This window comes from Phocoena phocoena, chromosome 5 (assembly GCF_963924675.1).
Source record: "Phocoena phocoena chromosome 5, mPhoPho1.1, whole genome shotgun sequence".
Taxonomy (NCBI): Eukaryota; Metazoa; Chordata; class Mammalia; order Artiodactyla; family Phocoenidae; genus Phocoena; species Phocoena phocoena.
The window spans coordinates 134,367,652-134,439,740 of NC_089223.1; the positions used below are offsets into that span (position 1 = coordinate 134,367,652).

The following is a 72,089-nucleotide window of genomic DNA, read 5'->3' on the forward strand; positions in this document are numbered from 1 at the left end:
CGCCCACTTCAGCTCAGAACAAGGAACCATATTCGTTTGCAGGGCACCAGACAAAATCAATGTAGTCAGCCACTCGCTTGCCGATTAATTTAGTGAAACAGCAACTCAATAATGCAATTCTCTCAAGTCTGAGCACAAACATATCAGCTGCATAGCTGATCCGAGACGTAGGAGAAGGAAGAGAAGTAACCGGCATTTATAAATACCTTCTATCATTTTCACCCTTACAAGAACCCTGCAAGGAAAGAATTACTATCTCCATTTTACATAAACTCACTTTACCTAGAAAATTTAAATAACTTCCCAAAGATCACGGAACAAGTTTGTGGCAACGCTAGGATGCACCCAAGGTCTCTCTGACGCCTTGAGTTAAGATGAAAATGAATGAATGATAAAATGATGACACTTTATGTGTACACTAGATGAGGGTCTATACTTGATATCTTTAATAATTCTGTTTATTTTTAAGGGTTTTCTTACACATATATAGTTTTTCAGATTCTTTTCCATCATAGGTTATTACAAGATATTGAATATAGTTCCCTGTGCTATACAGTAGGTCCTTGTTGGTCATCTATTTTATACATAGTAGTTTGTATCTGCTAACCCCAAACTCCTAACTTATCCCTCGCTCCCACCTTTCCCCTTTGGTAACCGTAAGTTTGTTTTCTGTGTCTATGAGTCTATTTCTGTTTTGTAAATAAGTTCATTTGTATCTTCTTTGAGATTCCACATATAAGTGATATCATATTTTTAAGTTTTGACTTTGTTTGCTGTTACCTTATCATTATCGTATTCTTAGGTTTAGTCACTTACATCTAGAAAATGACTAGAAACAACTCCATCTGTATCCCTTCCTTTCCCTGGCTTCATCTTCCTCTCCTTTCCTCACTGACCTGTCTGTATCTCCCAAAGATTCAAGCATGCAAGATGACAAAGATTATGACTGGATGGGAATTAATGAATTGTGTTGAAGGTTAAATTAATTCTGAATACAGACAGCTTGTTACATTTTATGGATACTTCTCATGGCATTTGGGATTGGAATAACTTTACAGAGGATCAAGGACCAATAAAATCCCACAAGATGTACAGTGTATGTGTCAGACATCTAAAAATTCTTGAGAAAGCAATTATACTGAGTGCTGTCTAATAATAAATCCAAATGGACAGCTATGATCCAATCATTTCCTAACAACGCTACACCCACCTGACTCTGCATTGCAAGCTTTGCTCGACTCTCTGTAAAAGAACAGATGTTCTGCTTTGGGTTGAGAAATCAACAGTTACCATTCAGATGTTCCAAAAATTCAAGGGCCTACGGCTGCTGTTTTCAGGGTGCTAATTAATTCCAGCCCCCATGCTCCAAAATTCTTGCAGTTTCCATCAATTGTATTCTCACAGGACCTGGGTCCCCAGATCTGCTTTGAAAGCCCGTGGGGATAAACAACTAGGAAATGGACACTTCACTGACCTAGTGGGAAGAAAGGGATTAACCTAACAGGCTCTCATTTTGTCTGTTTCTTACAGTGTTATTTTCACGGTCCTCTCTGTTGTATCGATTTGAACAGGTAAGCACATCCCAGATGACAAATTCAATGGAAACAATGCCTAGAAATGGCTTTGGTCGTATATTTTTCCGCATTTATTTACCGTTCAAACGCAGACTAATTTTGGAAGCAGGGTAGAAAGAGCTATTTCTGGATCTGTTCCTGGCTTTCATATTGTTTGTTTGTTTGTTTTCATATCTAGTGTTGATTGTACATAACATCCAGGTAGGGGCATGGTAAAAATGCAGATTCCCGGGCTTCCAAGCCCACAGTGGATCTGTGAAGGTACCAGGGTATCTGCGATCTTTAAATAAATGCCCTCTTCTGAGGCTGATGGTCCAAAGACCCGAGGAACCGCTGTGTTCGTCCAAGTGCACTCCTAAACAGGGATATTAACAATCTGTGTGACCTCTGCCCCTGATGAGAGAGCTCAGGCAGAAAGAGCACCGTGGGTCGAGTACGGTATAAAGTCCCATCCATTTGCATTAGCGGACGCTGCTCTGCTCCAGGCCCCATAGATGTCTTTCCCATAGTTTCCCGTGGTTGAATCACCTGGGGTGATGACCATTGCTGGGCCCTGGGACGGGGCCCCGGGATCTGCTTTCTTAGCAAGCACCCCAGGTGGCGCTTACATAACACCAAAGCTGGGCGTCAGCCAGAAGTGGGGTGGAACCTGAGATCGTTTACTTATAACTGCCTGACTTGGGCGAGTTTCTTAACCCTGACTAGATCTCTCTGAGCTTTGGTTACCTCACTCTAATTTGGAATAATAGTGTTAACTTTCAATTGTTGCGAGAATTAAATATGATAATGGATGTCAAAATATGTGCCCAGGGTAGGAATTTGAAAACAGGGGAAATAAGAGCTTTCACCTTTGTGTGTTGCCCACTTGTCCAAGGAGCAGGGCCAGCTGTAACCGGAACGGGTCCCTTTGGGGCCTACCATGTCCTCTACCTGCCTCTTGTCTGTAGAAAAACTGTAGCCTCCCAGGCCTTCCCCAAGTTCCAAAGAGTAAACTTAATCAGAGAAGTGAGACAATGCATAAAGAAAGTAAAACAGTCAAGCCAGACAAAATAATTATAGGTTAGCCATTCAACAAAGTCAAGGACCTTTAGTTCCTCCTCAAGGGCTATAGATAATGTTCTGAGCCCTGTCCTGTGAGCTGTTTTACAGAGACTGAAACCCTCACCACATGGAAGAAGTTAACTATATGCTTCCCACAAGCGTGTAGACCCCGGATGAGCTGGAACCGGAAGGTTGAGGATGTTGACTCCTGATTACCTCACCACCAACCAATCAGAAGAATGTCCACAAGCTGAACACGCATCTCATAACACCCCTCCTTCACCCAGTGTTCAAAAACCTTTCCCTGGGACTTCCTTGGTGGCACGGTGGTGTCATTAAGGATCCACGTGCCAATGCAGGGGACATGGGTTCGAGCCCTGGTCCGGGAAGATCCCACATGCCGAGGAACAACTAAGCCCATGCGCCACAACTACTGAGCCCGCGCACCTAAAGCCCGTGCTCCGCAACAAGAGAAGCCACCACATTGAGAAGCCCATGCACTGCAATGAGGAGTAGCCCCCAATCGCCACAACTAGAGAAAGCCCGCACACAGCGACGAAGACCCAACGCAGCCAAAAATAAATAAATTTATTAAAAAAAAAAACCTTTCTCTGAAAGCCTTCAGGGAGTTGAGGTCTTTTGAGCACTAGCTTCCTGGACTCCTTGCTTGGCGCCTGCAATAAACGCTGCACTTTCCCTTCACCGCCACCCGGTATCAGTAGATTGGCTTTATTGCCCGCGGGCAAGCGGACTCAAGTTTGGTGCAGTAACCCTTTGACCCTTTCCCACAACTATTAGCATGAGTTGATACACAGGATTCTCTTCGTGTTTTGCTGAAGGAGAGGAAGAAATGTTAGTTTTTGCTTTAGGGGAGTGTGGGGAAGAGGAGGAAGAAGTGGAGAACACAGAGAAGGTAATAATGGGACATGTCCAGATTCTCACACTTGACTTCAGATTGTCCCCAAGACAGGGCTACGGTCTGGAGGAACTGCTTTCTTTTTCTTTTTTTCTTTTGGCTACACCGTGAGGCTCGCGGGATCTCAGTTCCCCCACCAGGGACTGAACCTGGGACACAGCGGTGAAAGTGCTGAATCCTAACCACTAGGCCACCAGGGAACTTCCAGGAACTGGTTTCTTAAGAGATGTTCTGTGACTGTACACCCAAGTCATTACGTTTTAAGGCCTGAATAATAAAGTGAAGCAAAGAAATGGGGAGAGAGCCATCCTCCATTTCTGTGTGGATAACATCACCACTTGGAAACCTAAAGATGGTCATCGTTAGAAGAATCAAAAGACAGCGCTTGACGTAAGCATCAGTGACCTCACAGCTGCTACCATTAGAAATGGCAATGGAATGCTCCCCCAGATGGCTTGGAGGGCTGCGTGTAAGGGGTCGGCACAGAAAACAAGGAGAGCTTAATTTCTAAACCTGGAAATTCAGCTGTCAGCACCTGCCAGGCTTCCCCTGGGACCCTCACACACCTGGAGAGGTCTTCGTGGGACAGCTCTGCGCCCGGCAGGAGAGAGGAGGGGCTGGAGCCAGAACCCTGGGTCCTTGGGGTCCTCACACCTTGCTTTGCATCCACAGATGGGTGAGAAGTCACGTAACCATTTTCATGATCAGTGCTTGTTATTGGTCCCAAGGGGGGCCAGCCAAGCAAGAGCAGAGAGAAACAGATGCTTTTTCTTTACCGGAGCTAAACGTCAAAATAAAAGCTCAGCCAGTGGTAACGATCATTTCTACGTGGGCTTAGTTGTCGCTGATCTCAAACAAACAACCTCAACTTACATGTGAGGCGGTCTCCTCATCTGAGAAATAGTCTACTTGCCAGAGACTCTCAAGGTTTGATATATAAAGATCAAACTAGCTCAATATGATATAAAGAGCCCCCCAAATTAAGGGTTTGGTCTATATCTGATGGTCAAACAACACAGCCATCTGTGAATGATACTGTATTTGGACAGCTGTCAATCACAAGCTGAGTGACCTTGAACAAGTCCTTTAAACTCTGTAAGCCTCACTTTCCTCCTCAGTAAAGGGAAGGGGTCTGTAAGGTCGATTTCATCCCTCAGGTTCCAGGTAGAAGATACCAGGTCTTGAGAAGAGTAGCTAAAAATACCATCTCCTTGTAATGCCACGGGAGTTACATCACCCCGCACTTATAAGAATCCAAATGTTGACTGAGATGTCCTGTAAGCAAAAAGGAACACTGAAAAGCTTTGTCAGACATTCTGTAGTCATTTGGTAATGCAGATTTGAATGTGTCTATCTTGAGCACTCCCAGATGTTTATACCATTTGGACGTGTGGTAAAAAGTTAATGTTTCACTTAATGAGATGCATCCCAGCCCCTTTCTGGCATTAGAGCCACAGTGAGGGGTGGAGAAACAGGGCAGATGGCCTTCACAGTGAGAATGACACGTTGTACTCACCAGCTCATTGGCGACACTGGCCATTTGAGTTCAACCCTCTGTGTTCTTTCACTGGTTCATCAACAAATAGTTACTGTGTAACTCTCCTAAGCTGGGCACTGTGCAAAGGTGTGGGAAATGCAAATGGATCACCCCTGCCTTCCCTGAATGTGAAATCTAATTTGACGAGATAGGCATCCAAGCAATTATAAAAGAAAGAGATAATATACCGTGAGTGTCAGTCACGTGATTCTAGGCAATGAGTGCCATTTTCCCGGTGGATTATAAATGTATCCGGGATCTTTCTTCAGCGGAATAAGGCATCAGTGCTAGACGGAGTGCTCCAAGGTTTTTCCAGGGCAAGTGGAATTTGAGCTGGATGTAGTGGAGGAACGTAAAGAGACGAATGAACTGGAGAACACTCACTTTAAGAAGGGACATGAGCATAAACCACGGCGCTAAACTGGGAGATCTCAGAAGCAACCAGAAGAGAGCAGATTCAATCCTGCACTGTCACTCAATGTGGCAACGACCTCCAGCCCCTCCTCGCTATTTCTCTACCTCACAAAGTGGATCCCATCAAACTGATCCTTATGAACGGCTTCTTGACTCAGAGCTCTTGTTTCTTTAACCAGAATTTCATCACATTCAGTGGTTAGTCGCCAGACTCAAGTTTAGAGATCTGTAGACCCAATCTTTCCACTAATACAAGAAAAAATGCATATCTATAGACCTTCCCATTTTTGCTCACGTCCAGTAAGAATAGAACGGCAGGCATATGGCCCCCACTGCCCTCTTAACTTTGGGTGGATCTTCTGCCTTTAGCTACTCCAATCGTTTTAATCCACAATAAACCCACCGGGACATGTCAGGAGCATGAGTGGCAGAAAGCCAAGCCATGGGGCTTTCCAGGGGAAACATGTTGATAGAAACCCAGACGTATCTGGACTGTACAGTATAGCATCCCTCCACTGAGCCTGGAAGAAATCTTGTTAGCCATTAGCCATTGGGGATACCATAGCCCTACCATAAATTTTCTTTGCAAATCAGAAAGACCTAAAACATGACATCAGTGCAGCTGGTGCTGGAAATAAACTCAGGACCATAACACCAACTGGACGTATAAACACTGGAAAAGCAAATGTATTTAACGAAAGGGAGACGGCGTTTATACCACACAGCTCTCTGGAACTTACCTCCCTCACAACTGAGTTAAATTCATCCTATTCAATAAGGATTAGCCTACAATAATGCCCATGATTTTCTATATTTTTCAGCAGCTTGAGTACTTTCAATTACAAGAAGCTTTTCACAAATAAATTATCTTCTATGCAAGGTTTCTATTTCAATTACCTTCTGTAACTCAGCAGGTCTATTATTTTAATGTTTGGTGTTTGTTCCTCCACCTGACACGTTCCACCTTCGACAAGTTTCTCTCCATCTGCAGTTTCTATTTCCACATGTTAGTATAACAAATTTAAATAAAACCCTCCACTTGTATCATTAATTAGCATTTGGCAATGGGCCTAATTAAATGCCCTTGGCAGCCAAATGATTTAAGCATCTAAAAGGTTATTTTTATCATTGATTAAGAATGCCTGTTAGAGAACTATTACCACCAACTTCCCAATAAAGGGAACTCTTCTGAGTCTAGAGCAGCTCTTAATGCCTCTCGGGGTTGTGCTGAGTAAATGGCAGTCAGCGGAGCCAGTTTTTCCAGCAAATGAGGAAAGTTTGTCTAAATGAGAGGAAGTTTAAATGATTAAAAAAATTTTTTTTTTTAGTTTAAATGATTAATCATTTTCCTGCTAATCCGTGGTAGAACTTCAGGAAACAAAGTTTTCTCCTGATTATTGGTAATTTAGGGAAATGTGAAGAGGGATTTTTTTAAACTGAAATATAATTGATTTACAATGTTTTAGGTGTACAGTAAAGTGATACAGTTATATATATATTTTTTTCATATTCTTTTCCATTATAGGTTATTACAAGATATTGAATATAGTTCCCTGTGCTATACAGTAGGTCTTTGTCATTTATCTATTTTATATATAGTAGTGTGTATCTGTTAATCCCAAACTCCTAATTTATCCCTTCCCTGCCCCTTCCTCCCTGGTAACCGTAAGTTTGTTTTCTGTGTCTGTGAGTCTACTTCTATTTTGTAAATAAGTTCATTTGTATCTTTTTTTTTTTTTTTTTTTTTGCGGTACGCGGGCCTCTCACTGCTGTGGCCTCTCCCGTTGCGGAGCACAGGCTCCGGACGCGCAGGCTCAGCGGCCATGGCTCACGGGCCCAGCCGCTCCGCGGCATGTGGAATCTTCCCGGACCGGGGCACGAACCCTCGTCCCCTGCATCGGCAGGCGGACTCTCAACCACTGCACCACCAGGGAAGCCCTGTATCATTTTTTGATTCCACGTGTAAGTGAGATCATGTGAATTCTGTTTTTGTCCAACTTACTTCACTTAGTATGACCATCTCCAGGTCCATCCATGTTGCTGCAAACGGCATTATTTCACTCTTGTTTCTGGCTGAGCAACTGAAGAGGAATTTATTTAACCAGAAGAAGTCCTAATCCACACTCTTCTAATTGTGAAGCCAAATGTACTTCTTCAAACCCCCTGACTGAATACAAACTGCCCTGGGCCTGGAAAACCTTTGCCCTCTGACTGTGAGCTCTCATTCACAGGACCCCTGTTCACTGCTATATATCCAGCAGCTCGCCCAGTGCCTGACATTTAAGTACCCCATAAATACGTGTTATGTAATAAAGTGAAGACTATCAGCTTCTAGTAAACCTCTTAAGAGAGGATGACATAGGGCTTCCCTGGTGGCACAGTGGTTGAGAGTCCGCCTGCCGATGCAGGGGACACGGGTTTGTGCCCCGGTCCGCGAGGATCCTACGTGCCGCGGAGCGTGAGGATGGGCCCGTGAGCCATGGCCACTGAGCCTGCGCGTCCGGAGCCTGTGCTCCGCAACGGGAGAGGCCACAGCAGTGAGAAGCCCAGGTACTGAAAAAAAAAAGAAACAGAACAAAAACAAAAAAAAAGAACACCACCAGATTGTACCTTACTATTCTTTGCAGCCCCCAGCACAGCGCCTTGCAAATTATTGGTAGTAAATGGTTGCTGAATTGAACTGAAATCTACTGAACTCAACTAGATTGTTCTGAATTATAAGATCAGGTTGTATGATCCACTTCATATTTGATTCAAATAATTATTGAGCACCAAGTGTGTGCCAGATGACACTGTATCTTGTAGTACCACCCACGGTATTTAGTTTTCCTACGGTATCTTTTAAACAGTAAATGACACTCCATTGCCTGTGATATCATCATGGACCCCATGACTAGGTAGACTGGTATTTGAAATCTTTCAATTTTGCCATTCAGAGCTGTGAATCAGTACTGTAGACGAGTCTTTCTATGGGACGTTTACCCCCACTGGGAAAGTGGAAATGTGACATGTCATCCTAAAATCTTTTCCATTATGAAAATTCAATTCTTGAGTTACGTGGGGCTCTGCAAGTTTGGGAGAAGGTCGGGGGATCGGAAACAGTATTCAGAGGCTTTGTGATTTACTCCCTCTCGTGCTCAGGTTTCCTCTCCACTTTTGTTAGAGTTCTGAGAAACACAGTCCCCGAGTAATTTAATCTGCTGGTTTCTAATCCTTCTTACTTCTTTTCCATGTGGCCATTGCAACGTGGCCATTCTGGTGGTTAAGAGATGCGAATCCTTGGGGATGTAATTAAAGAGGCACTGAGATGCTTTCGTCAAAGGACAGTTCGTCTGCTGTAGCTCTACTGCTGTTTGCGCAGGTTAACTACTTGGCAGTCCTTTCATGTCCCGGAGTCAATCTGTGTTTAAAGAATGGAGGTGACTGGGCAGGACAGGGCAGTTTATCTCTGCTGCCTTCTCATTTATTATCACATTGCTCTCTCTCACGTGGCACTATCCCGGCTGATCAAAATCAGGGACCACATATCACCAGAGTCATTGGGATGAAAGGCAAAATACATTCTTTGTTCAATTTACATAAGAGTATTTAAAATAATCATGGCAATAAATCTGGTGGAAATACCCAAACACAGAAATGGCTTATTGCAGAGCCGGAATTACTGTCTTCGTTTTGTTTTGTTTGCTAGCTCTCCACAGCTTTCACAGACATCTTTCCAATAGATGAATCTTCTCAATTATCAGATCAGCCTGAAAAACTGTGTCAGTCCGAACACCCTGCCTGCAGCCAACGCATCTGCGCCTGATTTCAAACAGGGAATGGTCAGTTATCAGCTGGAGAAGCTCAGCTCTGTTCTACTCCCTGACATAAGGCCATAACCCTCTGAAAGACGTCAGTGGAAAGAGGTTCTCCTAAAATAGCATTCATCCAAATTGTGCCTTGTCTCTCTCTCCCTCCTAAAATTCAACACAATCCAAATGTATTAGGTGCCTATCATGTTCCTATCAGGTCAAAGTGAGAAGCCAGAAAAATAAGAATGAAAGAGGTAGAGGCAGATGAGAACTCAGAGTGATGAACCGAGAGGAATGCAACTCCAAAAGAGATGCTGAGGATTTTTCGAAACACTAGCAAATCAGGTCACTGAAATCAAAGAGCAAAAATGTGAAAGCAGACATTTTTTCATCCCGTCAAAAGACATGAAAAGTCAATCAACATAAATGTGACAGCCCAGGACCTGTAACACAGAAAACTTGAAGCCATACTCTGTGTGAGGAAGACGGATGGAATTCAACATTCCTTTGCAGTTTCCTGAAAAACACACAGGGCTTTGTATACCGTCCCTTTGAATTATGAGAGTAACGTCACTTAACACAGTCATGAAATGCAAGAGCCGTAACATATAGAACAGCCACGTGTAGGTGAGAGGAGTCTACTGAAAAAAACCCAGGACATCTCAAACTTCCTGGCAGACTGAACCAAGAAACTCCACAGAGCTGAAAAGCTGTCTATTCCAACTAAAGCTACTGAGAAGACACCACTCGCTCCAATTTAGCATAATTCTATTAACACACGATAAGAAATGTGACGAGTGGCAATCCACGGGCCAAGAGATTAGACATAGGGGCTTCCCTGGTGGCGCAGCGGTTGAGAGTCCGCCTGCCGATGCAGGGGACGCGGGTTCGTGCCCCGGTCCGGGAAGATCCCACATGCCGCGGAGCGGCTGGGCCCGTGAGCCATGGCCGCTGAGCCTGCGCGTCCGGAGCCTGTGCTCCGCAACGGGAGAGGCCCGGGGGAGGTTTGTGTGATGCACCCACTTTGAGAGCAAGATACTGCTTTCCTAGGGGTCTCCAACATAGAGTGTTTTTGCTGCAATGAAATGTTATCTCCAAACAAGCCATTCCAGCACAAAACAGCGTGAGCTAACAAAGCCTGAAGTCCAGTGGAGGTCACCTTCTCACCCTGTTATGTTGTCTGAGACCAGTGGCCAGTGTTGCTATGACAACTTTTCAAACTAGCCTTACTGGGGACTTGAAAAAACAAACAAGCAAAAAACCTCCAAGCACAGATTATGTCTACAGGACGTGCTCAATTCAGTGGAGGGTAAATGGTCAGGACAGCTCTTAAGCATTATTTACAGCCCCTCTACCCCCGATGCTGAAAACTGTCTGAAATCTTCACTTATACTGTCATCACAGTATAGAGAAATTTCTTTATAAACCCTAATACAGTAATTACGTAGGACCCCAAAAGGCTGCCCTTCTGATTCCTATGTTCCAAATGTAATTTTCCTCTGTCCCAGTACAAGCATCCCACATTGCAGGAGATTTTTATAGCCCACTTGATATTCAAGCCCCCAGAGAGAGTAACTTGGAGGAAGAAAAGCAAGTGGAAAAGGAAGATGACAAAGTTCCCGGACCACAGTGACTCTATGGACAAAAGGACAATCAAAATAAGACAGAGAATGAAGAACTTTTCCTCGTTCTCTGATTCTACCAAGAAAAAAAAAAAAATTACTTCCCTTAGTAATTAGTTATTTTCCAGTTTCCACACGTGGTTCTCGTGATAATTGCTAACTTCGTGAGATGTTAGAACACTGACACTTCTGTAAAGCAAAGTGCCTTTTGACATTTATGAAGTGCTGATTCTCTATAAATATAGAAAAGTGGTAATCATCAAAAGAACTACTCAATGGAAGAGATCAATAGTGAAGACGAATACTCTGCTTTCATTGAAATTCAGAAGGCAGGAAAAAAGGTCCATTTTTAAAAATCTCTTTGATAAACTAGCACATTCTGTGACTTGCCAAATAAGATTTAAGATCAGAGCTATGACACAAGGAAATTTTAGGAAAAAAGGAATCGTAGGTCAGCTTGGTCTCTTTCCTCTCTTCGTATAGATCTACCTACAGACAGATGTGTACGAACACCTTTGGTGACAGAGAGTGAACGCTATACTGTCACTCATCTTATGAGCTTTATAAAAAAGAAATCACCAACTGTGGGTAGCTTGTAAAACAAAATAAGCAATGACATCCATCACAAAATTGCTGGAAAAGCAGATAAGCTTCCGAGAGTCATTTGAGGAATGTTAAGTGTAAATTGTGCTTTCGTGTTCAAGTGACATTTCTTTTTTCTCACAACCGCGGTACAGTGCGGGAGAAAGCGCGATGTGGGTTGACGCCTCTATGAAGAGCACACTTTGCCCAAGTCAGAAGCTTCTTACAGGGCTGAAGTTTAGGATTATTTGGCAATCAAATCTTGTTACGTTTGCCTGCAGTATGGGTGGAGACCTAATCTCTACAACCCAGAAAGTAAGCACCCCACCGGCACTGGTTGTGCCCATCTCCTGACCTCAACTTGAATGCTGGGTTCTCCTGACCTCAACTTGAATGCTGGGTTCAGTTTAGCACCCAGCAAATCTAATGTGGCTCTCTGACCCCTCCGCCACCACATGACTTCTTATCATATTTTAATATCGTAAAAGAGTCAGGGATCTGATTGCTATCCAGGAGTTCCAATTCCCACATGGGTGATATAGGTCTCTGAAAATATGCCAAGTGGCAACCTTCACTTACTGAACAAATAAGTATTTATAGAGCACCTGCTCTGCCTGTGTCTACGGCAGTGTGGAGGGATAGTGGTCCAAAGCGTGGACCATGGAACCAGGCTGCATGACTCAAATCCTGGCTCTGCCGTTGGCTAGCCGGGCTGGCCTTGGACGAGTTAGTACTTAACTATTCCATGCCTCAGTCTCCTCATCTGTAAAATGGGCATAATAGGAGTGCCCACTTCAGATGGCCCCTGCGAGGATTTAGGAGTTAATACACGTGAAGCACCTCAACAGCGCCTGGCATGACGCTGGGGTCACATTTGGGTCTTAGCAAGCACACGCTGGTGTCTGATAATGAGGTGCATTAAGAGTTCCCAGTTTCATACGCTTCATCCAGTCTGTGCTATTTTATCTACTTCTCATCCCCAAAGAAAGAAATCAAGACATTCTAGTTTTTTTCCACGTAGCCTAAGGTATCCGACTAAGTGTTAAACTGGTAATTCTGCCTCGGTCTTTCCAAAGCTCTTTACTGTAATAAATCTCATAGTACATTAGGAGTAACTGAAAAAAAGTAGTTTGTTCCAACTTCAGAAAGGAAACACTCTAACATTCCTATTATTATTATTATTCATATCTACCATTTATTATTTACTATATTATAGGCAATATGTTAAACACTTTATAAACCTTACGTCTTTCGATCCTTACAAAAAATTCCATTAAGTGGGCATTAGTTGCCTCCGTTGATAGATGAGGAAAGTGGGGTTGACAGACTCACAGACACAGAGAACAAACTAGTGGTCACCAGTGAGGAGAGGGGAGGCAGGAGGGACAGGATACGGGTAGGGGAGTAAGAGGTACAAACTATTAGGTATAAAATAAGCTACAGGGCTTCCCTGGTGGCGCAGCGGTTAAGACTCTGCCTGCCGATGCAGGGGCACGGGTTTGAGCCCTGGTCCGGGAAGATCCCTCGTGCCGCGGAGCTGCTAAGCCCGTGAGCCACAAATACTGAGCCTGCGATCTAGAGCCCACGAGCCACAATTACTGAGCCCGTGCGCCACAACTACTGAGCCTGCGTGCCACAACTACTGAAGCCCACGTGCTCCAGGGCCCGTGCTCCACAACGAGAAGCCCGCGCACCGCAACGAAGAGTAGCCCCCTCTCGCCGCAACTAGAGAAAGCCCTCACGCAGCAACGAAGACCCAAAGCAGCCAAAAATAAATTAAAATTTAAAATCTATTAAAAATAAAATAAAATAAGCTACAGGGATATGCTGTACAATACAGTGACTATAGCCAATATTTTATAATAACTATAAAAGGAGTGTAACCTTTAAAACTGTGGATCACTGTACTTACATAATATCGTACAGCAAATATACTTCAAGTTTTACAAAGACTTAAAAAAACCCAGTTAACAGAAACACACAAAAATAGAAAGTAGCGCCGATAAGGACTACGTGTCTTGCCTAATATTACACAAGTAATAGCGTAGCACTATCTGCTCTAACAAACCCCCGAATCTCAGGGGTTTGACCAAGCAAGATGCTTTGTGCACCTGTGGTCCGATGCAGCAGTGGCGATGGGGTGGGAGGGAAGCAGGCTGCGCCGCGTGAAGTCATTCAAGAACTCAGGCAACTTCCAACTTCTCCGCCCTCCTCCAAGCCCCCCGCCTCCCAAATCTTCTCCATTCAGACGGCAGAGGGGGAAAGGGAGCGAGGGTCACATATGATGGAGGAGTGTCTTTCTGGCCCAAGGCTGAAAGTGGCACATTCTACTCCCGCTGCCCTCATTCCAGTAGCTCTCATTCAGTCACGTGGTCACACCTCAACTGCAAGGGAGGCTCGGGCAGGTGGCTGGTCTGTGCCACTGGTACTCACTGTCTCTGAGACACACTGCCAATAAATAGCAGGGTCGGGTCCTGAAGCAGATCCACTGGCTCCAAAGCCCTTACTGTTGTTTTTTTTTAACCTTAGGATTTTTTTGTTGTTGAACCATGGTTAATTTACACTGTTGTGTTAGTTTCAAGGGTACAGCAAAGTGATTCAGTTATATGCATATATTTATTCTTTTCCAGATTCTTTTCCATTATAGGTTATTACAAGGTATTGAGTAGAGTTCCCTGTGCTATACAACAGTAGGTCCTTGTTAGTTATCTATTTTATATATATTTTATAGTAGTGTGTATATGCTAATCCCAAACTCCTAATTTATCTCCCCACACACGCTTACCCTCCACTATCTCCTTTGGTAACCATAAGTTTGTTTTCTATGTCTGTGAGTCTGTTTCTCTTTTGTAAATAAGTCCATTTGTACCACTCTTTTAGACTCCACATATAAGTGATGCCATACGATACTTGTCTTTGTCTGACTTACTTCAATTGTACGACCATCTCCAGGTCCATCCATGTTGGTGCACATGGCATTATTTCATGCTTTTTTTTTTTTGCGGTATGCGGGCCTCTCACTGTTGTGGCCTCTCCCGTTGCAGAGCACAGGCTCCTGACGCGCAGGCTCAGCGGCCATGGCTCACGGGCTCAGCCGCTCTACGGCATGTGGGATCTTCCTGGACCGGGGCACGAACCCGTGTCCCCTGCATTGGCAGTTGGACTCTCAACCACTGCGCCACCAGGGAAGCCCTATTTCATGCTTTTTTTATGCAAATCCCTACTCTTGCCCACAGCACTCTTCATGTCTGCACCAGCCTCTCAGATCCCCTGCTTCCCTCTGCCACCTGACTTCCCAACAGACTGGATGGAAGGCTACATCCCTCCATCTAAAGTCATACTTGTGAAATTTCTTTTTAAGTTTCATATGTATATCTAGCTGTATATAACTATTTACTTAATATGGTTTATTTCATTCATCATGAAAATAGTCAGGAACGCTGTATGACTCTTACCAACCCACCTCAGGGACTTCCCTGGTGGTCCAGTAGTTAAGACGCTGCACTTCCACTACAGGGGGTGCGGGTTCGATCCCTGGTTGGGGAACTAAGATCCCACATGCCGCGTGGGGCAGCCAAAAACAAACAAACAAATCAACAAAACTTACCTCAGTCTCCCGCCAGCCTTTGATTCCATGAACACAAACCACCTCTGACTGAAAGAGTACAACCTCCACAGGGATCCCCAATTATTGTTGTCTCTTCAAAGTCCATATCAAGATATCACTACTACTAAATTTAAGGGCTTCCCTGGTGGCGCAGTGGTTGAGAGTCCGCCTGCCGATGCGGGGGACGCGGGTTCGTGCCCCGGTCCGGGAGGATCCCACATGCCGCGGAGCAGCCGGGCCCGTGAGCCATGGCCGCTGAGACTGCGCATCCGGAGCCTGTGCTCCACAACAGGAGAGGTCACAACAGCGAGAGGCCCGCATACCGCAAAAAAAAAAAAAAAAAAAAAATTTAAACTTGTGACACATGAGATTCCAACTCTGTGTGTGACCCCTGCTTAATCATCTTCATGCACATATTCATTGGATTCTTGCCCTGGAACTAAGGAAATAAAAGACACACTGATGACCCATCTGATCCGTAAGTGATAAACACTATGAAAAGCCTTTAAATAAACAAAATCTGATGTGTTGACGCCACACTCAAAAAAAAATTGGTGACGTATTTTTATAGTTGATGCAGGGCTACGAAATGATTAAACATTCAGGAAGGCTTGAGACACATACTGAAGAGCACTCCATAAGTCTTACAAACAGCCTAAATATAATGTAAGAGTCTTGGATCTGATGGGTTAACTCTGTTACATAAGCTACGCACTACTGAAAATCAGTTTAAGAAACCCGTCAATCCCCAACACTAGAAGCCCACAATGGTCAACAATTGGACCTTTTTTATTAGCATCATTATTTACATTTATCAAATACTTTCAGCCTTCTATCTTCTTAGCAGAGGGTAAGGAGTCCATTTCCCCACTCTCTCTGAAGTTAGGCATGGCCATGTGACATGCTTTGGTTTACGAAATGTGAGTAGAAGTGACAATTGTCATATCTGGGGACAAGATTTAAGAACAAGTAAAAGCAGACCTCGTTTTATTGCTCTTCACTTTATTACACTTCGCAGATACTGCGTTTTTTACAAATGCAAGGTTTGGGGCAACGCTGCACTGATTAAGTCTATCAGCGTGTCTCTTTTTGGTAATTCTTGCGATAGTTTAAATTTTTTCGTTATTATATTTGTTATTGTGATCTATGATCAGTGGGTTTTTTTTTTTTTTTTTTACGGTACACGGGCCTCTCACCGTTGTGGCCTCTCCCCTTGCCGAGCACAGGCTCCGGACGCGCAGGCTCAGCGGCCATGGCTCACGGGCCCAGCCGTTCCGTGGCATGTGGGATCTTCCCGGACCGGGGCACGAACCCGTGTCCCCTGCATCGGCAGGCGGACTCTCAACCACTGCGCCACCAGGGGAGCCCCTGTGATCAGTGATTTTTAACGCCACTACTACAATCCGCTGAAGGCTCAGATGATGGTTAGCCGTTTTTAGCAATAAATTATTTTTAAATTAAGGTATGTATATTGCTTCCTTAGATATAAAGCTATTGCACACTTACTAGACTACAGTATGGTGTACACGTGAGTTTGATATGCACTGGAAAAAAAATTATGTGACTTACTTTATTATATATTCGCCTTGCTGTGGTGGTCTGGAACCAACCCGCGACTGTCTCTGAGGCATGCTTGTACACAATTCGCCGCTGTCCCATTCTCCTGCTGTGGTGAGTTAAAATGGCCATAAATTCTCTGCGGTTTCTTCCAAGAGAAGGTTTCTCCTTCTCTTGAATCCGAGCAGGCCCTATGACTTGCTTTGACCAATAGAACGTGGTGAAAGTGACAATGTGAGCACTGTCCCCGAGAGGTCTATGAAACTTCACCTCTCACTCTTTATTAGAACAGTGAAACCCAGGCTAGACTCCTTGAAGATGAGAGACCAGGTGGTTAGAGAGACCCAGCCGTCCCAGCTGCTCCAGTAATCTCAGTTGAACCCCAGACACGTGAGGGAGGCCAGCCATCCCCAGCCAACCCACCAGCTGACTATGACTGCAAAGCAACCCCAGGCAAGAACAGCAGAACTGCCCAGCTAAGCCTACCCCAAGCTACAAAATAGTGAGCAACTAGATAATTGTTTAAAGCCACTAAGTTTGAAAGTTGTTTGTTACACAGCACTAGGTGACTAGGACACTAACCTGGGCGGTGATAGAAACAGACGGGGAGTTTCTTTCAGCCTGGATCTCTAGGTAAGGAGGACAGGGCAGTGTCCCTCAAGATGTATACCTGGAGTAAGAAATCATCGTTCGGCATTTAAGCCACTGCAGCTTTGAGGTTTTCCTTCACCACGGCGTAACCTAGCCAATCCTGACCAATTCAGAAATTGGTACCAATAAGTGAAATTCCACTCTACCTTTAGAAGAAAACTAAAAAGGCAAGGTCAGGGAGTAGACAGAGGGGAACCCACCATCAGAGGCTGCAAGGATGACAATCCCTATCACACAGTGATACAGTATCTAGTAAAGTGTTCACCTGTGAGAACGCCAAAGGCAAAAATGTACCAAATGAATATGTAGCTCCAAGGAAGAGCGATGAGAACAGCAAGCAAAGCCCCACGGCCACCCTACAATGGGCACTTAGCACGGGCAAGAAATAGACCTCCATTTCTAAGACGCTAAAATGTTTGTGGTTGATTGTTCTCAGAGCACGTCCTGACTAATACAGCCTCTGAGCCCTTCTTAACACTAAAGTGGTGTCTGTCGGCACTGAAAGACACCCAGGCAACGCCTTACTGTGGCCCACAGAGAACAGTTCACCAACAAAGTGAACGTGGGAAATACTGAACTGGAACATAAAGCATCTGGCTCTGGAATACTGAAATGAAAACAGCAACCAAACCTTCCAAACAACTCGACTTTCTTGAGTAAAAGCTATCAGGTAGCCTATGGAGTACAGAGCTGCAAATAGGGAGACGCTCAATGAAAGGAGAAAAAAAAAAACAAGGTTGGCGTGGGATTTTCTCCTCTTTTAATAGTCTTATGCCCTGACAGTTGTGAGTTGTTTGTTACAAGTGACATCACTGGAGAAAACATAACGGACCCCCCCAAGAAGAAAAACATAAGCCCGTAATTCTTTGTATCAATGTGTAAGACTGGTACAAACACATGTAGAATGTTATATACAATATGAATCAGAATAAAAGAAATGATTTTGTTTCTTTCTTGGATGTGATTTTTGCAAAAATGTAGGACACAGAGGAGCTGGTAACATTTTACGTGATTCTTTAGACCTACCCAAGCTTGCCTCTCATATTTTTACAGACCTGACCTCCACTCAGCCTTTCTCCTTTCTGGAACTGCAACCACCATACTTGAAGTGTGCAAAAGAGGACTTAGAGATCAGCAGGGACTCCAGGTGGGGGAGTGAGATTAAGCGTAATTGATATCAGGCATCAGATAAATCTCAGCCAAGGGAATGAGTCTGTCCCTTCTCAAGCAGCACACACGCGCAGATCCAGGATTGATAGTTGTGTGCCGCTGTTTCATATAGACCAAGGTGACCCCATTCACTGAGCCTGCCATTGCAGTGATTCTTGAATAAATGTCCCCAACTGAGAAAGAAGTGCAAAAAGTGATTCTCACGAGCCAGACTCATCATCAGAGTCAACATCCCTGAGGTCCAGTGACTGAACCAAACCAGGCCAGCTCTGGGGAGCCCTGGAGCCCCGCTTCACGCAGCAGCAAATGGGAATTTCCCCTCGAAAGCCCTGTCGATGCTCATGGAAACGGACATCATCCCAATATGAGTACCAGCTGGGAAGCTAATAAAGCAAATATCTGTTTTCCAGGAAGGCCATTAGTACTGGCTACCAGTAGAGGAAAGAGTCAAGAATGAAGTAAATAAATCCAAGGGAGGAGAAAATGTACCACTTCAGAAAAACCATGAGCAGAACAGATAATGCTAAACTATTTGATCATTTAACTGGAAAAGAGTTGAAAGAAAGATTAGTGAAATTTGAAACGCGGTATATTTAATGATTCTACAGTACATTTTTTTCCCAACAAAATGGGCACAAGCACAGAATCCTAACTTTTCCATTTAATGCAAATCAGAGAATGCCTTTTTAAAGACAACAAACAACAGTGTTTGTTTCAGGCTGAACTGCCTTCCCCCCCTCTAATAATGCCTGTATCTGAAAGATACAGGGCTCGTTGATGCTATATAGTTACCAACTTGTGAAACACCTTATTCTGTCATTTACCATAGCCTTTAGAAATTTAGTGTTTCAATAGTTTCCTGACACTTGGATTCTTTGCGGAGGTGAGTTTAAATATAAATATGTAGGGATTTCCTAGGCGGTCTAGTGGTTAAGACTCTGCACTCCCTATGCAGGGGGCACGGGTTCGATCCTGGTCGGGGGAACTAAGATCCCGCATGCTGCGTGGTACAGCCTAAAAAAAACCCTAATAATAGGGCTTCCCTGGTGGCGCAGTGGTGGAGAGCCCGCCTGCCGATGCAGGAGACACGGGTTCGTGCACCGGTCCGGGAAGATCCCACATGCCGCAGAGCGGCTGGGCCCGTGAGCCACGGCCGCTGAGCCTGCGCGTCCGGAGCCTGTGCTCTGCAACGGGAGAGGCCACAACAGTGAGAGGCCCGCGTACCGCAAAAAACAAAAACAAAAACTAATAATAAATTTTTTTTAAAGTACTCCAAAAAAAAAAAAAAAATATATATATATATATATATATATGTAGCTCAATCCCTGCCACTACCTCCATATTCAGGAATATAGTAGGGGCTTCCCTAGTGGCACAGTGGTTAAGAATCCACCTGCCAATGTAGGGGACATCGGTTCGGGAAGATCTCACATGCCGTGGAGCAACTAAGCCCGTGTGCCACAACTATTGAGCCTGCATGCTGCAAATACTGAAGCCCACGTGCCTAGAGCCCGTGCTCCACAACAAGAGAAGCCACCACAATGAGAAGCCCCTGCATCACAGCGAAGAGTAGCCCCCGCTTGCAGCAACTAGAGAAAGCCCACGTGCAGCAACGAAGACCCAACGCAGCCAAAAATTAATTAACTAATTTAAAAAGAAAACATTTTATTTTTTAAAAAAGGGATATAGTAATAGGAGGTCCAGTGAACTTGCAGGCTCAGTGAAAAAAAGGTCCCAGTCCTTATTCCTAGGGGAGGAATACAGCTTTCTGCCCAAAGACCCCTGAAGCCAATAAAAAAGGGATAAGGTGACTTGAAACAGGTTTTTGTTTGTTTTTTCTGTTTACAAAGATTTTTTTCTTCCAGTTTTATTGAAATATAATTGACATATAACATTGCGTAAGTTTAAGTTCTCGAATGTAATGAGTTGATATATGTATATGTTGCAAAATGACCACCACAGTTAGCTAACGCACCCATCACCTTGAAAATCATTTTAACTATATTTATTCCACACAGAAATAACTCAGTGAAAAATCAGACAAAACCATTTCTAATATCAAACCAAATACTGTGATGAGATTTTTTTTTTTTTTTTCATTTTTGCGGTACGCGGGCCTCTCACTGTTGTGGCTTCTCCCGTTGCGGAGCACAGGCTCCGGACGCGCAGGCTCAGCGGCCATGGCTCACGGGCCCAGCCGCTCTGCGGCACGTGGGATCCTCCCGGACCGGGGCACAAACCCGTGTCCCCTGCATCAGCAGGCGGACTCTCAACCACTCACCACCAGGGAAGCCCTGTGATGAGATTTTAATGACTGAGTTTGGTATTATCTAGGCATGGACTATGTGGATGATAAAATATCTCTTGCCCAGAATTTGGGCTCTGTGCGCTTCACACCATGGTTGATACAAGTTTCAACAGACAAATTTTCAACCCATGGTCCATGACTTTACCACTGGGTGAGGAACAAATCCTATCATCTAAAGCAATCTCTGCAGCCTTGTGTCCCCCACGCATCCTTACAGATCACTCCTTAATCTCCTCCTCATTCGCCTGCCTCACTAGACCACCTGATGTTTCCCAAACACGCAAGGGTCTTTCACACCTCCCTGTGTTGCTCTCCACGCCTGAAGTGTCTTCTTCCCACACCTTGTATAGTCAAATCCTAATCAAACCCAGTACCAGTCACTCAACACAATTTCCTCTAAGCCTAACCCCTGGCAGAATGAACAGAACTCTCTTCCTCATCCCTAAAGGCTTTGTTCTTGTAGCCACTCTGGCATTCACTACAGAACCCCGTGCCCCTTAAAAACAGAAATCATATGGGACTTCCCCGGAGGTCCAGTGGCTAAGACTCCCTGCTCCCAATGCAGGGGGCCCGGGTTCCATCCCTGGACAGGGAACTAGATCCTGCATGCCGCAACTAAAGATCCCACATGCTGTAACTAAAGATCCCACATGCCACAACTAAAGATCCCACATGCCACAACGCAGATCCCGTATGTGGCAATGAAGATCCCGTGTGCCGTAAGTAAGACCCAGCGCAGCTAAATAAATAAATATTAAAAAAAGAAAAGAAATCATAGCCATCATCATCCCCCGACCATCTAATAGAGTGCTATATTAGTTATCTATCACTGCAAAAAAAAAAAAAATTACCCCCAAACTTAGTGGCTACAAGCATCATTTACTATTTCACAGTTTCTCTGAGTCAGAAATCTGGGCAAGGCTCAGCTAGGTCTCCCGGCTCTGGATCTCTCATAGGCTATAATCAAGCTGTAGGATGGTGGAGGCCAAAGTCTCATCTGAGGGCTCAGCTGGAAGTGGACCTGCTTTCCAAGCTCACTCCAGCCGTTGTTGGCAGAATTAGGGTTCACATCAGCTGTTGACTGGAGGCCTTCCTCGGTTCCTTGCTACGTGGGTCTCTCCATAGGGCAACTCACCACATGGTATCTGGTTTCATCAGAGCAAGCAAGTGAGAAGGCGCGAGAGTGCCAGCAACAGAGAGAGGAGTGCCAGCAAGAAGGAAGTTACAGTCTTTTGTCGTGGTAGCAACATCCCATCACTTGTGCCATATTCTACTTGTTAGAAGTGACTCACTAGGTCCAGCTCACATTCAAGGGGGTGGACATTACACAAGAGTATGAGTACCAGGAGTTGGGATCACTGAGAGCTGTGTCAGAAGCTGTGTCCCATAAATGCCTTATATCGTAAGCATTCAGTAAAGATTTATTTATAAAAGCAGAAATGTGACATTTTCTTCAAATATCCTTCGTTGTGTGATCGATTCCATTAACTTTAAGGTTATTAATAATAGAAACTATACAAAGCCTATGCTCAGAAACACATTTTCAAAATCACCTTCTCGAAGGCAATGTGACTGTTGAATTTTAATAAGTAATACTAGCCACTGTAACTAACAAACCCAACTTCTCAGTGACTTCACACCATAAAGGTTTATTTCTCACCATCGTCATGGTGAGTGGAGGGCAGCACCCCTCAATGACTCTCATCCACACAGTAGGACCCTATCATCACGCAGCTGATTATAAAGGGATTTTCGTGACCAGGACTGAAAATGGCATCCATCACTTCCCCTCATATCCCACTGAGGCCACTGAGATGGCCCCGGCCCAGCTGTAAGCAAGGCTGGGAAATGTAGTCTCTCTATATGTGCCCAGAGAAAGGAAACAGACTGGAGAATATCTAGCCAGTCTCAGACAGAAGGATGCTGTCGCTCCGGATACTCTCCTTGTAGATGAAGAGCTAAACCCTCTTTAAATAAAGATTACGCTGTATCGAGTTCCTGACAGTAACTGAAGTATAGGTACCCCAGCTCTCAAGTCAGTAGTTCGGCCAATGGCTTCCAAGTCCTAGTTCAAGTTCTCAACGCACTGCATTCAACTAGTAACAGTTCAGCCTAAACAGCATCACAGTGTTTAAGTCAGATAGGTTACCGTCTCTGGGGGAGGATAAAGTGGGTCCAATTCCAATGTCTTCAACCAGAAGTGGCAGAGCTCCATTAAGAGTCTAGCTCTGAAGCAAATCCTTTATGCTTATACTGGCCAAAAATATTTTGTAAAGCCAAATTAGAATTCAACCTCTATTTATGGGAAAGGGAACCATTATTTGCATGCTGGGTCTAAACTTTCTCTTATTTCTACCAGAGATTCCAGGAGGTCAGGAAGCATGGTAGAGAGGGATAGGAAGATTGGGATGGGAGTGAGGGAGTGTGAAAGGCAGAAAGAAAAATAATTAGAAGACCCATCCAAATTTCTACTGCTCTGTCAGCTGATGGGTTGTTATTTCAGCCCAGAGGCTTTAAGAGATTCAAAAAATTTAGAATTCTCATGTAAAAGAGTTGGGTGGGGGGAGAAGTGTGAAAATATCACGTTATGTCTTTTATATGCTTACAATACACATAGTCAAAGAAAAAAGTGTGTGGGGTGGGTATGTCTGACAGGAGAAACCCTGTCTGACCATATTGAACAGATTGGTATGAAAAAGAAGAGCCTATAGATAACGACTCTACCTTATGGATGGTCTGCATTAGCACAGCAAGGGAAAGCGACTCATGTTTCTGCGTCATGAATAATGTATACGGCACACGGAGCAATGCAATGTATTTCTTTCACCAACAGAAATATCAGAGACAAAACTCTAGAACTTAATAAGCACATATTTGAGTCCAAGGGTACTATGAAAATATTAAGTATGTCTGTCCCTTCTCAACATCACAGTCACAAGATAGAAGAGATTAGCATAAGGTCAGCTATAATGCCAGCAGTGTCACTGCATTACTTTGGAACATGAATTCTTCATGACCATCTAGGTAGGATGCCTGGGTTTAAGTGGCTGAACACCAAGAGGGTTTCAAAGATCAAAAGGCAATCATTTCTTCTATATTTTCCTGTGCAAAGCATAAACTTGGAGTATTTTGCTATAACTCAGCTATCCTTTAATTTGCAAGAAGAACAAAAAAAAGATATCTTTCTGTTCAGGTTACAATTATATTCATCCTATTGACGTCTATTTCAGGAAAGAAGGTGCGTAATTAAGAAGACTCTTGAGACATTAAAAACAGGGCTACTTACCCACAATGTCCCTAACAGTTCTCCCAGACTTCTGAAAAGCTTCACTTCATCCTTATGCTTCCCCAATTCTATTTCTTAGAGTTTTGTAAATCCATAAATCTCCCGAAGTTGCCTGCTAAAATGTGCAAGTCTTGTGTCAGCTTGTGATATTTTCCTGGGGACAGTGGCTAGGGCTCTCATCAGATTCCCAGAAGGATCTCTGAGCACACTAAAACTAAGGCACTGGACACTTCTGTGGTTAATAAGCTCTTGAAATGCAACTTACCCTTGGAAGGTTAGTGATGCCTTTTACACAAACAGTTCCCAAAGGTTGGTAGGTGTGTGGCCCGTGCTTGCAGAAATTTTTTACCCATCTGAAGCCTCCCTCTTAAGTACATTTCTGATGACTCCAGGTTGGGCGAATGGGGTGCCCAGGTTGCACGGACCTATGTGTCAGCAGATGCCGTGTGATGCTTGCTCTGTAGTCTGCTTTTGGAAAATTTGCTAACCAGACACCCTGCTTACAGCTTAATTTCTCAGATCTCTCAACAGTCTTGCAAAGAGAAGTTGCAGAAAAGGAATGGGCAACTTGAGGGCAACACTTCCTGAGCTCCTCTTAGTTTATCTAGAACGTTTCAAATTGATCTGAACAAGTTAAAAAACATAGCTTACCATTTTGTCAAGCTCCTCCAGGCAAAATTTGGTATTTGACAATGACTATTTAAAAAAAAAAAAATGTCCCAGATCACGTTAGACAATCTTCATCTCTTAATGTGGACTGCTCAGTTGCCAATTTTACATGTAAATTATAAAATAAAAATGAATGTTGTAATTTTATTACGTTCTATCCTTTAAAAATATATTCCTGGGCTTCCCTGGTGGCGCAGTGGTTGAGAATCTGCCTGCCGATGCAGGGGACACGGGTTCGAGCCCTGGTCTGGGAAGATCCCACATGCCACGGAGCAACTGGGCCCATGAGCCACAACTACTGAGCCTGCGTGTCTGGAGCCTGTGCTCCGCAACAAGAGAGGCCGCAATAGTGAGAGGCCCGCGCACCGCGATGAAGAATGGCTCCCGCTTGCCACAACTGGAAAAAGCCCTCGCACAGAAACGAAGACCCAACACAGCCATAAATAAATAAATAAATAAATATAAAAATAATAAATAAATAAATATTTAATAAATAAAATAATAAATAAATAAAATATTTATAAAAAATAAAATAAATAATAAAAAATATTTATTGGGAATGAGTTAGGTATATCCACCTCCACTAATTCCAAAGACTCATATTCACCAGCCAAACAAGGATATCAGATTTTTAAATACCAAAGGCCATGTTTATATTAAGTGGAAAAAAAATGTTTTTTTAACTTCTAAAAGCCCTGGCAGAAGCCTGGCTTTTTTTTTTTTTTTTTTCCTTAAGAATTGTGACCATCCATCTGAGGAGTGACCACTCAACCCAGTGTCCTGCTACTGAAATCTCTCTGGGACACTCAGTGCCTTTCAGTTTACAACAAAGAAAGGCTCGTTCTGCAGCTACATAAAAGGATCTTCTAATAAAAAAGCTTCTTACATGTCTCAAAGGAATACTGGAAGGATAAATTAGATAATGCCTTCAAAAAGGCACTTTTAAAAGGTGCCTTGGAAATAGAAGATGCTATCACTATTGTCATTTTGTTATAGACAATAATGTTACTTGTTTTTCCTGGAAAAGCTACCTTTCCATCAGAAAAAAAGCCAAAAAACAAATATCCTAAAAGCTGCTATTCTGTGGTCTTAAAAATGTATTTGTGGCTAGATGAATATTTCCCTTCTCCCTTCCTCCCCTCTAAGTCCAAGCAACCCCACGGGACCTGGGATTTCTGTAGTCAAGATCGGGAGAATTGAGACAGACAATAGCAATATGTAAGCAGAAGACAGCAGAGAACAAAATTACAGAAACTTATCGTAAGAGGACACATTTGACAGCATACAATTCGAACTCTTTGCTATACTAGTGGAAGACACCGACCCAGAAAAGTTAAGCCACATTCCAAACATTACACAGCTAGTTAGGAACAGAATCACGGTAGTCCTTAAACATAGCCAAACGGCTAGAAGGAGAAAAGGACATCCCCCATGCCTGTCTCAGCATCACCATGGTTCCAGAAGCTGCCTGATACTCAAGTCCATCAAGAAGGCATCCAAGCTTTGATGCTCTACAACATGGGGGTCATGAACTGGAGACCCTCAAGTCTGGGGACCCAGGCTCTTTCCTAACCCCACCCTACTCCCTAACTCGCTAACTTTGAGCAAAGAATCTCTCCAAGCTTAATTTCCCTCAGCTGTAAGAGTGGATGTTATCGGTACTCACCAAAGGGTTGTTGAGAGGATTAAATGTGACTACAAAGACGCGTTTAACACAGTCTAGCGATAACTGTTGACTTTAATGTCTCTGGATAGCAAAATTAAATGAGGATTAAAAGAGAAATGCAGGGGCTTCCCTGGTGGCGCAGTGGTTGAGAGTCCGCCTGCTGATGCAGGGGACACGGGTTCATGCCCCGGTCCGGGAAGATCCCACATGCCGCGGAGCGGCTGGGCCCGCGAGCCATGGCCGCTGAGCCTGTGCGTCCGGAGCCTGTGCTCCGCAACGGGAGAGGCCACAGCAGTGAGAGGCCCGCGTACCACAAAAAAAAAAAAAAAAAAAAAAAAAAAAGAGAAATGCATATAAAGTGCTCGGCTCAATGCTTGACACCGTAAGTGCTCAACAGATTTGGGGAAGTATTACTTTATACTCCGGCACAGGCATCCATTCAGCAAGAATTTGTTGAGTCCGTCCTTCCTAGGTGCTGGGAACTACCCTATACCTTAGGATCCTACTACCTGAACTCAACTGCTGACAGTCAGATGGAAGAGGCAGACACGTGGTTGGACAAAAGCTCTGTATCAGAGCTGGACAAACGCAACCCTCGGGCCAAACCCATGCCCGTTTCTGTACGGTCCCTGAGCTAAGCAGGATTTTCACATTTTTAAATGTTTGGGGGAAAAAAAATCAAATGAAGAAGAATATTTCATGACATCGGAAGAGTCCATGAAATCCAAATCTCAAATCCAAATCTCAGAATCCATAATTAAATTTTATTGGAGCACAGCCACGCTCATTCATTTAGATATTGTCTATGACTACTTACACCCGGCAGTCAAGTTGAATGGTTGCAACCGAGACCATATGGCTGGCAAAACTGAAAATGTTTACTATCTGGCCCTTTACAGAAAGCTTGCCAACTCCTGCCCTATGTCTTGGTAAATACTATAATATGTATGTGTGCTGAAGGATGCTATAGAAGCATGTGGTAGGGGACAGGGGCGCCTAACTGTGTCTGGGAACTTGTGGAAGCTTCGCTAAGGAACTGAGTCTTAAAAACTGAGTAGGAGTTTGCCAGATGGAAAAGGGTACATGGATGCATAAAGGTTCAGAATCATAACAGAGCAAGAGAGGTTCTGGGAAGATAGCAAGACACTGGGTGCTTCTTTAAGTTAACTCTGATCTTATTGTCCTAACGACATCCACAAAATGTCATCACTATATGTCCCTGTGCAAGAATGAATTAGGTTTCCAACTGTCTAGTAATCTCCAGACCACTGTCCTTAATGCCGGAACAATTCTCTTCTCTCAGAAAAATCACATAGAACTTTTGATCCCTCGGAGGTTTTCAAGTTTCCGATGGAAATGAGATTTAATGGACTCATTATGAATACGTTCCCTCCCTGTGCCCATGTCCAGTCTCATTAGCATGTGTCACTGGGTTAATCAGTCACCGTGACTGGTTCTTAACACAGGTGTTAAAACCGTACTTGGCTATAGGTTGAAGGAGCACTGAGACATGTGATCCGTGAATTTAAAGAGTAGAGAAAAAAGAAAATAAACAAGAGAAGGGCAGGACTTAGCAGGTGGTACCAGAATGACGTAACCTGGGAACGGCTGGCACAAGGATGTTAAAGTCTTCTGATCCTGGGTCCACAAGGTGAGCAGCATGGACGACCAGAGACATTCCTGAAACTCGGGACGTGCAGGAGAAATAAATGGCAGATACAGTAGTGACATCAGTCACCAAGCCGGTCACCGGCACTGGCTTCACTCAGTGAAACCGATCAAAGGCTCTGCTCTTGTAAACTAAGAGGCTGCTATAAACTTGAAGTCATAGGGCAGAAACTAAGACAGAACCCAAACGTGAACTTCATACCAGAACAAAATCCAAACCAAACAAAAAATTCCAACAACCCAGAAAAACACAAGTATCAGTTTACTTCTCCTCTCTGACTTGGAAGGGTTGATTGATTCATGGTCGGTCCACCGCTCAGGGCAGCTCTACTCCCCAGCCCTTCCCGTTCCCATACAAGGCCCAGCAGTTCACCCCCAGCTCTGCCAGGTACCCCAGTGCAGCCTTGAGCATCACTACCTTCCTCCACCCAAACGTCATCCATCCAACAACATGTTGATTGAGCTCCTCTAAGAGGCTAAGGGCTGGGGATACCATACTGAAAAAGACAGAAGTTGGCCGGCTCTCTCAGAGCTCTCTGCAGAGCAGGGAAGACAGGTGCGATGGTCAATGAACCAAATGCTCTGGAATGAGACAACCAAGGGGCCTAAGAGAGCCAAGTGGGTGGTGGTCCACAGTGAGGAGGAAGGGAGAATGGACCACTCCTCTCTGTGGACAGTCCCTTCGAGGCCCCTAAGCAGCATGATTTGTGTCCCATTGTTTGGTAGCCTTGACCAAACAAATCTGGGCGTACAGCCATTTGGGCAGAAGAGCTGTGACAAGGAGACGAATCCAAGCCACATGTAGGATACAGTCCTCAAGACACCTCAACCTGCTCCTGAGTCAATCTCCCAGGCCCGGCTCTCCCTCACCTAAGATGGGTGCTTTCCCAGAAGTCTCCTCAGTGCCCCCGCAAACAGACTTCAGCGGGCAACCCCTCCGGGTCAGCAGAGACGCCCAGACACATCTGCACACCAGCAGGGAACCCCGCTTGTGTACTTTCTTGGGAAGCTACACAGCCCCCAAGAAAATAAATTGAAAATTTCAATTCGCCCAGCCCCTGGTTCATGAGCTATGTTGGACATGCCTGAACCATGCTTAGAAGCGAACCAGTATCCCGGCTACGGACAGACAAATGTCACTGACTAAGTCACCCTGGACGCAAAGAAATCGCACGGTTTGGATTGCCAGGATCCACGTTGAATCCACATTGTGTACTTATCATCCTCCAAACAATGTTCGCACCGTAAGTCAAGCTCCAGCACTTTGTAGAAATGCTTTCGGGCACAAAGTACTCATTGTTACTTTCCTCGCCCACAAACAGTGCATCTTTTTAAACACAGAGCCATAGGCAGCAAACCATCGAACTAAATAGGGAAATGCTTTTAATGCAACAAGTATTCTCCACGCTACCAAACTTTAATAGAGTCAGAGGGAAAATACATTTCCTTTGCCCTCAATAGAAAGAATGCACATAAGTTTGAGAAAAGCTGAGGAACCCACTTCTAACCTCTCTCACAAAAGCAATCAGACGGCCTGCTCTTTGTCAAGAATGACTACATATAAATCTCCTACAATCTAAGTGAGTAATATTATGATTTTAATACTTATGTGTGTGCCAAAAGTATACACAGCCTAAGGACCTTTACAATCAAATGTAGAAATAAAAGGAGAAGGAACACTTCAGATGAAACCCAGAGCTGGAAGTGGGAACTCGAGCTGGAATGCTTCAGTCAGCACGTACACAGTCTCTGGCTTTGAGAACGTAAAAGGAAAGATGGTTATAGAGAGAGGGACAAAGAAGAGTATAAAAAAGAGAAAGGACACAGCGAGTGACCACTCAGAGAGTGAAGTGCTGTCTCTCCCCCTGGGCTGTATCACTTCAGCTAATACACGACAGGAACTCCTTCCCAAGGAGACCCAGAGTAAAGAGAAGACAGCCAAGGGGGGTAGTTTCAGGTGGCGGTTGACAGTGTGGTCTCTCAGATAAGACTGGGTTCAAATCCTGGCTCCCACAGGTGTGTGATTCAGATCACGGTCCTTCATCACCTCTGTAAGCCTCAGTTTCCTCATCTGTAAGGTAGGTGAACAACAGCAATAATACCGTAGAACTTGGCGTCGTAGGGCTACGGAAAGATTCAATGAAATAATAAAGAAAGCACAGGGCCCAAAATAGAGAAAAAATCTGAATAAATCTTATTGATACTGATTTTTAATAAATATATTTGTCTTCCCCTCGAAGAAGGAAGAAAGTGGTTGAATGGTGCGGTGAGGGACTTCCTGACTGGTGTCCTAAGGGCCTTGGTTTTGGTGTCACCACCAAGTAACTCATCTTACCAATCTGGAGCCAATTTATTCATAGAAAACAAAAATGTTGGATTAAACTACCCTAAAGCTCCCTTGTATCCTCAGAAGAATTCCATGAGAACTATTTGAGATTAAAATCAATCAATTCCACAAACGTTATGGACACCAAGGAGGGAAAGCGGCGGGAGATGGGGGTTGTGGTGTGATGAATTGGGAGATTGGGGGAAAAAAATTAGAAGAAAAGCGTAGGTTAATAATTTTTCAGTGTTTCTTTTTCTAATATGAGAACTTAAGGCTTTCAATGTGTCTCAACAGCTTGTTTTAGCTGCTTTCTGCAAGCAACGTTTTGTATCCCTGAAGTTTTACTATGTGGTATTTACATTGTTATTTATTTCAATATACTTTCTAAATTTGCTGTAAAAAGGAAAAAAAAAAAAAATCAATAAGTTCCTATCTAACTCACGTTTCTTGCTGAAATGCCAAGCACCATATGGGCTCTCTTGCTCTCTGTAATCTGGACTCAGTGTTGCCACAAATCACATCATGTCTCCTGAAACACCAATGACAAATTTAGACTAGAGTGTGGGTGTTTGTCTTGCTCCAAGAAGGGGCCGATCTCTTCCTCCCTGTACTTCAACAGCAGTCACATGAGACCCAGGGTCTCTTTGTTCTGAAAGCCACTTGACTTGGTATTTTTCCCGGGATGAGGTGGTAACCATTACCTTCATCCTCTGGGGGGCAGGGGTGGGGGAGGAATACCCAAGGCCTAGAATTATGGAAATAGATCAGTTTTACTTTGTGACGTTTCTCCAAATCTGATATCACTGAAATAAAAAATACAATTCTTACTCTGAAAATAATAATGAGGTTGAAACTATATGAGTAATTACAGTCAAAGGAATCACGGAAACGCATCTTTTCTAAGAAACTATCTAACAGTGGGTGATTTCTGTAGCCCAGGGTTGTGGTTCCGAGTGGCATACACGCAATTTAAAAATACCTCTGTGCTCCTAGGTCTCATAGCCATCAATGCAATACGCTTGCTCGTTTGATAAGAGGCTAGATATTGTTTCATTTCCTTAGTGTTTCACAAGGATTTTGAAATCCTGTAACAAAGGGAGATATGAAACAGATGTATGAGATTTATCTGAAATCCACTTGTGTTTAATCATAATACTTCTTATAGAAATCCCCTTTGTATAAGATCGTATGTGATATATTTATACAGCAACATACAGTAGCCACAATAAATGATGTGAGTAATTACTTAAGCTGTAGGTATTGTTGTCTTTTTCTGCCTTTCCTCTGGCTATCTGAGTCCTTTTTAAGCCTATCTCATTTCTATGTCCTCCACATACCTTTGGTTGAATGCGCTGCTTCTCTCACGTAGAAATTAAATTCAATTCCCTACCATCTAGAGACAGTGCAGAAACCAAGAGAAAACCAATTCTGTGGGTCTCTGTTGTGTTTATAGTAATAGATGTTGATCTTTCTTCAGTTTCAGTTACTGAAGAGCAGTTCCAATTTTTGAGATCTAGTACAGAAAATAAAAAATAGTTCTGTCATATCGTCTTTTATCATAGTGACAAGCAGATTGGATGGCATGATACTGGTAAAATAACATGGGTATAAACCAGAAATCTGGGCTTCCATCCTGAGTCCGACATTTCTTATGTGTGTCTGAGACCCAGCCAGCCCATCTGTAAAGTGAGAGACACGATACTCTCCCCATAAGACCCTTATAAAGATGACATAAAGTAATTTAGATCAATGAAAAAGCAGTATGCAAATATTAGCTGTGATTCTGTAATTTAATCAATGCCACCTCAGATCCTTTGTGAAAAGAAGTGGAATGATTAAATGGATGGAGATAGATAGATACATCTATACATCCATACATCCACACATCCATAGGTAGATAGAGATACATAGATATACAGAAAGAACGATGGATGGATGGATGGATGGATAGATGGATGGATGGGTAGGTAGGTAGGTAGATAGATAGATAGATAGGCAGATAGATAGGATAGGGTCTGAGAAACAGAACTTATAATAAATAATAATTCCCAATACATGTGTGACATTTTATCATTACAAACTACACTTTTAAAAGTCGTGGAGTCTCTGCACACAGCTCTGTACCAGGGCATCCCCCCAGCTAAGAGGATGTGTGGGGAACATAGATCACATTCCACTCACAAAGGGCACATCCTGGGACAAAACTGTGTCTGCCAGGATGTGGGAACACCTTTTTCTCACTTTCACAAAGCCCTCCTTTGGACTAGCAGTGAGCCTGATGAAAATGATTGCATTCAACCCTCAAACAATTCTGAGAGATATTATGGCCCTACTCTTACAAATTAGACAACTGAGACTCAACTGAAATGAGTTGAGTCCAAGGAATTAAAGCATGCATCAAGGTCTTCTGACCCCCAAGCCAATGCTCCGTTTACAATGGAAACCTACGAGCAAACCAAGTAAGTGTTAAGCAGATGGATACAAAGCTGGACAAAACATGACAAAAACTCAACCACAACTTAACTTTTCACTCTACTCATCTCCACCAACAGATCCTGAATCCACAAAAGAGGGAGATTCGTGTCAAGACCGTAGAACACAAATCTGCAACAGACACAACCTCCACCACATACAACACGACACACAATCCTTTCCAACAGAATGCTTTTAATATAAGTGGAGGAAACAGACCAACAGCTAAATAAACACAATGCACTATTAATAGGAGATAGAAACGCAATGTGTTTCCCAGTGTGTATCTCTAAACGATGGGCAGGGTTCAGATAAATGCTCTCTAGATGGGATGGGGTGGGTCTGCAGACCTGATGGGATTGGAAGTTGGGAGGGTGGCCTGGAGGTGTGTGATTAAGAGCTCTTTGTGGTGTAACTGTCAGGGCATACTGGCTGACCTGGTCACCCGAGGGTGAGGAATCAGGCACAGCGCCTGCAGCCTGTAGGTTGGGGTGAGCAGAAAAGACCCAAGGGGTACAAGCTGAAAGTTGAACAGAGCAGATCAAAGCATGTAAGCTGGAGAAATGGATATCAATGACCCACCGATGGAGGCAAATGATCAGGGATCCGGGAAGAACGAGAACAAGGAACGACGTGTGAGTTAAGAGGGAAGTCTGAACAGCTGGCAGGAAAGGGCGTGTTCCGTGCACTCTTAAATATATTCCTACCGTGAACAATGAACAATAAGAAGTTTCACTGAAAGGATCAAGTTCAGAAGGGACAAGAGGACCTGAGCCCTGGAGCTCTGGAAGGCCAGACAGTGAACAAACCAACTATTTATATGGACAAATCTTCAGCTTGTGGCTATGTAAGAGTCCAGTAGCCCTGGGTAGGATGAGGTCTTCAAAAAACTATGGTAAATGGAGCTAGCAAGTAGAAAAATTATAGAAACATAGGGGACTTCCTTGGTGGTCCAGTGGCTAAGACTCCGCACTCCCAATGCAGGGGGACCGGGTTTGATCTCGGTCAGGCAACTAGATCCCACACGCCGCAACTAAAGATTCCACACGCAGCAACAAAGATCCCGCGTGCTGCAACTAAGACCCGGCACAGCTGAATAAATAAATTTTTCTTTTTAATTACAGAAACATAAAGGGGAAAATCTAGGACACAGTTGAGTGGCATTCATTCACTCAGCAAACTTCACTGGTGCCCGTTACTAATATGTAGTAGTAATAGTAGAAGTATCAGTAGTAGGAGTAACAGCTGACACTTACCACGTCTATGCCACACATTGTTCTAGGGACTTTTAAATCGTTTAACCCTTGCGAGTATTCCTATTTTTATAGAGGAGGAAACTGAGGCACAGAGAGGTTAAATAGTTTGCCTGAAGTTATTCCGCCAGTGAGTGGCACCAGCGGGATTTAGACACAGGCTCTCTGGACCCCGAGTCCATGCTCACATTCTTAACGATGATAACAGCCTGCTAGGTACATTCTGGCTCTCTGCCAGCTTCCACGGCTGTAGTAAGACCTGCCTCCTTTTCCTAAAGGAATTTGCCATCCAGTGGAAGTTCTGGTAGAGCAGTAAATAGCGCCATGGAGGCAAAGGTCCCATGTAAAGCTTCAGTCAGTCACAATTTTCCTGGGTAGACCCAGATTTTCTCGCCCTCCTTTGGGGCCCATCCATGGAAAGCTTGCCAATCATGGGAGCTTAACCATGGCATTAATCAGAGGGATGAGAGAGAATCAAACCTCCCAAACACACAGGGAGATCAGCTCGGTGCTCTGTGACCACCTAGAGGGGTGGGATAGGGAGGGTGGGAGGAAGGGAGACGCAGGAGGGAAGAGATATGGGAACGTATGTATATGTATAACTGATTCACTTTGTTATAAGCAGGAACTAGCACACCATTGTAAAGGAATTATATTCCAATAAAGATGTAAAAAAAAAAAAAAACCTCCCAAACACTCCTCTACCTCTTGAATAATAGATTTGAATTATGCACATTTGGTTTGAGCACTTAGCAGGTATCTGGAATCTATTTCCGGTTTACGTGAATCCTTCATCAAAAAAAGAGTCTAGAATATCCTATAGTTTGCCATTAAACAAATATAAGCCTCTACCAGGAAACTGTTTTACATAAGATGTTCTCTATGAAAGTTAAATGGTCTTTAAGAAGAAACTCTCAATATCTGTCTGTACTCAAGATTATTTATGAGCACATTGTAAGTATACTGCTAAGAAAAGTGACACGTGTGTTTCCGATAACGTGCAGGAAAGTTCAAAGGCATTCAAGCTGCTTTGTTTCCAAAGCCCACTGATAGGCACTGTGGCTTCCGACTGCAGCGTTTACAGAGCCCTTGACAAAACAGCTCTTGACCCCACGTGTGTCTGGCACACTGATGCTATAAAAGATTGTTGCTGAAGGTTTTTTTTTCCGGCTGAGTTTTATGGTTTTATTAACACAAACAAAATGTGCACACGAGCTGCCTATTCATTTTCTTGCTGCGCAGCCTGGCGTTGGGACCAGTGACTCCGATGGGCTACTGGGCTGCTCTTTCCACAATGGCCCTGCAGTTCTCGGAGGAGACATTGCAAGCAATGTCAGCACAGTAAGATCTGTCGCACATCGGCAGCACTTCAGGCTCCTTGACCTTGTGGACCAGGAACTTGCAGAAGCCGCTGGGCAGCATGTGTTTTGTTTTCTTGTTACTCCGGTAACCGATGTTGGGCATCAAGATCTGGCCCTTGAATCTCCTATGCGCCCTGCTGTCAATGGCTCTGGGTTTCCACCAGTTCTGCTTACTTTCGGCATATCGGTCTGGCTGGTGCCGGATGAACTTCTTGGTCCTTTTTTTTTTTTGGATCATCTTGGGCTCCAAGAGGGGTCTGAGGGCGGCCATGATGCCGAGTAGGAGATGGCTGCCACCTCCTTAGGCAGCGCCCGAGGAAGAGCGCTGCTGAAGCTTCTCTATTCTCTTTAAATAAACTGTCGCAGTTACTTACTGCTGCATAACAAATCACCCTAAAACACAGGGGCTTAGAGCAACAAACAAAACTTACTTTTGCTCATGAATCTGCAACCCCGGCAGTGCTCAGCAGGGATGGCTGCTCTCCACCCGGCTCAGCTCCATCGGATTGGATACGCCCCTTTATCTCCAACTGATTCACTTTGTTATAAAGCAGAAACTAACACACCATTGTAAAACAATTATATTCCAATAAAGATGTTAAAAAAATAAAAATAAATTAAAAAAAAAAGATACCAAGAGAGTATAAACCTCACTAATAAAGAAGTGCGTACTAAAACAAGGCACCATATTTTTACTTATAATTTAATGTGGATCTTAAGCCCAAGGCTTAGTTCTTCACTGGTACTGTGAATTTTCAAAACGATTTTCTTTCCTTTAGTCAGGGATAGGGATTGGCATATGAATAATGAGATCAGTGCTTGTATATGTACCTGGGAGAACTGTAAACTTGCACAGTTGTTCTCACAAAATAATTTGATGATATTTATTAAATGCCATAAACTCTGATCCAGTAAGATTTCTTCTGGGTTCTAGAATAAGGAAATAATCCAAATTCTGGGAAATCTGCATTACATATTAGGATATATGCATTTCCTATATACATTGGAATGTCATCTCATCTCAGCTTACCTTTTTTTAAAAAAAAAGCTGTGATCAAATATACATGCATAAAAATTTACCATCTTAACCAATTTTAGGCGCACGGTCAGTGGCATTAAGTACGTTCGCATTGTCGAGCAACCATCACCACTGTCCATCTCCAGGACTTTTTCATCATTCTCAACATAAACTCTGTACCCGTTAAACAATAACTCCCCATTCCCCCCCGTCCTCAACTCCTGGTAACCACTGTTCTATTTGCTGTCTCTAAATTTGACTAATCTAGGTACTTCACATAAGTGGAACCATGTAATATTTGTCTTTCAGTGTCTGGCTTATTTTACTTAGCATAATATTTCAAGGTTCATTCATATTGTAGCATGCATCAGAATTTCATTCCTTTTTTAAGGCTGAATAACATATATATATATATATATGGGATTTTGTTAATCCATTTGTTCATTATTGGGCATTTTTATTGTTTCTACCTTTTGGCTATTGTGAATAGTGCTAGTGTACAAATATCTGTTGGAGTCCCTGCTTTCAATTCTTTGGGTTATACACCTAGAAGTGAAACTGTTTCTATTTTATATCAATGAAAAATTAGAAGCAAACATCATATACAACAAATAAGGAAATTGCTAACTAAATTATGGTACATGTCCTTTATATCCTGTCTCCTTTTAAAATGAGGACCTTAGAGGCCTCACAGGCCACCTTCCCAGGCCCCTGTTCTCCACGCCTCGCACTGTCTCCATCTACCACGGCATCTGTCCTGCCATGTTGATCGTTTCTCCTGCTAGAGGAAATGATCCTCTGTCAGGTTAGGGATTTTGTCTTCCACCTCTGGCCTCAATTCGTCAATAGCTGGAACATAATATGAGCATGATAAGTGTTGATTAGGTAAAAGAGAGATTAGCAGGAAATAGCAGAGTCAAAAATCACCTCATAATAAATTTGATTCAGCTGTTTGTTGACTGACTGTGAAAACTTTATCAAGGACATGAACCTAGACTCGAATTTGGGGAATACAAAGTGAAAATCTTATAAGTGATAGGAAAGTCTTTGGAGGAGTGTGACTATACCTAGTATGTCACGACACTAAAGTTGGTCCTTTATTTTAGTGTTTAATATACAGCGAGAGTGTAAGATTCTTGAAAGATCTGGAATCTTTCAGGAGGGCCAGATGAATCTTTCTTACATGGAAGCATTCACACTTACACATTACTCTTCCCCTTTTATTCCAATGAACATGCATACAAATATACACACCTGCATTTTGAGATAATAAATATGTCCAATATTCTAAAATGCCAGTGCTAATAAAGATTTAATAGCCATAATATATCTAACCCACTCCTAAGTCTGAAGAAATAAATTGGCTTTTAGTAACAGACATCAGTAATCCCAAGTCTTATTCAATCTAGATCTTCCCTCTTTTCATTTACTACTGCATCCTCTTGAGAGTTGAGTGAGACCTTTATTCACTGTCACCTCCTCTGAGAAGTCTTCCCTGATCCACCCCATCCTGAAGCACATCCATCACTCTCTCCCTCCTTCCATTGCTTTACTTACTCTTCCTGTCCTCGACTGCCACCAGACATGCCACCTGTTTGATCTTTCCCTTGTTTCTTTTCTGTCCCTCATTTAAGAAGGTACATTCCTTGAAGGTAAAAGCTTTTATCCACCCAGCACCTAAGCAACACCTAGAAAATAACAGCAATTCAATAAAAGTTTGTGAAACACATAAAGAAACACTTAATTAAAAAGTCAGGACCTATAGAAGAGATCATAGGCAAAACATTCTCTGACATAAATAGCTGATTCACTTTGCTGTACAGTAGAAACTAACACAGTATTGGAAAGCAACTATACGCCAATAAAAATTTAAACAACAGAAATGAGCTATCAAGCCATGAAAAGACATGGAGGAACCTTAAATGCATATTACTAAGGGAAATAAGTCAATCTGAAAAGACTCCATACTGCATGATTCCATCTGTATGACATCTGAAAAAGGCAAAACTGTGGAGACAGTGAAAGAATCAGTGATTGTCAGGGATGGAGGAGGGGTAGGACAGGTTAAATAGACAGAGCACAGAGGATTTTAGGGCAGTGAAACTCCTCTGCGTTATACTCTAATGGTGGAAACATGTCATTATACATTTGTCCAAACCCATAGAATGTACAACACTAAGAGCTGATTCACTTTGTTATAAAGCAGAAACTAACACTCCATTGTAAAGCAATTATACTCCAATAAAGATGCTAAAAAAAGAAGATTGAACCATAATGTGAACTATGGACTTTGGGTGATTATGATGAGTCAATGTAGGTTCATCAATTGTCACAAATGTACAACTCTGGTGGGGGATGATGGGAGAGGCTAAGCATGTGTGCGGGCAGGAGAACATGGGAACTCTCTGTATCTTCCTCTTAAACTTGTTGTGAAACTAAAACTGCTCTCAAAACTAGTGTCTTTAAAAAAACAAAACAAAACTCTACAAATAACAAATGCTGGAGAGGGTGTGGAGAAAAGGGAACCCTTCTACACTGTTGGTGAGAATGTAAACTGGTACAGCCACTATAGAGAACAGTATGAAGGTTCCTCAGAAAACTAAAAAGAGAATTACCATATTATCCAGCAATCCCACTCCTGGGCATGTATCCAGACAAAAATTAATCCAAAAAGATACATGCACCCCTAGGTTCATAGCAGCACTATTCACAATAGCCAAGACATGGAAACAACCTAAATGTCCATAGACAGATGAATGGATAAAGAAGATGTAGTACATATATACAATGGAATACTACTCAGCCATTAAAAAGAATGAAATAATGCCATTTGCAGCAACATGCAACATGCAGAGATTATCATACTAAGTGATGTAAGTCAGAAAGAGAAAGACAAATACCATATGATATCACTTATATGTGGAATCTAAACTATGACACAAATGAACCTGCCTATGAAACAGAAATAGACTCATGGGCATATGGAACAAACTTGCAGTTGCCAAGGGGGAGTAGGTTGGGGGAGAGACAGAGTGGTAGGTTGGGGTCAGCAGATGTAAGCTATTATATAGAGGATGGATAATAAACAAGGTCTTACTGTATAGCACAGAGAAATGTATTCAGTGTCCTGTGATAAGCCATAATGCAAAAGAATATTTTAAAAAAAGAATGTATATATATGTATAACTGAATCACTTTGCTGTACAGCAGAATTTAGCACAATATTGTAAATCAACTATACTATAATAAAAAAACCAAAATAAAATGAAATTTACCATTTTTTAGAATATTACTCAGCCATAAAAAGGAATGAAATTGGGTCATTTGTAGAGACATGGATGAATCCAGAGACTGTCATACAGAGTGAAGTAAGTCAGAAAGAGAAAAACAAATATCGTACATTAACACATATATGTGGAACCTAGAAAAATGGTACAGATGAACCGGTTTGCAGGGCAGAAATAGAGACACAGATGTAGAGAACAAACGTATGGACACCAAGGAGGGAAAGTGGCGGGGGGGGGGTGCTGGTGGTGGTGTGATGAATTGGGAGATTGGGATTGACATGTATACACTAATATGTATAAAATAGATAACTAATAAGAACCTGCTGTATAAAAAATAAATACAATAGAGTTCCAAAAAATAACTTAAAAAAAGAATTAAAAATATAAAATTTACCACTTTAATAAAAAAAAAAAAGCCAGGACCTAAATTATATATACAACACACACTTACGCATACACACACACACACACACACGCACACGCACACAATGATTACATGTAAATACACTCAAAATTAACAGCAACATCAAAACTGTAATATCGGTGAAATGGTGACTGATTCTTTTCTGTATTCTAAATATTCTAATGTAATTGCATTACTTTTGTTGCGGGCTAGCTGCCATGGTAGGGTGCTACCAAGGTGGGAGTTTACTACCAAGAATCCTCATGTCGGCACTTCAGTGAATTCTTAGTTCTCCAGAATCTTTTTCTCAACTTTGCAAGCTCAACTAGTTGATTTTTTTCACAATCTGAAAGTAAGTAGATCGTTCTTCAATGGATGTACTCAAATTAACCTTGACTGCAAAAGACTAGTACGTACATCTAAATGCAAATTATGTCTTTAAAACAAGAAATTTAACTGCCAAAGGGACCTTGAGTTGTACCCTCTTAACTTAGTGACCATGGAATCAGATAAGCAGTACTTGGATTTAAGTTCTGACGTTTAATGGGATTGATTGCTCTATGTGGGGACTTGTCAGCTGTATCACTTCAAAAAAGCTGTCCCTGTCCCCAGACAGATGAAGTCCACTGGCCAGGAGAACTTCTCTTGGGCGGAGCTGGGATATAATGGCAAATCTCCATCCGTGACTTTGCGGACTTCCATCACTGATCATCTACCTCCTTTTCTGATTGACATGTTTTTTTCTTATAACATATTAAATAATTTAACTCATAATAGCTTCTGGACATGCTAATAGAGCCAGTTTTGTATTGTACTTCCTGCTTCTGGACCTAAGCAATATTTATATCTGCGTCCTGTTTTGCATATATTCTAAAGTCATAATTATGCTTTGATTTTACAGATGACTCTCAGAGACCCAGGATATTTTTTTTTGCTGCTGCCTGCATTAGAATAATAAAAATAATTTCTAAAGTCAGGATGGTAAATATTCCATATTAGGTAAGGTCCCTTTTTAACCACGTTTTTAAAAATATACACGCTTTAGAACCTGTAACAGAGTCCCAGTTTGAGTCTAAGGTGTGTTCACCTCGAAAGTATTCTACGATCCTGACATTCCACAGGGACTAGTGAGACAGGCTCACCAGGAGTCTATTTAAATGATGATCAAGGTTCTTCCCAGGAAAAAACTCATTCTAATAAGAGAGTCAATGGCCCGAGCTTGGAAGAGAGAAGTGAATGAGAGCATAGCAGGTGACTGTCGCTCAGACTGTCCTCCAGCCCACACCCACTGCAGGTTGCACCAAGAAGAGCCAAAATAATTCCTTCTCTGAAGCCTCCATGGGATCTTCAGACTGTGAAACATCAGCCACACTAGAGCCGGTGATGGCGAGGTATTGGTAGCAGGAGCTCTGTACACCTTGTCGCCAGGGGTCGTGATCAATTCAATGACCTAGATTTCAAGGGCGCAGAGGTCAGTGCCCTCATTGCCAGAATCACCAAGCAACTAGAACACTGGCAGCTCTGGTGCCCTGGGCGGACACTGGTGACACAGCTGAGTAAGACATCTGCCATACCTGGAGTCATTATTGTAGCTAGCCAGGACAGGAGATGGCTTTGAAGTTTTTATGACACAGACATTTCCTAGAGATCTCTAGACCATTTTACCAAATTTGAGAGCGCTGAAATTTCTGCAGACCAAGTGAGAACAGATACATAGAAGTACTGCTTTGTAATTATCGTTTCTACCGTCCCAAGGTTTACCAAGGTAAGTGCAGCCTAGGAAATAACATTTACACCTAAAAGTTAAGTTTCTATTGGATACAATCCTTTCACTTATGGAAGATGATCCATTCTCAGATGACAGAAGGCCAGGTAGTCACTGTGATTCCCAGTAAAATCAAGCTACATCCAGCTTTAAAAAAAGTGGTTATAAATTTGAAAAAATTATTTTTAAAATGCCAAAGAGTAACAATGATGTCATAAACACCCATTGCCACCCCTCAAAATTAACATTAATATTTTGTCATATGTGCTCCAGATCTTAATCTTTTAAGAACGAAAGCATCACAGTCAAGGAAACTGTCCCCTACATTCCCTTCTCCACCCCCATTCTCATCCCTCACCTTCCGCCCTATGAGAAAGTCATGGATGCAACTTTTAAATATACAACAAATAATATAGCACATTATTTATGAATATAAAAATACATGTACCCCAACGTTCATAGCAGCATTATTTACAATAGCCAAGATATGGAAGCACCCTAAGTGTCCATCAACAGACAAATGGATAAAGAAGATGTAGTATATATACACAATGGAATACTACTCAGCCATAAAAAAGACTGAAATTTTGCCATTTGCAACAACACGGATGAACTTGGAGGGTATTATGCCTGGTGAAGTAAGTCAGACAAAGACAGACAAATACTGTATGATACCACTTACATGTGGAATCTAAAAGTACAACGAACTAGTGAATATAACAAAAAAGAAGCAAACTCACAGATATAGAGAACAAACTAGTACCAGTGGGGAGAGGGAAGAAAAGGAGAGGGTCAAGGTAAGTGTATGGGATTAAGAGGTACAAACCACTATGTATAAAATTAATAAGCTGCAAGGACATATTGTACAGCCCAGGGAGAGCCAATGTTTTATAATAATTATAAATGGCATATAATCTTTAAAAATTGTGAATCACTATGTTGTACACCTGAAACTTATATAATGTTGTAAATAAACTATACCTCAATAATAAATAAATAAGCAAATAGTAAATTAAAATAAAAAGCAAAAGTATAAAGACAAGGAATAGCTGTATCAAGGCAAATTTTTAAATATAATAGATAAGAAGAGAATGTTTTACTCTTCTTATAAATACTGTAAACATAGAGAACCTGATTACTTTTAAGGAAAAGTAATTAAGGACAGCCAAATATTTTATTGAAAAGTATAACATAGCCATAATCTCACTCTTCCTTTTCAGTTGAGTGTGAGAAAATGATAGGAAAAAGTTGGGAACTGGGAACCAGAGATAAGATAGTGTTTGTTCCTTCCAGCAATTCTTCCTTTTTAGAAACTGAAGGAAGAGGTGACTAGGAGAGACCTACAGTTGATCTCTGAGCAGTGAGTAGCTGCAGGCACCATGATGCCAGCCAAGCCTAAAGGATAAGACCCATCCCTGGGCATGGGTCTTTTGATTCCAAGCTAAGAAATTCAAGGTAAGCTACAAAAAGCATTCTAATCGGGGCCTACATGTGTTTGATTACAAACAATAGGTATACATAAAATTAGTTTTAAAGTTACCCAATTTTTCCCTAATCTTGCCATGGTTTTGCTTTAAAAGTGACTATAGGGCTTCATTTAAGTACAAGAGTCATTAAAAGTATTTAAATGAGGTTTTCCATTGAAAAGCAAAAATAATGTACAAATTGGGGATTATATATCAAGGGTCAGATTCTAATTAAACAAGTAGATTAAAACTATTATTTATCGCTGCTTCTTTCTAAAACCCAACCAATAATAACAATATTAAAGGAATAAGAATTTATTAACTCCCAAATTCTCAGAGCACAGGTGGGGCTTGGCAACTGACCTTAGACTGAGGGCAAGAGTGTAAGTCACCGAAAAAGCAAACCACAGGAAATACAAGGGCAGACAAGAGCAGAAGAGAGTTAGCAACAAAGTTCTGGAAGCTGGAAAAGATGTGGACTTGAGGCAACTGAGTGAGTCAAAGGGAGAAGGTAGGAAGTACCACAGTGGAAAACATGGGGAAGAAGACAAGAACTCATCTCTTCACACCATAGAATTCTAGAAAGCTTCAACTTTGGGAGGTGCTGGGAGACAAGGCTGACTGATAAATAACTCCCGTCCCCTAGCTTTTTCTCAGTTGAATATACAACCGGTTAAGACACAGATGCAGGAACCGGGCAGCAGGAGATCAAAATGTCACTTTTAATGTGAAATCCTGGATTGGATCCTGGACCAGAAAAAGACTGGTGGGAAAACTGATGAAATTCAAAAAAGGTCTGTGGGTTAGTTTATTGTAATGTACTGTGATCTCCTGCTTTCTATCTCTGTCCTGTGGTTACATAAAACATTAACATTAGGGGAAGCTGGACAAAGGGTATCTAGGAACTCTCTGTACTATTTTTTGCAACTTGCCTGTAAGTCTAAAATCTCTCAAAATTCAAAACTTCTTTAAAAGTTAAATGTCTCCTTTATCACAAATAAAGCTCTTCTGAGAAAGCATAGCTTATTCTGCCTGAACTAGATAGATTTGCCAACTCCACCCCTGAATTAGACAGGTCTACCTAATAAGAATCACAAGCCATGATGGGACAACTCATGTCTCATCACAGGACAGTGCCACGGGCCCTAAGCTGACCCCCGGCCAAAAACTGTTAAGAACACATGCTCTGTTACAGACAGGCAAATCTTAAGTGTAAGAAGTTAGGATCACGTAAAAGAAAAGTGAGAGGAAAGGGCTGAGCCGTGCCTGCCCAGTTCTTCTCCCAAACTCTCCGATTAAGTCACTCTTGTCACCTGGGGAGGAGTGAAGGCATGAGAAGAAAGAATCCAAGAGTATTATTCTAATACAGTGACCTCAGATGTTTTGGTCTCAAGACCCTTTCATACTATTAAAAAATATTGAAGGGCTTCCCTGGTGGTGCAGTGGTTGAGAGTCCGCCTGCTGATGCAGGGGACACGGGTTCGTGCCCCAGTCTGGGAAGATCCCACATGCTGCAGAGCAGCTGGGCCCGTGAGCCATGGCCGCTGAGCCTGCGCATCCGGAGCCTGTGCTCCGCAACGGGAGAGGCCACAACAGTGAGAGGCCCGCGTACCGCAAAAAAAAAAAAAAAAAAAAAGTATTGAAGACCTCAAAGAGCTTTTGTTCATGTTGGTTATATACTAAAAGTATCAGCTTTGGGGAAATATATACATATATATTTTATATATAAAGGTATATATATACATTAAAAAATATATATATTTCCCCAAAGCTGAAACTTTTAGTATTTCTTTATTAATCCACTTAACAATATTAATAAATCCAGTACATGTTAATGTGAATAACATATTTTATGAAAGATAAGTTTATATTTCAAACCAAGAAAACATAGCGAGAAGAGTGGTTTTGTTGCACATTTTTATAAATCTCAGTAATGTTTGGCTTAGCAGAAGACGGCCAGATTCTCATATCTGCTTCTGCATTTAATCTGTTGCATTATCACACATCATGTTGCCTCTAGAAAATTCCCCTGTATACTCACGGGAATACGTGAGTGAAAAGGGAAAATCTCATCTTAGTATTATTATAAAAATTCTTTTGACTTTTCAGACCCCCCAGACCACACTCTGAGAACCGATGCTCTAATAAATTCCCCTCTACGTGCAGTAACAGCAAAGTGCATGTTCCCCAGACAGGAGACCGGAAGTGCTTGTGAAAGCTGGGGGGAGGCTGAGTCTGAACCAGAGCTGCACTGGTTGAAAGTCTGTCTATGAAGCAGCTAAACCCCTTGCCCTGAGTCCCCTCCCTTAGCTGCTACAATGAGGTAACTGCCTGTCTCCCTCCATGTTGCCAATTTACTGAAAGCCTAAACGCAGACAAGCTCCAGACTCAGGGATGCCAGCCAGAGCTGAGGAAAACAGGGTGAAATCATGCATAAGGTGTGATGAGATCTCCCATCCTCCTTACTCTGCTCTGCTCTTAGAATCCTGCAGCCTAGTTTGTTATCCATCCCCCAACAAACACACCGTAAGCAAGAGACTGGGTAATTTTTCTCTGAGGAAACTAAACAATACAAGAGAAAAAAAAAGACCTATAAATACTGAGAGCTGAGATATCCATCAAGGAAAGAACACCAACAAATTACCCTAAATTAAAGCCCACATCTTGACAAGCCCTGCCTCTGAACATACTCTTCCAATCAACTTTCATGCATCACTCTTTGGCACTAGTAGACAGTCCAGGATTATTGAGTCATACATTCTCAGAAAGCATCCAATGGGGGAAAAATTAGACAAGATGATAAAAGTAGAGTGGAAGGACAAAGTGTTAAAAAAAAAAAAAAAAGGAAAGAAACATTCATCAAACAACAAAGGACTTCTTGGAAGTTAAAAATATAAAAGCAGAAATTTAAAAATTAATAAAAGTTTTGGAACATAAAGTTGAGAAAATCTTTCAGAAAGTAGATCAAAGAAAAATTGGTAGAAAATAGAAAAAATAATACTAAGAAAAGCAGAGAATCAATACAGGTTAAACATGCAACAAATACGACCCCAGAAAGAGATACCTGAGAAAATTACCAAATAAATAAAAAGAAAAACTTCACAGAATTGAAGAGCTTGAGTTTCCAAATTGAAAGAGCCCATCACATACCCAGGATAATACACAAATGTAGGAAGAAGAAAAAAACCCGTACACAATATGAAACTCCAGAATAAAGGGGATAAAGAGAAAAGCCTAAAAGTTTCAAGAACACAAAGACGGGAAGCATGTGAAAATGAAGATTCACAACGGCATCAGACTTGACAATTAGAAGTCTGGAGGGCTTCCCTGGTGGCGCAGTGGTTGGGAGTCCGCCCGCCGATGCAGGGGACGCGGGTTCGTGCCCCGGTCCGGGAAGATCCCACGTGCTGCGGAGCGGCTGGTCCCGTGTGCCATGGCCGCTGAGCCTGCGCGTCCGGAGCCTGTGCTCCGCAACGGGAGAGGCCACAACAGTGAGAGACCCGTGTACCGCAAAAAAAAAAAAAAGAAGATGGTAGAAGTAACAATCGGTCACTTCTGAGATTAGGTTATAAGAGACCCTGAGCCTTCCAAAATATCTAACGATCCGAAGGCCTGTTCTGCCAGTTTATCCCAGAGCACAGGCAGCCTCATTTCCGATGTCCACCCTGAATTCCTTTCAGGATGTGTTGGAGGTCAGCGACTGCAGTGGCTAATGGCTAATCCATGTAGAGCCGGGTGACAAACGACATTCTTTAGTTGGCACTTGGTAGGAAAGATTTGTCTCTGCTCCATGCAAAGGCAGCTGGGGTAGCTCAACTGGGGCATAAACAATACGCATCCCAAATCTTGTGCCATAGCTACACAGTCTCTGAATGCCTGGTCTTAAATCCCGACGCCTTGTGCCCTGCCTTAACCCACACTAAATTTCTAACGTGACTTTCCTCGTTCGCGCTGTTTTGCAAACTTGCTGTCAGCCCCCAGGAATACGAGAGAAAATCACCGAGATTATAGAGAGATGAAGGGCCACGGGACACATGAGGATCTCTGCCTGAAGGGCTCTGCTCTCCCCAGAGGTGAGGTCTAGAAAGTGGTGGGAGAGTTGAAAGCATTAGTTATGAGGCGGTTCCCCTACCCTGAGGTACCCTTCATTGTTCAGGTTTCCTCTCTGAGCCACAGAGATGGGCGATGTACACATAACGGGATGATACTGCAAATGAGGCGGCCCCTTTCCTACGCTGCTCCTGCGTGTTTTCGGAGAAAAAAACCCACAGCCAACCCTGGCCTCCTACCTCACATCTCTGCAAGACCCCCGTTTCATGCTTCAACAGCCAGATGGGCGATGGAAAAGCTGTGGGTCGTGATGCAAAGGCCTACCAAGAGCGAGTGTCAGTCAAAGAATGAAGAACGAAATGGCGTTCCGGGACCTCTTTGAAATGCCCCAAGATAGAAGCTTGACTCCTTCGTATCGAAAGTGACTGAATCTAGCTGGGCGACTTTTACACTTGAGCACAGGTGACATTTTTAAGGGTTGAGTCTGAGAACACCCCATTGCTTTGACACTGGGTAGTGAACAGGAAAACAATACAGCTCAGGTGTAATAGGTCTTTCTTAGTAAGAAAAGAGCCCATTTTAAAACAATTTTACTCCATGTGAGTTATGGTGACTTTGAAAATGGTTTCTTTTTTTTTTTTTTTTTTTGGCTTAGCTTTGCTTTCTTGCTTTTTTGTGTGTGTGTGTGTGTGGTACGCGGGCCTCTCACTGTTGTGGCCTCTCCCGTTGCGGAGCACAGGCTCCGGACGCGCAGGCTCAGCAGCCATGGCCCACGGGCGCAGCCGCTCCGTGACATGTGGCATCTTCCCGGACCGGGGCACGAACCCGCGTCCCCTGCATCGGCAGGCGGACTCTCAACCACTGCGCCACCAGGGAAGCCCTGCTTTCTTGCTCTTGTCTGAAATTCTACTATAGTAATAGTATAAAATGTAAACTGGGCTAACGCTTTTCTATTCCCTATGTGAGTATTTACAACTGGGAAGAAGTACAGGTTCCCCCTGCTATCTGAAAGTAGAGCTGGTCCTACAAAACCTTTCTTGTAAGCCAAAAAGGCGTAAGGCAAAGAAGCAAGTACCTTAGGACACATCTTGCTAACGATGCACAACATAAATTGAGATTCCCGGGGAAAGGGCTTGGTGGCGCCACTCTTGCCACTCAGGGTTTCCACTGCTTCTACAACAGCCCCTGCGAAACAAACACTGAACGCTATCTTTGCTTCTTACTTCTTTTCAGAAACATGAAAATCCTTTTCAGATTTATCTAGGTTAGTGAAAATAGGTATCAATGTAAGTCTTTCATAAAAGCAAAGTGGTGTACAGTGAACTTTCAAAAAGTGGGGAATACCTGTACAGCAAAGATAAAGGCAATCAACAGATAATACCAAGACCTTAGCCTCTTCCTCATGAATGCCTTTTTCTAGACTTACTAACATTCTCTCTGTCGAAGATAGGTACATGTAACTAAATACTCAAAAAAAGAAAACGCTAAAAAAAAAAAAAAAAAAAGACCGTATGTTTAAGCCTCTTAAGCTTAACCTTCCTCTATTCAGATCTTGTGAGCTATCTATTCTCAAAAATTCAAGCAGAATTGCTAGCTTGAAATGTCTAGATATACAAGGGGATGCACAACATGTAAATTAACTAATCAGAAGTTGCCATTAGAATAGAGAAGGCTAAAGGAAGATTCTAACCAGAAACCAGGATACTTTTCACCTCTAGAGTTCTTCCCCATTTGTCTAATCAGAAAATATTGAGGAAGTATGTTTCAGGCACTGTTTCAGGCTCTGGGGGACACAGTGTTCTGGTTGTCTATTGCTGCTAACTGAGAGATCCCAACATCTAAATAAATGACAATCATTTTATTATTATGCCACATTCTTCTGGAGGTTGATAAGTCAGTTGTCTCTTGGGGTCACTGATATAGCTGCAGTCAGGTGGTGACTGGGGCCTGGAGTCATCACAAAAGCTTCCTTGGTCACATGTCTGGTAGTCGATCCCGGACCTCATCGATTAATGTCACTGCATCAATAAAACACAGCCTATTCTTGGAGCCAGGGTTTCCCCACAGCATGGTGGTTGTGTTCCAAGACTGAGAATCCCTAGGGGACCAGGAGGAAGCTGCATCACTTTTATGAGTTAGCCTTGGAAATCACATAGCATCGCTTCTGCCAGTAGCCACAGGCCTGCCAAGATTCAAGTGGAAGAGCATCGCCCATCCTCCCCTGCCCCCCGACATCTCTTGCTGGAGGAGTGTCCATATCACATTCTAAGAAGACAGGAGATCTTGTGGCCATCTTGGAAAATTCAATCTGCCATGCAAAGTAAACGAAAATATAAAGTCTCTGCCCTCATACATACGCTTAGGGATGGGAGGAGCCTGGCAATAAACAAATCCAGAGATAAATCCAGGAAATATCAGATGATGATAATTCTATGAAGAAGAATAAGGGAAAGAAAGGGGTATTGAGAGTAGCATCTCCTTTACGGAGAGGGGTCACAAAAGGCTTCTCTGATAAGGGGCCATTTAAGCAGAGATCCTGGAGAAACTGAACGATTGAGCCATGCATTCCAGGTGGAAGAAATGGCAAGTGCAAAGATCACAAGGGCAGACAGTTCTTCCAGTAGTCAGAGAATGACCGGGAAGACAGTGTGGTTGGAACAGTGGCAAGGACTCAAGAAGTGGGCAGAGAGGTGGCTGGGGACCAATCTTGCAGAGCCTTTGGCCATGGTGAGGACCATGGCCTTTGCTCTGAGTGAAAATGAGAAGCCATGGAGAGTTTCTAGTGGGGAAATGGCAAAAATTGACTTGCATCTTGTAGGAAAACTCTGGCTGCTGTGTGACAAGTGGAGCACGGCATTAGGATGGAAGCGAGCGACCAGTTTTGAGACTTTTACAACCATCCAGGTGTGACGTGATGGTACCTCAGACAAGGTGTCGGCAGAGGAGGTGGTGAGAAGTGGCCAGGTTGTGATGCTAAAAACATCAAACTCCATTTTTTTAGCCTTTGGATAATAAGCCATGTTTACTGATCTAAATATTAAAACCTTGGCTTAAACAGTAAATATTAAAAGATAAAAATGCATCCATTATCATTGGCTGCGTATCACAAGCAAATTTTCTTTTAACATAGCATTATGGGTTATCTCAAACACTCTGGAAAACTTTTACTAGTTTTCCCTCCTATGACACAGTCTAGTCTCCGCATCCAAAGCGAAACGCCAAATTAAGGCAATCAGCACTGAGGCCAAAAAACATTTGACTGAAATATCAAGGCAACTGAAGAAAAAGCATTTTACTGGTCCATAGGATTTAGGTAGTTGCCTCAAATGTTCATTTCCCTTTACATAAGCAGTTGCGTTGAAACTCACGGGTAAGAAAAATGTCACCCCTGTGAGGCAAATGGCTTTTTGTAGGACAAGAGAGTAAATCACTCTTCAGGGTACTCGGTGCCCTAAAGGAGGTCATTCCCTCCCACACATCAGATCACTTTATTCCCGGGGAGTTTTACGTTCATACTGGTTCATTGACCATGCAGTCAGGACGGTTATGCAGCTCTTAATAGATTATGGGTTATTGCCTTATTATGTTTGCTAAATGGTGGTACATCTAATCATTTTTATCATGTAGGGAAATTTCATGATGTCTCTCTGGCCTAGCCAAAGCCCAAAACAGGATTCCCTGTTTATTCCCTTATGCCGTAACTAAAAGTTAGCGGAACCAATTAAAGAGTACGTCATAAGCCGGTTAGTATTTCCTTACTTTTCTCTATGAGTGGATAACGCTTGCCTGCTCAAATTACAGCTCATTTGAGAAGACACTTTGCTATGCTACAACGACAATTCGGCATTATTTCATTTTTTCAGTATCAACAGCATCGTGCAGTAACTGAGATCCTCCTGTGAGATTCCACAGGGATTGAGCTTGTCCTTACAAGATAATCACTCACCCTTCAGGTCCAGCATCGTGACCAGCGCTCTGAATAGCTACAACAGCAGCACCAAGCTGGAGCCAAACCACATCCAGAAGATGAGGCACTTCCCTGGGGAATCAGGTGATACTTGGGATATCAGGGCTTTGGGTCCCTTATTTCCAAACTTACACTATTATCTTGCTGCCACCACCAGAGGTTAATCACTATGTTCTGTGAGGCTCTTTTTGCCTTGACCCATCCACCAAGATCGAGCATGCAAAATGACCACAATCCATCCCAGGCCAAGGCCAAGATCCTATCCATGGATTACGGGGAAAGAGAAACTCTTGGATTATTGCGAAACACCCAGCTCTAGTATCCAAAGAGAGAACAGCAATCTTTAAAAAAAAAAAAAGAAAGAAAGAAAAAAGAAAAATTTGTAACTTTGTCAACATCTATTTTCACCAAACAACTCTTTAAATCACTATAAAAGTCAACGCATATGGTCGGGTTTGACGGTTTAAATTCCAGAAAGAGTTCTAAGTCAAGTTAAACTCCTAATACATGATGTAGTCTGGGTGTCTCGTCCATGAATTATAACATTTTCATTACATTACAACTGCAAATTATCAACTTCGTCCTGCCAGTCTCTTGATTAAATGCGGGATTGTTTGGCGTTATGAAAATATATTATGATAATGGATGACTCCATCATTTGTCTCGATTATTTCAATATCCTTATTTAAAGCTTAATCACTAGAGCATCTGGCCCAGACTGAATTGTTGATTTAACAAAGTGATAGCAGCAGGGACAAAACAGAAAAAAATTTTGGCCCAAAAGGCCCATGTTTCAGTCATTATCTTGCTCTGTCTCATCGTATTTTTCTCTAATATTTGTGTCCCTTCAAAATTTTTGGTGTCCATTTTGATCACTTTAGTTCCTTCTCTTCAAAGTTATTCTTGCTTTACGGGCCTTATTCCCATTGGCCCAACTGAAGGGTATTTTATTCTGTGTCTTACACCGATAATGGGGCAATAACTTGTACCCATCAAGCTTCCTCATAAAATGGTTTAATGTCTTGAAGCAGTGTCAGTATGTCAGCTGAGGGAGTGAATCAAGTAGACATCATTTCACGTTTATCGGAGACCCACAGTGCATTAACTCCTTAGAAAGAATGTGCTTAAAAATTATCCTCTTTTAGAAGTTTTGATTCTAAAACGAAAGGACTCATAAATATTTCAAAATATAAATAATATGTACCTATATATTCATCAGTTTTAATATTTTTTCTTTGATTTGTATTCGTTTTGGATTAGTTTGTTCACGTTTTTCTAGTTGTGAATAAATACATATTCATTACAAAAACGTTGAAAAAAAGAAAGTAATGATCACCCACAATCTAAATACCCAAAGATATGGAATGGTAACATTTTATGATTTTCACAATTAATTCTGATTTACATTTTCCATTAATAGTACAAGAGAAAAAAAAATTAGTGCAGTACTAGCAGAAATTTTCTCCAGGAGAAAACCATCTTTGTTTAGGAACACACCTATATAGACATGTTTGATTATAAAATTGAAGCCCACAAGGCTTGGCTTGAATCTTCTGAGGCAGGACAAAGGAATATCCAAATGGTTTTCCCCAGAAATGGATAGGAATCAAAATCTACAAGGAGAGAGGAGGAATTAAAGCGGAGAGGGGCTCCCCTGGCATGGCAGAAGAGATGATCAGTAATTTTTAAGGCAGATCTATCTAAAGGGTAGAACAGGAATGTCTAATATGCTTTTAATAGAATCAATGAGCACAGACCCTCTAACCCTCCAGGTCAACCACCATCAACCCCTAAATCTTCATAAAATCTGCAATACTCAGCAGCTTAAGTTGGTGGGACTTTGAAGAGAAAAGACGTTGGATAAGGGCAATATGCAGCAGGCTAATATCAGACAGGAAAAGAAACAACATCCAAGAGGGCAGAATGCAGACTGGAAATCGAATCTGGAACCAAAGTAGGAACTCACAGCCAGAAGTGATTATGAAAAATGTCACTTCCCTGGAAGCCTAAAGATCATGGAAGAAACATTGAGTATCCCACTGGAATGGAGACATAAACCAAATTTTATTTAAATATCAAGGACAGATGACCCCCAGTAAGGTAGAAGTTTCTGATACCTGGGTTACATTTTCAAGAAAATACTGGAAGCTTTAGATGATGATGATGATGATGGTGATGATGATGAAGGTGATGATGGTGGTGATGGTGATGATGACAGTGATGGTGATGGTGATGATGATGGTGATGGTGACGATGGTGGTGATGATGGTGGTGGTGATGGTGATGGTGGTGGTGATGGTGATGATGGTGGTGATGGTGATGGTGATGGTGGTGGTGGTGGTGGTGATGGTGATGATGGTGGTGATGGTGATGGTGGTGGTGATGGTGGTGGTGATGGTGATGATGATGGTGGTGGTGATGATGATGGTGGTGGTGGTGATGGTGATGATGATGAAGGTGATGCTGATGCTGATGGTGGTGGTGATGGTGATGGTGATGGTGACAGGGATGGTGGTGGTGATGGTGATGGTGATGGTGGTGGTGGTGATGGTGGTGGTGATGGTGATGGTGACAGTGATGGTGATGGTGATGGTGATGATGGTGGTGATGATGGTGGTGGTGATGGTGATGGTGATGGTGATGATGGTGGTGATGATGGTGGTGGTGATGGTGATGGTGATGGTGATGATGATGAAGGTGATGCTGATGGTGGTGGTGATGGTGGTGGTGATGGTGACGATGATGGTGGTGGTGATGGTGGTGGTGATGGTGATGATGATGGTGATGGTGGTGGTGATGGTGATGCTTACATACTGAAAGGTAAATGTGATGAACAAGACTATGAGCGTGTTCTAAAATGTCTGTTCAGTCGATCAAGTAACCAGTATTTGCCAAGCATTTCCACAAACAGTTTGCTCAGGGGGATAGAACACAATCCTGACTGCAGCAGGTTTCAGATCTGGTCCCACTAACAGCCTCTGAACGCACTCTCCCAATCCACAGTTAGTGCTATGGAGAATCTTTGGCATTGGTTACACAGTAACGAGGGAGGAGTCCAGGAGGCAAGAGAGAATAGGATCAATTAAGTATGAATCCATGTGCATTATTATCATGTGCTCTGTCCTGAATCACAGGCAAAAGGAACTACAGGAATATAAGCTTTAACTCACAAATAAAACCACATGGGTGGTACCAAGTACAGTTCAACAATCAGGTAACAGAAAGTCAACAGTAATTAGAAGAGTCAGGATGTTTGGTAACTGAAGTGAAACTTTCAAGAATGTACAGAGTGTCAGTGGAAAGAAAGGAAAGAAGGAGGGAGGGAGGGGACTTTAAAAAAAAAGAAAAAAACCAAGGGAAGATAATTCCAAGCTAGGCAAGGGTTTGCTATGGTTTGGGATGTGGCAGATAGGAAGAGAGTAACCCAATCAAACAGAAAGTTCAAGCTCAGGTTAGAAGTCCAGAGTAAGATCAGATTTTGAAAGCTAAAAAGAAGACTGTCTCAGTTTATTAGGGAAAAAGAGAGCCAGTGTGGGTTCTTGATCAGAGACTTCCATGATAAACGTGGCGTATGAGAAAGGTCAGTTTTATCCAGTTAGAGAGATAAAACATAGTATGGAGAACACAGAGAAGGTTGCTACAGTAACACGAGTTCAAAGTGAGGAGGGCTGTGACCACAGGGGCTCAGTAGTGCCATCTTCACGTGTGAAAGTGGCTGCCGTTACTGAGCTCCTGAAAGGAGTCACACAAAGGAACGGGAATTTAAGGAAGTGCCTAATTCTATTCTATTGTCTAAACTTCCAATGAATTTACCAGACTAACAGGCCTCATAGCACAAGGTGGAGTGGGGAGAAGAGGGAGATGGTGGGGAGTTATTCGGAATAAAGAGATGGGGTAGGGAAACAGGCAAACCTAGTGTATTTGTTTCCTATTACTGGTGTAACAATTTTTGTTTTTGCAGTTTTTATTTGTTTTTCCTCCATATTTCTTTTTAATGCAATTTTTAAAGGTTACACTCCATTTACAGTTAATGCAAAATATTGGCTAGATTCCCTGTGCTGTACAGTATTATCTCTGAACCTATCTTACACCAGTAGTTTGTAGCTCCCACTCTCCCACCTCTATGTTTCCCCTGCCCCCTGCCCCTCACTGGTTACCACTAGCTTGTTCTCTGTGTCTGTGAGTCTCCTTTTTTGGTATACTCACTGATTTGTTGTATTTTTTAGGCTTGACATATGAGTGATATCATACAGTATTTGTCTTTCTCTGTCTGACTTGTTTCACCTAGCATAATGCCCTCCAAGTTCATCCATGTTGCTGCAAATGGTAAAATGTCATTCTTTTTATGGCTGAGTAGTATTCCATTGTGTGTGTGTGTGTGTGTGAGTGTGTGTGTGTGTGTGTGTGTATGCCATGTCTTCTTTATCCGTTCATCTGTTAATGGACACTTAGGTTGCTTCCATATCTTGGCAATTGTAAATAATGCTGCTGTGAACATTGGGGTGCGTGTATCTTTTCAAATTAGTGTTTTTGTTTTTTTTGGATCTATATCCAGGAGTGGAATTGCTGGGTCATACAGTAGTTTTATTTTTAGTTTTTTGAGAAACCTCTACACTGTTTTGCTCTGTGGCTGCACTGCTGTAACAAAGTATCACAAACTTTAGTGGCTTGAATAACACCAGTTTATTACCTTATGGCTCTGGGAATCTGTAAACAGCATCCTCTGTTTACTCTCACTGGCCAGAACCTTGTCATGTGGTCACACTCAACTGGGAGATGAAGGTGTGGCTCTGAGATGAGCCGGCCAGCCAGCAATATCTGTGATATCCCATAAAACTCTCTCCTCAGCAGAAACAGAAAGCTTTCAAATGGAAACAAATCATCGCTTCACAATAACGCACCAAGACCAAGGAAAAGAAGGGGGAGGAAAGAGAGACAGAGGTGGAAAAACATTTCCTCCTGGAGAACAATTTCTTGATATTTGATAGTATTTATGGGGCATCAGAAACTGTTTCCTAGTGGGCTGGTGGCACGTGTTTCCCTGGAGATATTTAAGGATTTCAATTGCAATCAAAAGTGAATGGAAATGTTTTATAATTTCTCTCCTACCGGAAAGCAAGGAAACTAACAAAATAGTCCCCTGAGTTGCCATTTAATCCCAATCTGTGTTGATGGCATATTCGTTTTCTACCTTCTCAGAACTGTTCAGGAAAGTGTTCCTGGCAATAAACCATAAGCTCCAAGTACAGAAATGAGGCCAAGAGAAAAAAACCTGGCAGATTTTTAAAAAATTATATTGAAAGATTCCCAGGAAACATCAATGTTGTGAATGGTTGGATATGTCGTTTTGTGTTTGAACAGTAATTTTAGGGTCAATGTTATCTGTAATAAGTCAAGTTCCACACATGAGCTTCCTCCATAGCCGCAAACATGTAAATCCGAGATAGAAGTAAACAAAAACAGAAAAGAAAATCACGAAATCCTTCAAGAATCTAGTCACTTAAGAGAGAATATTATCACCCCAAATACCCTCTCTTTCAATTGGATATTCTATCCAATTGTATGTGTGTGAGTGTGTGTTTCTCGGGGCTTGGATGTGGGGAGGGAGAGGGAGAATTGAGAGACAGGAGTACTAGAAAGAAATAGAGGTGTTTTTAGTGAATAAAACTCTGAAAACTCTTCATTCCACCTGTGCAGAAATTATGGAGAGCAGTGTTAAAGATATTTGGTTAGCAAATCTCCTGACTACCTAAGAACACATTGTCAAATTATTTAACTTGTTAATAACTTCTAAAAACAGGAGTTCTCGGCAGCCTCTTTGCTAAGGAGGCCTCTCTCTTGTTTCGGAGCTCCCTTCACTGCTCTCACCGCGGCTACTACTCCCCTTCCTCTACTCTACAGAGTCTTCCTCTTCCCACCCTTGGCTCCAAATCCCAGTTTACCTACTACTCTCCGTCCAGGAACCTGCATCGCAGCCCCGCATTCTCGTGTGTCCTTGCCCAGACTGAATATTTTCAGTGGTTCCCTCCAGTGATCCTCTTGTCTAGGCCCCTATAATTTATGAAAAGGAACTCTGTACAGGTTTAAATGTAGTCTGTGCCATAGCCAATTTAATTCAATAAATATTTATTGAGGGCCTGTCTAGAATTGTGCTCTGCGCTGTGTGAAATATAAGAGAAATATATAGCACAGTCCCTCCTGTCAAGGAGTTTGCAATATTCCTGGGAATAAAACTTGGATGCTGAAGTAATTACAGGATGCCAGATAGAATAGAGCAATGCAAACAAATTATGTAACCAAGACTAAAATATAAGGTACAGACAATATTATGCTTGGTCGGGGCGGGCAGGATGGAGCTATGGGAAATTATTCATAGAGGAGATGGAACTGGAGCTTGTCCTTGGGAGATGTACGGGTTCAGCTGTGTACAACAGCAGAGAAGGGCACTTCAGGCAGTGCAGAGGATGTAAGTAAACTCAGAGAGCTGGGACGACAGGCGGGATGCACAAGAGGGGATTTGAGAGGCCAGGCTCACTAGAGAGAAGGGGACGGAAGTTGCCGAGTTGTGTTAGAAAAAGCTCCATGGAAAGAACACAGTGAAACCACAGAATGGCACGAAGGGCACGGTAACGGTAATGAATTTGGACTTGAACCGTATGCTCTTCATCTCCCTCTATCCCTTCCTTGATGTTGATTCTTTTACGGTCATCAGAGAATTCATTCATTGGCAGCCGGCATGGAAGTCTGGCATTCAACGAGGAATACAGCATAACTTCCTTTTCCTGAAAAATCTTCAGTGATTAAGTGTGAGGCTTTCTAGGAAATCAAGCAGAAATAGTGAAGGCTTGAAGAACTTCTCATGCCATGCCTGACCAACGTGAACAGACATAATCCATCAGTGCTTGAACGTGTTGAGAAGAACGTGGGCTATGGAATGAGGAAACACAGCTTCTGCCCCCTATATGACCTTAGTCAAGTCATTTAACTGCTCAAGTTTTAGTTTCCACAACTGTAAAACTGGTAATATCATTGCTTATCACAGGGTTGAAAAACAGAGATAATGTGTATAAGGTACCTTGGGAGTACAAATATATGGAATCCTTTATGAGTTTTATTCGTTCAGTAACTTTTGAGTGTCTAGTCTGTACCAAACACTGTGCTCGGCACTAGGAAAATAAAAATGGAAACATATGGTGCTTATTCTCAAGACACGAACAGATCCAGTTTAAAACAATGGAAAGAGCGGCATCTCAAAGTCACATAAACTTGGAGTTAAAGCTCGTATCCACCATCTACTAGGTCTATGAATCGGGGGAAACCATTTCATTAGTCTGAGCCTCAATTTTATCATGTGTATAATTGGTCAAATAGCATCTACCTTATAGACAGACTCGAGAATTAAATACAAATATGTAAAGAAAGTAATATAGTGCCTGAGAAGCCGAGGCACTCGGTAAATGATACTTGTTTTACAGTGGAAAGGCAGGCATGAAAAATCATAACAGTGAGTGGGAAGGCGTTAGAGAAGTTTTCACAGATGACAAATTCCCTGTACTGAGACTTAAAAATGAATAGTATTTGCTGAGCGGGCATGTATTGGGAGGACCTTCCTGGAAGAGAAAGCAGCATGTGAAAAGGTACAGAGACATTAAAGTAACTGGCATCTTCTAAGACGTGCGGCTAATTCAGGATTTCTAGATCACAAGCTCAAGGCAGAGTCCAGGAGACGAAAGTGGTCAGATAGACAAGAGTCTAATTATGAAGAGCCTGGAATGTCACTGGAAGGGGTGGAGCTCATCCCATAGGCACTGGGGAGGCATTATTGAGTAGGAAACTGACATGATCAGCTCTGTATGTTGGGAAGCTCTCTGTGGTGTGGAGGGAGACGGGCAGGAAGAACCTTAAGAAGCCTATTGAAAAGTCCCGGTGAAACAAGGAGATGGAGACGATGGGACGACTCTGAAGATGCTTAGGAGTTGGTTCCAACAGAATTAATTTTAACTGGAGTTTGGAGGAGGGTAAAGCTGAACAAGAGATCTAGGATGCTTCTCCTCCTTTTCTTGCTAGAAGGTGATGCATTTCTTGAGATTGAAAATGCAGATGGAAGCAGGTTTGGAGTAGAGATGATATATCCTGTCTGGGACATGATGCATTTGAGGTGCCTGTGGAACGTGCAAGTAGAGATTTGGACATACTGTTCTGGACTGGAGACTGGAGAACTGAGCTAGCTGTTCATGGAAATCTGGAGGTCGCTGACATGGATGGATGGATGGAAGGAAGGAAGGAAGGAAGTAGCCATGAGGATAGACTCACACAGGGAAAAGGACAAGAGAAGAGGTAGCCCCCTAGTCAGGCCATTTCTACCCAGCCTTAATAATTGAGCTGCTGGAGGAGATGAAAGAAACCTCAGAAACAGAGTATGCTTAGGTATGCCCAAGGTCAAAGACATCCATCTTCTGGCACACCTTTCCTCCCCATGGTGTAAGTTTCATTTGTCTGAAAATAACAAGAGGGAGCACATGGAGAGAAGCTCTTGGATGTTGAGGGACTACATACAGGATGACAATTATAAACACACTGTCTCTAGAAAAGCACTTCATTTACAAAGCAGATTTGACAGCTCAAGTTGCTTTTTTGGCGGAGCAATCCTGCCCGGCCCCTGAAGACCTGGTGAGCTTCGATTACAGCTTTGATGCTAGCTCTACCACAGAGACCCCCTAAAATGGGAGTGATAGATGAGGTCTTGTCAGGCTTCATCCCCTGGGTGGCCTTGAATCTCTGCTGTTATCTGTTACCCTGCCAGCTCTGACAGTGATGAACACGAGGCAGGCAGCTAACGACACCCCGATTCATTCCCCAAAAAGAAGGGAGAGCAGAAATAAAGGGACGGTGACCGCCATGTCGAAGCCTCGCTCACGTCAGTGCCATCTTCCTGCTGCATGTCTGAGTGGTGAAGAAATGATGGAGCCCATTTGTCTCAAACAAGAGCTCTAATGCTACTCAGAACAGAGCAAGTTGAGACAAAGCTGGACCAGGAAAATGTATGCTGGCCTCTTCGTGGTAAATCTCCTCACAAGCCTTTCAAACATAAGAAGAAACCTTGAGAGGGCCTGATTTTTTTTTTCACTCTGCTCGTACTCTAGAAAAACATAAAAAAATCAAAGATACATAAAATCGTCAATCTCTATTGCTTGCCCAGGCTAAATTGTTATTCATTCCAGGAAAGTACACAGTTTCTCTCTGTATGATTATATTAAGGCTGTGACTCGGCCATACCAAATATTTTAGGCAGGCCTACCATGGCTTCCTATAATAGACATATACAATCTTTAAGATATCTTTAAGTGGTACCTGGTCCCTCCCTAAGCAATATTTCATCGAGATTCTTGTTTCAACTGTTTTTTGTTTGTTTTCTGACCTGATGGGAAATGAAGGCTTTTACCTACGTCATGGTCTCCTTTTTCTTATTATGGGACTTCTTGTGATACCTAAAGACATGGTTATATATTCAGTAAATACACCTTAAATTTAATGCACGAAGAAGGCAAGATTTTTCCATCTTAATTTAATCCATCTTCATCTAGGGTGTTCATCAGAGCAATGGTTCTGTGGGACATTAAGAAAGAAGGTTTTTAAAAGAGGGGAAAAAAAGATTCATGGTCAAATAGATTGGAGAAACCCTGGGTTTATTGCTTTACGACAGATTTCTTTCCTATTGGATTTTTTTCAGACTCTTTAATATACTAATGTACAATTTGACTCCCCTAAAGAAAGTATAATCTCAATCTATTTTTTTCTTAGAATATTTGTATGGGATATATCTAGACTAATGTTACCCAGAACCACACTTTGGGAACTCTTGGTCTAGACTTGGCCACAAACCCCATCTTCCTACTCATTTATCTCATCAACAAAATCAAATGATTGTCAAGCTAGGCTCTAAGTGTTTGGCAGAGAGAGGCAGTCTGAGGGTGGAATAAACGCTGAAGAAGATATGGTTCCTGCCCCCAAAGAACACATGTATCTTGCCCTATATCCTGCCCTCATAGATCCTGCCCTTTGTCCTTATCTTCCCTGTCTAAAAGAGAGCAGCATGGGGGCTTCCCCGGTGGCGCAGTGGTTGAGAATCCGCCTGCCAAGGCAGGGGACACGGGTTTGATCCCTGGGCCGGGAAGATCCCACATGCCGCGGAGAAAGTAAGCCTGTGCACCACAACTACTGAGCCTGCGCTCTAGAGCCTGTGAGCCACAACTACTGAGCCCACGTGCCGCAACTACTGAAGCCCGTGTGCCTAGAGCCCGTGCTCCACAACGAGAGAAGCCACCACAATGAGAAGCCCGCACACCACAAGGAAGAGTAGCCCCCGCTCACCGACACTAGAGAAAGGCTGCGCGCAGCAACTAAGACCCAACACGGCCAAAAATAAATAAATTAAAAAAGAGAGAGAGAGAGAGAGAGAGAGAGAGAGCAGCTTGGGTCAAAGAAGATGCTGAAGCAAAGAGGAAGACAATAATCTTAAATTTGGAACAAAGGCAATGGGGCTGATTAATACATGGGTCTTATCCTTGCTCTTTTTAATAAAGATCAAATTGTCTTTCTAAAAACAGTAGCACAGACATTATCATTTCTTTTGGGGAGCGTTCCAATTTTTATATAAGTATGAATGAAAGTGGTCAGAGCTCCAGAATACCTAAAACTACAGCCTAAGTTAAAAAACAAAACAGTGCCAAATCTGAGAGCAAGCACAAAGAGATAATTCACTTCGATATTATGAAACATATTATATGTTTCTTGTTACGCACCATGTTTCTCGTTATGTAAGACACATACACTTTGGCAGTACTTCTCATGTTGGCTGTGTGGTTTATTCCAATAAAGTTAGCCTCTAGTTATGATCAAAATAACTTAGCTGAAGTCTGGGTTTCAACACAAACAACAACTTAAAAAGCGATAGGAACTAATCAGTTTTGTCTGAGTGTTTGTTATTCAAGCCATGGAGTAAAGGAAAAATTTAAAACAAACTGGAATCTCCATTATCCAAAGAATTTTAGACTAGTATTAAAAGCAATGTGTAGGGCTTCCCTGGTGGCGCAGTGGTCGAGAGTCCGCCTGCCGATGCAGGGGACACGGGTTCGTGCCCCGGTCCGGGAAGATCCCACATGCCGCGGAGCGGCTGGGCCCGTGAGCCATGGCCGCTGAGCCTGCGCGTCCAGAGCCTGTGCTCCGCAACGGGAGAGGCCACGACAGTGAGAGGCCCGCGTACCGCAAAAAAAAAAAAAAAAAAAAAAGCAGTGTGTAAGTTGCAAAAGACTAGAAATGGACTGTATGGCCTCTATGGTCTTTCTCATCTTCAAAAAGCAATCAGGATTCAGGTGGGGAGAACCAATCATCCAAGAACTAAAATAATACCTGGGAGAGATGAAACCATCATTATAAATTAGAAGTAACCCATCATTCATTTTTCTGCTATCTTCTCTCCAGAAGAAAGTGGACTCTCTGAAAAAGCTTACTGCATTCTTTCCTCATGTACTCTAGGAATTCAAATGCCAATCAGGATGTTTTCTAGGTAAAATACAAAGAAAGACACTTCTATTTTTTTCCTTGCTCCCAGTGGCAGATTATCTGGACCCAGACCTCATGGAATCTACCATTTACCATAGGATAACAATAATTCTGTGGTTTTTAACAGCTGAGTTTTCTCCTTCCACCATTTCATGTAAAATTCTTTCTTTCCAATTTCCTACAACCAACTGTGTGCCTTTTACTTTTCCTGCAAAGGCATTTAATTTTGTCTGACCCATCTGAATTTTTCTGTTGCCTTGTTACCCACTGGTGACAAACAGACTCCTTTGTTTCTGAGTTCTCTAAGAGCGGGAGAATTGATGGGTGTGAAGAGAGAACTGCAATCACCAAGGCAAGGAAGGAATTCATCTTATTAGTCTCTGATTCAAGTTTATCACCAGGGAGATAATAGTTTAAACTCCAAAAGACATCTTGGAAGTTTCCAGAATTTCTCCAGAGACACAGATCAATAGACCAGAATAATCAAAAAAAAGGGAACAGGTTTGCCAAATGCCACTCACTTGGTAGAGTGTTTTACTTGAGTTAGCAAAAGACTTTTAATGGAATTATTCCAACCCAGTGAAAGAAGGAACAAATCAGCCCTCCAGGGAAGTACCTCCAAAGTGCTGCTGGAGATAAAAGAAAGGGTGACATTTTCTTTCCAATCTTCAATCCTCAACACAGGGATGCAGGTGGTACTTGTTTTGGGCGTTGTTCAGTTGATGAACATCTTTCCCACAGCACTGAGCAATCAGTGTCCTGTCCATTCAAAATAATGCTCAATGGTATGGGGGTCCTGGGCCCAATAATTTTGCAGACGACTCCCCTCTTCTCTTTCTGCTAGAAGTAAGTGAAAATGAAATCTGCCTGATTGCTGTGAGGGCTCCTTTGGCTTCTTTGATGTTTAAATATTAGCCCCAGGGCCCAGAGCTAAACCCCCATCAGCAAAGAGGAGTGATCTGCCCTGTTACCCTGAAGCAGGGATAAAAATTCAAATATTTTAAAGCAAAGCCTAGGTTTGAAAAACAACAGAGGAATCACACAGGGTGGGGTCTGAGTAACATGTAAACCTCCAGCTGCCAAGAACATTTCCCAGAATGGCTCCTTTATACTTGTGCATTGTAAAGCACACAGACATCTGGGCGCACGGCATTTCTTCCTCTCTCTGGATGCCCCTGACCTTGACACTGAGGGCTCTGTCTATACCTCCAGCTCCCTCAGGACTTGGCCCTTTCCCAATCACTCCTGCCTTCAACTCGATATGCTCTCCTCTCTCCGTTCCATCTCTTTCTCTGTTCTTCTTTATTCCGGTCAGTCTCCCTCCAGGAGCCTCTTTTTTCCTGTTATGGCAGTCACTGAAGCATCCGTGGGTGCTTGAACTTGACTTAGCTGGCAGGGGGCCACGGAGGCTGCCCAAGAGAAGGGAGACCCTAAGAAAGTGTAAAAAAATCTGAGCTGGAACAAAGCGTTTCTTTAACTCGAAGTCAAAAATATTTTCCTTAGCCCATGCTGCATGTGCTGTATTGTTAACTTCTGTCAAAGGGGTTCCTATCTCAGGAATCAGGGGTGAGTTTCAAACACAATCGATGGCTGGTCAAAAGAACATCCTCAGCGCGATAAGCCGCAGAGAGGTCTGTGGTGAGCGGGGCAGGATAGCCTGGCTGTGCTTTTCAAATTCCTTTCATCGCCAGCGGTGACTTTAAGCACTGCAGGGTGAGAACTAGCCAGGACTTTGTGGAATATTCTTAACTGCTAATATGTAATCCATACAGCCAGTGGTAGCAGCCCGAGGATAAAAGATTTAAAGAAATGGAGACACAGGACTGATTTTTTTTTTGAAAGGCAACTTGGAAGGGGAAAAAAAAAAAAAGTGAGAACAGTAAGATTTATGTTAACCCATTGGGAGTGCTCTGGAAATCTCTTTGATGAAGGATTGAGATTGCTTTGAAGCAGACTATTGAAGCAAGAGGTAAGTGCGGTGCCCAGGGACTCGGGTTGACTGGGTCACTTATCAGTCTTCTGGACTTTGAGTTTCCTTCTTCTTGCAAATGCTGCATGCTACCAAACTCTTAAATCCTGCCTTACCAAAATAATCTCCCTCTGAAAAGAAAGCTTTATTTAGCCTTCGTAATCAGTAGAAACTTGACCAGCAGTACATAATTAAAAAGAACCCAGAAAAGAGAATACACACACACACACACCCCCCCAATATAACATGTAAAAGGCTACTAGACAATCTTAACCCCGTTACACACGTCCTTTCTTACTATGAGTTCAGATTTCAAATACAAAACTGCAGGAGCACGGGGACAAACCCAGTGCATATCACAGGAAGGCAAAAGTGATGAGCAGTTTCCCCTGATAGAAGAATCATGGCTGGGCAAGTATGGCTTCAGGAGTGCGAAGTAAAGATGGTCTTGGCTAGAAAAAGAGAAAAGCAAACAGAGGGCTTTGAACCATCAAAGAATATGCCTGGAACCGGGGATATAAAAGCTTCCCCGAAACAAGTGAGACTGCAAGTTCAGGGTTCATGGGAGAAAGACTTAACAGAAAAAAAAATTTTTTTAAATCAAGGAAGAAGCAAAACAAGTACCAATGAATGACATAATGACCAGAAAAGGACACACTGTTGATGATCAAGGAAAAGCTGATACTCTGTATTTCTGGCATGAGCTGTTGACTGTAGCTGTGCTAAGATGTTATTATAAATAATTTTTTTAAAAACTTTTTTTTTTTCCTTTATATTGCTTTTTTACTATGAGAGAACAAATAGGCCTGTTTTATTTTATTTTGGGGCTGCGCTGCATGGCATGCGGGATCTTAGTTCCCTGACCAGGGATGGAACCTGTGCCCCCTGCAGTGGAAGCAGAGAGTCTTCACCACTGGACTGCCAGGGAAGTCCCTATAAATATTCTTTTCTATCCTTGTCAGCTGTGACCATAAGCTAATGAGGCTGATGTTTTTAGCAAACAAATCACAGCTTACACATTCAGTGTTGATTTTCAAAGAGATCAATCCTGTTGTTCTTAGATTTTAAAGTCCCTGATAGGAGCAAACTGTTCTCTTTGTGACTAGGGTTTTGCCTCTGAAGGCAGTTTCCAAAGGGAAGGTCCAGAAACGGTTCGCACAATCACACATCAGCATTCGTGGCATCACTGGAGTTAACGGTGAGCCTTCCCAGGTAACTCTTTGGAAAGACAATTCTAATTTAGGGATACAAGTTTGAGAACAGTAGTACAGAAATCAGGCACTGGTCACAAAATGATATTAGAGAATTACTGGAGCAGGAGGAATTGGTTCTCTTCCACAGCCCTTTCCACAGATAGTGAGAAATATAGCAATCTCATTCTACTGACCAATGAAGAAATCATGCTAGAAAATATGGAAGCAAGTTCAGCAGAGAATCCACCTATTCGATCATTACAGCTCCTGCAGCAAAATGAAATAACTATGCTCTCGTTTGCCCTGATAAAAAATACAAACACAGAGTATTCTCAGATGTTTAGCATACAGATATGTCCCATGGAGAGCCAAAAATCCAACACTAAAGGCCAAGGTGGGGACTTCCCTGCTGGCGCAGTGGTTAAGAATCCGCCTGCCGATGCAGGGGACACGGGTTCGAGCCCTGGTCCGGGAAGATTCCACATGCCACAGAGCAACTAAGCCCGTGCACCACAACTACTGAGCCTGCGTGCCACAACTACTGAAGCCCATGTGCCTAGAGCCCGTGCTCCACAACAAGAGAAGCCACCGCAATGAGAAGACTGCACACCGCAAAGAAGAGTAGCCCCCCTGCTTGCCTGCAGCCAAATAAATTTATTAAAAAAAAAAAAAAAGGCCAAGGTGGTTCCTAGGAAAACTGATAACACCACTAACGTGGCAAATGCTGAAACCCACTGCCTTCCGTTAGATTTCCCACAAGAGAGTAAGAACACTTTAAAACACAAAAACTTCAATATCTTTTTTTTTTAATTGATTTTTGGCTGCGTTGTGTCTTCATTGCTGCACTTGGGCTTTCTCTAGTTGCGGCGAGCGGAGGCTTCTCTTTGTTGCCGTGCGCGGGCTTCTCATTTGTGCTGGCTTCTCTTGTTGCGGAGCACGGGCTCTAGGCACGTGGGCTTCAGTAGCTGTGGCATGTGGGCTCAGTAGTTGTGGCTTGCGGGCTCTAGAGCACATGCTCAGTAGTTGTGGTGCACGGGCTTAGTTGCTCCGTGGCATGTGGGATCTTCCTGGACCAGGCTCGAACCCGCGTCCGCTGCATTGGCAGGTAGATTCTTAACTACTGCGCCACGAGGGAAGTCCAAAAACTTCAATATCTTAAATGAGTAACTGTCTCCACACAACGCATCCCTTCTTTATACATGGAAATGGTCCAGGAACCTAACAGTAAATGGATACGTCTCCTCTACAGGAGACCAAGCAGCAGCATCCGACCCACCTTCAAAAAGTGTCAAAATGACAAATACCTTTTTGTTTTATAATATCTGGGCCAGTTTCCTGTGTTTTATTACAATATCCACCATTGTTGGAGTTCCTTAGAGGTGGTGGACTCCAATGCCTTAGAATTATGGCATTCTTATGTGGTCTATAGAAAATAAATACAGTAAACACGTAAACTTTGGAAAAGGTTTTTTCCTACTATTTGCCAGCTTCCAGTAAATCTGTTGGTTACCTGAAGCTTCTTCCCAAATATGAAGGAACTGACTCAGTATAAATTGTGGAATTGGGGCACTTAGAAGAAACCCAGAATCCACACAACAGGTTGACATGTTGATAACTGTGATGAGTCCAATGTGATGTCACTCCTAAGTACTGAGAGGGGAGCAGGGCCCCAGGAGGGGAAATCCCTGAGGCCACTGCAGGGCCAGAGTCAGAAAATTAACACAGGGACTTCCCTGGTGGCGCAGTGGTTAAGAATCCACCTGCCAATGGAGGGGACACGGGTTCAAGCCCTGGTCCGGGAAGATCCCACATGCCACAGACCAAATAAGCCCGTGCACCACAACTACTGAGCCTGAGCTCTAGAGCCCGCGAGCCACAACTACTGAGCCCCTGTGCTGCAACTACTGAAGCCTACAAGCCTAGAGCCCGTGCTCCACAACAAGAGAAGACACCGCTATGAGAAGCCTGCACACTGCAACGAAGAAGAGTAGCCCCCGCTCGCTGCAACTAGAGAAAACCCACACTCAGCAACGAAGACCCAATGCAGCCAAAAATAAATAAATAAATGATTTTTTTAAAAAAAAGAAAATTAACACATGTGATTTCAGACTTGAGGATAAATCACCAAAATCCAAGGAAAGCACTAAAAATTAGTGTGAGGAAGAAATGGTTTCTGCACCATCACTGGCAAATTTCTCTGATAAACGAAGATGATGCTTTCAGTTCAGCCTAAATAGGTGTGCTCATGCACCAATGGAGAAAGAGAAGGATGAAATAACATCCGTTGAGCCTCTATCGTGTGTCAGAGGCTTTACATCGCAACAACCCAGAGTGAGAAGAATCATTATCTCCATTTCTGCCCATGAATCAACTGAAGACTCAGGAGTGAAGTGATTTATCCAGTCACAGAGTTTGCAAATGGTGGATCCAAGATTCAAACCTGATCTCTCTGGTATCTACAGCTAGGGACTTTCCACATCCCTAAGCCGAGTTCAAGTGACATCTAACAAAGTGTCTTACAGTTGCTTTCCGCTTTCACGAAAGCTGTACTGTGAAAATCCAGTTTTACAAAATATGTTAATTAGAAAAAAACTCTAAAAAATAATTTACCATTGAGTTCCTTTAATAAAAAGCTTATGTGGAATCATTAGAGAAACGCAAATCAAAACTACAATGAGGTATCACCTCACACCAGTAAGAATGGCCATCATCAAAAAATCTACAAACGATAAATGCTGGAGAGGGTGTGGAGAAAAGGGAACCCTCATACACTGTTGGTGGGAATGTAAATTGATACAGCCACTATGGAGAACAGTATGGAGGTTCCTTAAAAAAATAAAAATAGAACTACCATACGACCCAGCAATCCCACTACCGGGCTTATACCCTGAGAAAACCATAATTCAAAAAGAGTCATGTACCACAATGTTCACTGCAGCTCTATTTACAATAGCCAGGATGTGGAAGCAACCTAAGTGTCCAGCAACAGATGAATGGATAAAGAAGATGTGGCACATGTATACAATGGAATATTACTCAGCCATAAAAAAAAAGAAATTGAGTTATTTGTAGTGAGGTGGATGGACCTAGAGTCTGTCATACAGAGTGAAGTAACTCAGAAAGAGAAAAACAAATACCATATGCTAACACATATATATGGAATCTAAAAAAAAAATGGTTCTGAAGAACCTAGGGGCAGGACAGGAATAAAGATGCAGATGTAGAGAATGGACTTGAAGACACGGGGAGGGGGAAGGGTAAGCTGGGACGAAGTGAGAGAGTGGCATGGACATATATACACTACCAAATGTAAAATAGATAGCCAGTGGGGAGCAGCCGCATAGCACAGGGAGATCAGCTCTGTGATTTGCGACCACCTAGAGGGGTGGGATAGGGAGGGTGGGAGGGAGAAGCAAGAGGGAGGGGATAGGGGAACATATGTATATGTATAGCTGATCCACTTTGTTATAAAGCAGAAACTAACGCACCATTGTAAAGCAATTATACTCCAATAAAGGTGTTTAAAAAAAGAAAAGCTCATGTGGAATATCTTAAATAAAAAGAATTCATCTCTTGCATAAGGGAAGGTGTATTTGTAAAAACATGGGGTCATTTTTTATGACACATTACATTTCCTCCCCCATCTATCTCCTTATCCTGCCCCCCCAAAACACCACTAGCAACAGCTCCCCAGTAGTAACAAGTATGTACTGAAGGTTGGTCCTCAGGGGAGCCACAGGACAGGCATTTAAACAGGTGACAACAATTGAAGAGTAGGAACTCGGTAATGATAGGGCAGGGTATATCTCCCCCACGTCAAAGTCCCTTCTACACTATCATTTTGACGCCCTTCCCCAGCCTCCCACTAGAAAGTTATACAGCATCCATTTTTCAGTATCGGGCTATCATTAAATAAAACATAAACACTCTCCTCCATGGGGCCAGGATTGGGCTTCAAACAAAATCTAAAGTGTGAACAGCTCTTCAAGGCCCTCGGTTGCGATTCTGTCACCACTATCACCAGCCTGTTCCAGAAGCCTCGTAACCTGTCCTCTCCACAGGCAACTTGGCTACAAAGCAAGCTGTTTAGAGTAGCAGATAACAACCTCCCTTGAAAGAAACTAGTGAGGTATTTTAGAAAATATGGTCTGTAGCAAAGGTGGTCATGGAATCACACAGCAACCTCGCAGGACTCGTTTCCTTCGTCATCCCCCTAATAATGCTGCTTACGGTCTAAATGATGGAGCACAGTTCTCCCACACCCTTTAAGGTCTATGACGCCCCAGTATTTTCTCTGCATCTGATCCAGGGAAAACTGAAGGGATGACAGCACCAAAGAACTTCCTACTGGTTAATAGAGAGAATGTGAGATCCCCTGGAGAGGCGCAGTCTATTGTAAAGATTCTTTGGGTAGTAATGAGACTTGGGAGTTTGATCTGCGTTCGGGAGACTCTGGCCTATTTTAAAGACCCCCTAAGAAAGGAGGTTCTTAATGCTTCCCTTCTGCACAGGAATAGGGAGACAAATGGGAAGGGAATTCACTTACAGCTCAAATCAGTATATATGTGAGTCAACATAATTGGCCAAAGACAATTTAAGTCCATGATAGCAGGTGAGTTATTCTTAGATCATTCATCATGAAAGTACTTTCCTATCTACTGCCTAATTATAGGATCTGAACTAAGGAAATTCAACCAAATCATTTCCTGGATCAAAATTCTTCTATGGCTCCTTGTAATCTAAGGAATCTCACGTAAAGGAGATGGAAGAAAGAAACCCCCTTTACACATACCAGGCATACTTTCTTTTTTTTCCTTAACATCTTTATTAGAGTATAATTGCTTTACAATCGTGTGTCGGTTTCTGCTTTATAACAAAGTGAATCAGTTATACATATACATATATCCCCATATCTCTTCTCTCTTGCCTCTCCCTCCCTCCCACCCTCCCTATCCCACCCCTCTAGGTGGTCACAAAGCACAGAGCTGATCTCCCTGTGCTATGCGGCTGCTTCCCACTAGCTATCCATTTTACGTTTGGTAGTGTATATATGTACATGCCACTCTCTCACTTCGTCCCAGCTTACCCTTCCCCCTCCCCGTGTCCTCAAGTCCATTCTCTAGTAGGTCTGCATCTTTATTCCCGTCTTGCCCCTAGGTTCTGCTGACCATTTTCTTTTTCTTTTTTTTAATTAGATTCCATATATATGTGTTAGCATATGGTATTTGTTTTGCTCTTTCTGACTTACTTCACTCTGTATGACAGTCTCTAGGTCCATCCACCTCACTACAAATAACTCAGTTTTGTTCCTTTTTATGGCTGAGTAATATTCCACTGTATATATGTGCCACATCCTCTTTATCCATTCATCCATTGATGGACATTTAGGTTGCTTCCATGTCCTGGCTATTGTAAATAGTGCTGCAATGAACATTGTGGTACATGACTCTTTTTGAATTATGGTTTTCTCAGGGTATATGCCCAGTAGTGGGATTGCTGGGTCGTATGGTAGCTCTATTTTTTGTTTTTTAAGGAACCTCCATACTGTTCTCCACAGTGGCTGTATCAATTTACATTCTGACCAACAGTGCAAGAGGGTTCCCTTTTCTCCATACCCTCTCCAGCATTTACTGTTTGTAGATTTTTTTTTTTTTTTTTTTTTTTTTTGCTGTACTCGGGCCTCTCCCAGTGTGGAGCACAGGCTCCAGACGCGCAGGCTCAGCGCCCACGGCCCACGGGCCCAGCCACTCTGTGGCATGCGGGATCCTCCTAGACCGGGGCACGAACCCGCGTCCCCTGCATTGGCAGGCAGACCCTCAACCACTGCACCACCAGGGAAGCCCTGTTTGTAGATTTTTTGATGATGGCCATTCTGACTGGTGTGAGATAATATCTCATTGTAGTTTTGATTTGCATTTCTCTAACGATTAATGATGTT

At 42.8% G+C, this 72,089-nt stretch overlaps 1 protein-coding gene across 1 annotated transcript; it reads right to left on the bottom strand.

Moving 5' to 3' along the window:
- Window positions 1-35,382: 35,382 nt before the first annotated feature.
- Window positions 35,383-35,742, bottom strand: LOC136123776 (large ribosomal subunit protein eL32-like). Its single transcript, XM_065878127.1, has one exon. The coding sequence runs from the start codon at window positions 35,740-35,742 to the stop codon at window positions 35,383-35,385; it is 360 nt and encodes a 119-aa protein (XP_065734199.1).
- Between the last annotated feature and the right edge of the window lie 36,347 nt (window positions 35,743-72,089).

Excerpts from the sequence above, each read along its gene's own strand:
- LOC136123776 (XM_065878127.1), bottom strand. The coding sequence starts at position 35,742 with ATGGCCGCCCTCAGACCCCTCTTGGAGCCCAAGATGATCCAAAAAAAA.